Source organism: Bidens hawaiensis, unplaced genomic scaffold (assembly GCF_021521415.1).
Source record: "Bidens hawaiensis isolate Kalapana, Puna unplaced genomic scaffold, B.hawaiensis_p1.1 tig00012278_1, whole genome shotgun sequence".
Taxonomy (NCBI): Eukaryota; Viridiplantae; Streptophyta; class Magnoliopsida; order Asterales; family Asteraceae; genus Bidens; species Bidens hawaiensis.
In genome coordinates this window covers 256,363-328,451 of record NW_027491997.1, presented here as the reverse complement: position 1 = coordinate 328,451, position 72,089 = coordinate 256,363, and the positions used below count along the sequence as shown (strand labels likewise).

General features: G+C 36.1%; 1 pseudogene across 1 annotated transcript; it reads right to left on the bottom strand.

Annotated features, from left to right (window-relative positions):
- Positions 1-15,246: 15,246 nt before the first annotated feature.
- On the bottom strand, positions 15,247-17,552 carry LOC143540551 (SEC14 cytosolic factor-like; annotated as a pseudogene). Its single transcript, XR_013136611.1, has 11 exons — positions 17,424-17,552; positions 17,301-17,329; positions 17,009-17,092; positions 16,881-16,934; positions 16,723-16,800; positions 16,558-16,611; positions 16,156-16,215; positions 15,984-16,079; positions 15,793-15,894; positions 15,636-15,716; positions 15,247-15,550 (listed from the first exon to the last, which is right to left on the bottom strand). The product of XR_013136611.1 is annotated as an SEC14 cytosolic factor-like (transcript).
- Positions 17,553-72,089: the final 54,537 nt, after the last annotated feature.

Sequence of the window (72,089 nt, the reverse complement as noted above, 5' to 3'; positions counted from 1 at the left end):
TTATAATTCAGTTAATTCACTAAGGTTTGGATGGCCTCATAGTCAATCCTAGAGAAGGTTTCCTTTCAGAACTTACAGAAATCATCCTCAAACTGACTTTGGGCAACCAAAGTACTGGATGCCGGTCAACAGATTTAACCGACCCAAGACCAGTAGGTCTTGGGTCCCCAGATTTTAATCTTTTTCGTTAATTGTGCAGTAACAGTCAAACAGAGCTGTAAACAATCTGTGGGTTGTTGACAGTGGCTGTTCCCGGCATATGACTGGTAACAAGAATTTGTTACGTTACTGGAAATCTGTTCAAGGAGGAATGGTTAGTTTCGCTGGAGAGAGTGGAGGTAGAATCACTGGTATTGGAACTGTGACAAATGGAAGAATGAAGTTAGAGAAAGTGAATTTTGTGGAAGAATTGAAGCATAACTTGTTGAGTGTATCTCAGATTTGTGACAAAGAACACACGGTGCATTTTACTAGAAACGAGGCAATCGTCCTTTATCCTGGTTTCAAGATACCAGAGGCATGGGTGGTAATGAGAGCTTCAAGAGAAAAGAACACGTATGTAATGGATATGAGGTCAACTGAGATGACAACAGAAGAATCATGTCTTCTGTCAAAGGCAACTGAGTCTGAGTCAGAGTTATGGCATCGAAGAATGGGACATATACATCTTCGCAAGATGAATTACATTGTCAAGAATGGGCTGGTGATTGGTGTTCCCTTAAAGAATTTTAACTTTGAAGATCAATGCTTGTCGTGCAAGAAGGGAAAGCAACACATAAAACCTCATCACTCCAAGAAGGTTAACTCAATTGTCAGTTGCCTAGACCTACTTCACATGGATCTCTTTGGTCCCGTGAATGTAAAGAGTCTAGGTGGAACGTCATACTGCTTGGTTGTAACCGATGACTACTCTCGATACTCTTGGGTATACTTTCTGAAGGCAAAAGATGAGACAGTTCAATTGGTAATTAACTTGATTACTAAGGTTGAGAATATTGTTGGGCGAAAGGTTAAGTACATCAGGAGTGATAATGGTACAGAGTTCAAGAATTACCAGATGGAGATGTTCTGCTTACAGAAAGGGATAGACCATCAGTACAGCGCCCCATATACTCCGCAACAGAATGGGGTAGCTGAGAGGAAGAATAGAACGCTAATCGAAGGAGCCAGAACCATGCCGGCAGATGCTAAACTTCCCGTGGTCTTCTGGGCTGAAGCTGTTGCCACAGCCTGCTATATCCTTAATCGTGTTTTAACTGTTAAAAGATTAAATAAAACGTGTCCTGAACTCATGCATGGTAGAAAGCCAAACTTGAATGGTCTTGAACCTTTCGGGTCCCCATGTACGATATTAAAGACAAACTCAAAATTTGGTGAAAAAGCCGACGAAGGTATTTTAGTCGGATATGTAGTTGGGACTTCCAACAGAAGAGTCTTTAATTTATCGAACATCAAGGTTGAGGTGGTATGTAACACTGCATTACGAGTTACAAATCACCAAAGCCTAGCATGGGACCCGCTGAGGCTTTCGACTATGATAAACTATTCAAATCTTTTAATATGCCTTACTTGGATTTTGCAGATGTTGATGAGAAAATTGCTTCACAGATTCTGTATGACAAGGAGGAGAATATTGTGCAACGACCGCGATACGACGAAAGTCAACCTTCCTCGTCAAGTGCCGTTAATACTCCTGCTGCCTCTACTGAGGAAGAATTCTACAATCCATTTCACTCTCAACATCAATCACCCATTGATGAACTCTCTTCGAATTTAGAAAACAATCTGGAAGTCGGTCCGGTTCAGACTACTGGAATTCACAAAAATTTCCCTTTGGAGAACGTGATAGGTAATCTGTTTGACGGTGTTCAAACAAGAAGAAGTTTGGATGAGCACACATGTGTTTACGCAATCATTAAAGACTCGGGTATCATAAATGAATGCTTGTACACCTGCTTCATCAGCCAGATTGAACCGAAGAATTATCAAATGGCTCTAAAGGTGTGACACTCGTCAATTTCAGGTTAACTCTGTTAACTCAAACTCCGTCAATTCAAACTTAAGATCACTTGATCTATAACGCACATCTCATTACATTTAAACTAAGGGTTTAAATGACGCTTGACAATTACTACCTGTGTAGTCTTTCGGGAATTGCACCGAAACGCAAACGAGTTGACGCAAACCATTGGTGAATAAACGAAAAACAACAAAACAATAATTATGTGATAATTATGTGTTAGACTTATGTGTTATGTGATAATATTGGTTAGAACACTAACTCAAGATGCAAACAAGTTAATTTAAGCTAGAAAAGTAAGATTTAAAAGTTGAGGGACCTATGTGTAACATGTTATTATTTAATAATAATAATATACCCTAATCTCTTTCTCTCCCTCACATCCGATCGGCAGCCCCCCCCCCCCTTCTCTTTGCGATCGGCAGCCACACACACACACATATCACACCCGTTTTGATCTTATTCTTCATAATCGGAGCATACCACACTCGTTTCTAAGCACCTCTCACGTTTCTCTTGGTTGTTTCTGCGTTTTTAAGGTATAAATATGAAACCCTAATTATTGAATATCATGTATTAAGTGTTCTTATGATTGATTATTGCTAGAGGATGATTGATTATGTGTTGGTTATTGATATTGATGATCATATGTGATTTTGAACGGTGAAAGATTGATGAATCAATGATTGTTTGTAAACCCTAGAGGGTTACTACTGATTTTTATGATTAATAATGTTTATTGCATGTTGGAGTTATGTCGTATGCTTAGGATGCATGTTAGACGATTGTTTGTGCTTGCTGAGTTTTGACAGCAGAGATTGTTAAACTTGAACGACATGTAACTTGTTAAATATAAAAGCAAACTGAGCTAATTATGAGTCTAAAAGGTAGTACTCTGAGTCTAGTTTCCAGAAAACCCAACCACGCCTAATTTGGAGGTGTTTTGGTTACTCAAACGATTTAAATGTGATTAAAGGTCAAAACTGGTACTGGACAGATTGTAAGTTATGTTTAGACAACTGTAACTAATTGTTAATCTAGATATTGGTTGAGGTTGTTAAAACTACAGGGTGCTATGTTGAGTCTAGTTTCTATAAAGTCCAAGTTTGTAATTTTTGAACGAGTAAAAGTTAATCTTTATGATTTTACAAAACTGAAGTGCAAATCTGAGTTGTGAGACCTGCTGTTAAGTTGTTTTATAATCAGCATATCTCATGAACTACAAGACCAAATGGGTTGGTTATACTTCTGGAAGTTAACTTGTTGAGTTAAGAACCTAACCCAATTGGTCTTGTATTAGTTGGATTTTTCATTTAACGGGAATAACAAATAACATTCTGTTGCGCATGAATTTGACTGTTGTGAGTTTGCTATAATGTTTTGATCATTGTGAGAAATCTATGTGGAATAAAAATACAATAAAATATGTTCTGGAAACCCAACACATGTGTGCTTTTGTGACGATTTTTGTTGAATTAATTGAGATACTATGATCTGTTGAATAGAGTAGTCTTTCAAGTATAATTCTGTCGTGATGAAACTAGCTGCTGAACTTTGTGAAAATACATGAAACGTGTTAATTGCTAGATAATTGTTATGTTTTGACCAATTTGCCCTTGCGGGGAGTAATTGCTAGTAATGTACACTATTAATACTTGACACGTAAATAATTGTTCACAACATGTAACGTATCACAAATGTGCTTGTAAGTCACACACGAGTCACAAACGAAACACGAAACGTATCTTGTGCATAGGAATTATGTGCCGGGTCTAGAGACTCGATAATAGTTCCGACTCTTAGAAAATCTCCTTGTTGTTATAGAACGCTAGTGAGAGTTTTCTGTGACGCGCATCACTTGGGTGACTTATTTTTGGAATTCTTCGCAAACAGTGAGTTTCACTTTCCCCTTTTAAACTCTTTAAACGTTTTTCACTTGGGGGAGATAACATACTCCGAAAACGCTTTTAGATTTTGTTAGTAGATTATATATCACTTGTAAAGGCTAAGTGGCAAACAAAATAATTGAAGTCCTTCACACATCGAACCGTTTAGTATTGTAAAATAGCGAGTCATTGTTGAGTAGTACTACTGGGTTTGACAAACCCCACCCAACGCTAAGCTCGACTGGAGGTCGAGTGGGTGTAATCTTGGCTAAACACATTACCATGGTCGGGATAGACCTGGTGGCAAGGCACATGATAAACAGTCAGCTTCGGTGTCGAACACTTAGTAATACTTGTTGTATAGGCTAGCTACCTATCGATATATAATTGATTTAACACTATCTGGTAACGCAAAACGCTAAACGCAAAACGCTGAACGCTTTATTTTATATAAACTCGTGAACTCACCAACCTCGTGTTGACACTTTTAGTATGTTATTCTCAGGTAGCCGAGGCGGGCGCGCGGTATAGGATCATGCATTATTTGATACGCTATTTTTTATGCAAACTTGTTTTAAACTGTTATCAATTGGGTTTTAAGTCGTCCTGCGTGACGCAACATTTGTCTTGTGGTTTTTACGCTTCCGCATTTATTTACACTTAAACGTTTCCGTGGCTTGAAAAACTTTATTTATGGTTTGATTATAACTAATGATTCCGATCCTGTTAGTTCACACCCTCTGACGGTAAAACTCCGTTAGTGGATTTGAGGGTGTGACAAAAGGATAGCTCGTGGGTCGAAGCCATGCAAGAAGAGTTAGCACAGTTCGAGAAGATGGAAGTATGGAAATTAGTTGAAAAACCAAAGAATGTAAATGCTATTGGTACAAAGTGGGTTTTTAAGTGTAAGAGAAATGAGAAGGGGATAATCATACGGAACAAGGCAAGGCTGGTAGTAAAAGGGTTTAATCAGCAAGAAGGAATCGACTACAACGGTGGCAAGATTGGAGGCAATTCGACTATTTTTGGCATTTGCTGCACACAAAGAGATGAAAGTGTTCCAGTTAGATGTGAAAAGTGTCTTTCTTAATGGTAAAGTCGATGAAGTGGTGTATGTTGAACAACCTCCAGGATTTCCTGACCCTGATTTTCCTAATCATGTGTACAAACTGAGTAAAGCTTTATATGGGCTACATCAGGCACCTCGAGCCTGGTACGCAACCTTGTCCGATTACTTGCTTGAGAATAGGTTCGAAAGAGGAAAGATCGATAGCACGCTGTTTGTCAAGAGAAAAGGGGGAGATTTTCTACTAGTTCAAGTCTATGTGGACGACATCATTTTTGCTGCATCAAAAATCGCCATGTGTCAGGAATTTGAAGCGGTCATGAAAAAGAAGTTTGAAATGAGCGCCATGGGCGAATTAACTTTCTTTTTGGGATTGCAGGTAGATCAGAAGAAAGATGGGATGTTCATTCATCAAGAAAAATATGTCCATGATGTGCTCAAGCGCTTCAAGATGGAAGATAGCAACCCATTTGATACACCAGTTTGCGTCAACCACAAACTGGGTGTTGATTCTGACAGTGATAAAGACGTGGATCCCACCCAATATCGAGCAATCATAGGTTCTTTAATGTATTTAACTGCATCTAGACCTGATATTATGTTTGCAGTTTGTCTTTGTGCTCGTTTTCAGGCAAGCCCGAAGGAATCTCACATGAAGGGAGTAAAGAGAATATTGCGGTATCTCAAAGGCAAGCCTAAGTTGGGATTGTGGTACACGAAAGGGGGAGAACTGGATTTGGTAGCTTACACAGATTCTGACTATGGAGGTTGCAATCAGAACAGGAAGTCAACAACCGGTGGATGTCAGTTTCTGGGAGGAAGATGGGTGCCGTGGCAGTGCAAAAAGCAGACCTCAGTAGCCATTTCCACCTGCGAAGCAGAGTACATGGCAGCATCGAATTGATGTTCCCAGGTTCTTTGGATACAACAGCAATTGCGCGATTACGGTCTGAATTTCACTCTAACTCCTATTTACATTGACAATACTGCGGCAATCTCAGTAACTAACAATCCCATCAAACACAGCAAAACTAAACATATTAACATTCATCATCATTTTATACGGGATTGTGCTGAGAAGAAATTAATTGTGCTTGAAAAGGTTGATTCTTTGGATAATTTCGCCGATATTTTTACTAAAGCGTTTGACCGATCTCGTTTTCAAAACCTTGTTGAACTTAATGGGATGATCAATCCCGAGTAACCTTGTTTTTCATTTTGTTTAAAAAAAATCACTATCGCTTAGAATTATGTCGGTTACTTCGGTTTGAAGGACACATCTTCGGATATGTTTGGTCCTTACTTCTACTAATAGATTATGAGGATAGCCATTAACCAGCTGACTGAAAGTGACCGGGGCGGTTTATGATGGGTTTTTATTCTTTCGCTGAAAAATAGTCGTTCATACTTAGTTAGAAGGATACATACTCGTATGTGGTCGGTCCAGCTGATCCATTGGATCTTCAGGATAGCCGTTTACCTGAAGACTGTGACTTGATCGGGGCGATAGAATTTAAAATTTTTTTAGGGAGATGATATAATTTTTCAAGTCTATAACTTCGTAAGAAGTTTCAATACAATGTTTAAAAGAAAATTGATCCAACCTTGGAAAGTGATAGAAAAACTAATTCTGTGTGCCTAACTGGTGAAGTTATTAGGCCTAAAAGACTCTAGAACAGCCATTGTAAGTTATGGTAGCTTTATTTGGTGCGTAAAAGTAGAAGTGATACAAACTAAATCGCCTCGATTTAATGTGGAGAATCATTCTGAGTTGTGCATGTCTCCATATACATCTTTCCGAATGATAGGCAGAAAAGTGATTACCCAGTCATACACGAGCCCGTGAGTGTTCTGATTCCCGAGAAGATGGTGTGTCAAGTACCTGCAGTGATCCAGATTTGGGACTTGCAGTCGTCTATTATTTGAGGCTATATTAATATCTTCAGTATTAAAAAAATGTTGTTAAGTCTTCTGAAACTTATGTTGTTACAAATATCAATCAAGAGGCAAGAAAGAGATCGGGAAGAAGACTCTAAAGATCGATATATACTTACTGTTTAATCGGACACTACGGGTCGAAGTCAACTCGGGGTGACTTGGGGAAAGCCAAATACGCTTTTAGAATAGATAGGAGGCATCACAATCTCTCATGTGATATCCATCTAAATTTTGAGCTTAATTGAACCTAATCCGTATCACAGAAGCGATAAAAACCATACTAAGTGTATACCTGCTTACAACCTGTTTCTTTATGTCATAATACCGCCGAACATGGATCTATGTGACAGCCACTTAATTAGTATGATTCCTGTTCGGATCTTTTCTAAAACATGTTGGTCCCGTCTAGACTGAAATTTGATCTCGTTTATTTTATTACTAAAATTCTCTCTGGATATTCTGGTTTATGGTTTAAAACTTGGTTACTTGGTTCTTTGATCGTAAAGTTTAATTCTTTAACGGGAAATTTCAAAAGACTGTTACATTTTGATCTAATTATATGGTCCTGTTTTGTAAATCAAGTTAGATGAACTTACTGGTAAAGTTAACAAGCGAAGTTGTTCAGGGTAAGCAAAGTTAACCTTAACTTCGCCTGAGTATCTTTAATCCTATATAAGGTGTCTTTTTGGTCAAACACTTTACAACTTTTCAAACACTCCGGCGAACTTATAATCTTCTAACCCTTGGCGAACTTAAATCTCGAATCAAACCTTGTTATTATCTGTTTCCAATCTGTGTTAAAGGTGTGTAGGCTTGGTATAACATGTAATTCATACTAATGGTGATAATCAAGGGCCGTGGTGATTCGATGTGTGACATTGTTTATGCTAACTTTTAAACAGTTGATAAATCAATCTGTTTATAATGTGTTCGTAACTCAGTTGATTCACCAAACACACAGTTGATCTCCATAGTAACATCTTTTCTTGTTCTCAATCATAAATTCACCAAACAAACCAGGATCGGACCTCTTTATTCACCGTTTCAGATATGCATAACTTCGCCTGCTCATGTTTAATTTATTAATTAGTCTGGTTGTTCTCAGGCGAAGTTAGGGTTGGGCGAAGTTATACTCAACTTTGCCTTATGCATAACTTCGCCTGCTGCTTATCTTATTTAATTTAAAAGTTCTAATTTGTTATCAGGCGAAGTTAGGTTTAAGGCGAAGTTGTACTCAACTTCGCCATATGGTCAACTTCGCATGCACATAAGAAGTTATCATAACTTCGCTCATGGTAACAGGCGAAGTTATGATCTGCTTTGTCGATATTCTAACTTAGACCGTTTGTTGTGCAGATATGGCTGCTGTAGCAGGAGCTGGTGGTGCTGGTGGTGACGAAGGTGGTGACAACAACCGACAGTTCTTCCCGGGTCACAACACGTACATTACTTTGGATCCCGATGCTAGTGGCATCGACGATTTTCGCGAGATCATCTCCTTCCTAGTTCGCTCACGTATTTTTCACGCTATTACTACAACTCTCCCCATTTCTCTACCGAATATTGAAGATTTCTGGCGAACGGTAGAATATGACTGTAGAGTTGAGCCTCCGGTTATGCGCGCCACAGTGAACAATAAGGTGGTGCAGTTCTCAGCAGATCAGATCGGAGTCGCCTTGCAGTTCGGGGCTGAGACTACAGATGATCCTACAGATTTTCCAGCTCCATTCAGAGATGGTGCATTTTTACGTATGGGCTATTCGGGTCCTTTGGGTGACACTCAAAGGCGAAATGGATTCTTACTGGATCAGTGGCGTTTTCTGATGCACGTGATGATTGTGTGCATGTCGGGTCATAAAGCTGGTACCGACGGAATGGGGGCAACAATGCAATCTGCTATGACAGCCCTGACTTAAAACAAGCCCTACAGCTTCAGTCAGGTGGTGTTTTATGAAATCGATCGTCAGAGACGCGCGGTCGCTCGTGAAAGATTTTTAATGTACCCCAGATTCTTACAGATGATTTTGAATCATGTAGCACCTACGCTACCTCAACGACGTCCCATCCGTTATGTTGAGAGTGTAAGTAAAAGGATCTTTGCACAATGTAGGTCGTCAAGCGCTCGTAGCAAACCAGAGCTTCGTCCGCGGCACACTCCATTGTTTGGTTATTTGGTGAACCCTGCTTATATTTCTCCTCTTGGAGATGAATTTCGGGACCCTGCACCGCAACAGGCTGATGTTCCTCAACCACCACCTGTGGTACAGCAAGCATTGCCTGCTGATCCTGTTGCAGCTCCAGAGGAACAGGTAGATCTTGAAGCTGCTTTTGGTGGCCAAGGGTTCTTTGATATGGAGCAAATTGATCCAGCTGCTGAGGTTCAAGCCCCAGTAGCTGAGGCTTCTGGTGTAAATGTTTCGATGGTAGCTACGTCTGTAGCTGATTCTGAGAGAAGCGACTCTGACTCCTCCGCTGACGATATCGCTGAAGCACGACAGATTCTGGTCACACAAGAAAGAATACATGGTAAGAGAAAGAAAGACTCGGATGACAGTGAATCTGACTTCGAAGAGGAGTTAGACCAGTTGATACGACGATCGAAGAGGGTCAGAACTGGTGAGGGTTCCGGAGCTGGTGAAAGCTCAAGGGTGGTTCGTTTCAATCCACCCGCGTTATCTGGTATGACTATGGTTCCTGCTTCGATGACTGTGACAGGACCGATCACCCTAAGTATTCCCATGGTAACTACATCATCATCATTTGGCATTTCACCAACCACGTTTCAGTTTTCGGCTCCAGAGATAGTTTCCTTGCCACCTTCTACTCTTACTCCATCGGAGGTTGTTGCAAAATTTGTTGAGTCCACGTTGGTTGCTACTGCGGGGTTATCTGTCACAATACCACCCGCAGTTACTTTTCAGTCTGCTTCTGATACTCTAGCCAGTTTGGGAATACCTCCACCTTATGCTCAAGACGCTTCTCACATGCGCTTTGATTTTGATGCTACCTTGTCTGATTCTGCAAGGATAGCGGCTCTTGAACGGGTAGTTGCTGAACAGTCAAGCATCAATCTAATTCAGACTCAAGCTATCCAGCGCCTTGTTGCAGAAAATCAGATCCAATCGTCCCTCCTTGTTGAGCACGGTAAACTATTTGATGCTTTAAAACAGTTCTTAGCATCTCAGGGGGAGACGAGTTGCAAGGGCGACGAGTTGAGAACAAAGAACTGAACAAACTCTTAGGATAGAGACGATGATCCCAATGCATCGAAAGGTGCAGGTGGTGAGTTTCCAAGAACTGAACAAACTCTTAGGACTTCCACATCTCAGGGGGAGTCAACTGGTATGGCAGGTGGATCAGGTGGAGAAGATGTTGTGGTTGTGGATGATGAAGAAATGTTGGGTGATGATGATGTGGGTGATGATGATGTGTTACCTGTTGAGGAGATAGAAAAGATAGGAGAACAGATTGTGGTTGATAGTGAGATAGAAGAAGGTGATATTGTGGATGACAGTGTAGAACATGATATTCCAGACGTTGATAAGGTATGTCAAGATATGGATGATTTAGATGAGTCTGAGTGGGAAGAGCAGCCGAGATGGAAAGAAGGCTACGCTCAGTGGTTTGTAAAGATAAAGAAGCCAGCAGTTCCAACAATGTTCAAAAAGAGTTACAATATCAAAGGGTATGCTTAGTCGAAGAAGGGTATTATTAGCTGGCTGTATGATGAGCAGTTGAGGTTATTTGTGATTAAACGCTTTGATGGGATTCAGTATTTTAAGAGGATGTTGAGATCTCTCAATGCATTGCCTGAGTGTGAGGTGAAGGATTTGGCAAAATTGGGGTTGATTAATAGAAGTGATGATAATATGGCCAAAATAATTGGGAAGATTGTGTGGAAAGAAAGTGTGAAAGAAAAGAAGTTTGAATTGTTAAAGCCGCAGAAAGGGAAGCTAGTTGAAGATAAGGAAAGAGGAATGCGAGTTGAAGGAAAACCTTGGATGGTGATGAAATATAAGCCGATTAGGTGTTTAAAAGAAGTGCCGATTAAGATAATGCCCAAGTATGTCTTAAAGAATCTAAAGTGGTGGTATGTTGATAGCCAAACAGCAGAAGCGGTTATGGAAGATGAAGATGAACAAGAAGTTCTGAGAGTGTATGATTCCATGCACTTGGTAAATTTGTCTCAAGCTGACTTGCAGGTGCTCAACGATAAGAAGATATTCTATATTCCTGCATGGAAAGATGAAGCCAAGAAGTACCAGAGGGTGGTCTCTGTTTGTGTCAGACAGGGCGTTCATGCTTGAAGACGAGTGACACGAGATTTTTGAGATTATAACACGAGAATGAAGATAGAGATATGAAGCTACTGCCAAGGGGGAGTCTGTTGGTGCATAATGCCAGTAGTTCAGTATCTAGTGTTTTGTATGTGTCTGTAATCGTGTTAGATTGTTTGTTTTGGTTTTAGATATTGTGTCACGCAAGTTAGCCTAGGATGTAGGCGAACTTGTAGACAAGCGAAGTAGTTGTGACAACTTCGCCTAGTCTGTTAGGCGAAGTTGTCGAGGTTATATAAACCTCAACTTCGGCTTGTTTTGAAAAAAAGGGGGGGTTTTTTGAAGAACGTGTAGGTGATAATTGAGATCACGTGTTGAAGTGTTGCAATACAACGTGTTTATTAGTATTGTAACGTGTGTTCGTGTACCGTCTCAACGTATTATATATCTTACGCTCGTATCGTAGTACATGGGGATTCTGCACCCTCGTGTTACGAGATACTCTTGTGTAGATCCGGCTGGGAACCTACAAAAACAAAATATTCAAAACATATTTCTGTAAATTGTTCTCATATTCATATTTGTATTTATCTTTCAAAATAGATTAAAATAAACTCCTGTGTTCGTAATTTTTTTGGTTTGTGATTGATTTTTTTCTTTTATTGTTTTTCTTCGAGTTTTTTCACACACATATATATATATATATTAGAGTAAAACATGTTTATAAATGATAAATACAATTTTTTTATGTTAGAAAATAAATACAAACTTTCGAGTTATTTTAAGATATTATAAAAAGACGTTTAAAAGAGAGAGAGAGAGAGAGAGAGAGAGAGAATGCACGATCGTGTTTAGCGTTTATTCCTTAGCGTTTAGGATTTAAACTTTGTTGAGATTCAGTACTTTATCACTACTTGCACAAATCGAACCAATTTTGACAAAAGATCGGTACCAACACCGATATTGGCATTTGTTTTTATGGTTTTTGCTTATGTATATAATTATATTTTCCGAAATTTTGGGTATAAATTTTGTTGAAACAAAGTATTATTCAAAAAAAATTCTTGATGTCGTATGATTTACGGGTTCAAGTGCAAGTACCGTACCAAAACCAATGCCAAACCAAACTAACTCCGACTAAACAATATCGATACCGATATCGATATAAAATCCTGTATAAGAAAATAACTTGAAAATTTAGCAATAATTGAGTAATTAAAAAACAAGGAGAATAAAAAACCAAAAAAAGTCTTCATTGGTTTTGTGTTTTGTTTTTCTTTTTTAAAAAGATAAATTAAAAAATTACGAATATAAGAAACTGTGTCCAAAAACTTTTTTTTTTTTTGAATATTTTTATTTTTAATTAAATGAAACAAAAAATAAATTTATCTTTGCTTCTTATATAGAATTTTTAATAAGAATTATTTTATTAAATAAGATGTCATTTGTTTTTTTTATTAAGCATTTGTTAATATTTTTCAAATCACACATTTTGGTAAATATTTTTCCCTCTCCCCCATTTTGGTAAAAAAGACTCTAACTATCAAACATTTGTAATCAGATTCACATATTTAACTGTTTCACCATCACAGCTTCAATCGGAATCAATCGATTCACCTACACATATTCAATCAGATTCAATCGATTCACAGATTCAATCAAACAATCTTCTTAATGTGATTCATATAATCCGAATCATGCAATCTAATTCGCGTAGTTGATTTATATGTAATATATTGTCTTTCAATTGAAATTCTAATTCTATGATCATTATATAACACCAATTTTTTACTTAGAGAAATATTACAAATAAATTAAAGTCTATCATCAGATAAGTATTATTTAAATAAAGACATATTACCTTTAAAAACACACATTAAAATATCCAAAAAAACAAGTTGATATAGTACAAGATTCAATGCTTAATAGATTAACGAGTAAATGTCTTCCAATATGCAATGTTTGGATTACTTTTATTCTTGGTGAATTGTTTTCGAAGAATTATAGACATTTATTGTTTTTAAGGAGATGATGTGTTCTACATTTAGCAATACTACGTTGCGAATACCTCTATTAATATTACTGAGGTATATATCTCTAAACTCTTATTCTTATTATTGATTACGTAATAGTTATTTATTTATTCAGTGAAATTATCATCTTTAATTATTTACATAGGTATCACCAATGAGAATTTAATCTCTACACAACAAATAACACAACAAAGATTGACCATAAACTGTAAGTGGCCATGTTACTATCACTATTATATTAATTTTTTTTAAATTCGGCTATCTTTAAGAAAACCGAAGGATAAGAAAATGATTCGTGATAACAAAAAGAAGAACCCCTCCGAAATATCTTACCAGTCTACACATCATAATGCAACTTTTAACATGCTAGCATGTTTATAATTTTTAGTAAAACATTCTCATATTAACACTTTAGTTGAATTAATGCCCATAATTTGCTCAAATGTAAGGAAAGATCAACCTTATTTTGTTTAAATACAAGGTCAGGTTATATTAAAGTTGTTAAGTGATTGTATTTTTGGTTGCATATATAGTTCACAAAGTATGTGTATTTTGTTTGTTTCTCTGAAGTCCAAACATAAAAAATGCTTCTTTCTTTTTCATATGACCCATTTTAGTAAACGGGTTAAAGGATTTGATGTTGATATTATAATGTTTTTCAATCAAGTTGTAAACGGGCCATTCGCGAAAACATTTAAATAATTTTTATAACTTCGCAAAAGTGTGTTGCTTAAGAAAAAAAAAGATAAATTAAACTTTTTTAAAGTAGTCTTAAATTTTTCATATACATTTTATTAGTTTAATTGATATACATTAAAAATTTTCGATACATATGTTGTGATGACTATAAACCAAAGTCGAGAAAATATTTAGAGAATTGTAATTTATATGTTTACTTAAAGTAGTATAATTGTCTATATAATATGAACCCATTATTTATCATAATATCTATATATATATATGTTTTTTATTTTATTTTACTATATTTTTGACCAACCGGTGTGTCACACGGGTTCTAACCTAATAACATATATATATATATATATATATATCAATCATACCCAGTGAAGTCCCACCAACAGCAAAGCTATAGGTAGAGTCTGGGAAGGATGTGATGTAGGCACACCGTACCTCTATCCAAATGGATAAAAAGGTGGCTTCCAGAGAAACCCTCAACTCTAAAGTACATATGTATGAAGCAATACAAAGGAAATTAAAGTTCAAAACAATAATAATAATAATAATAATAATAATAATAATAATAATATGGAAAGAATATACTAATACTATATATATATGGGAATAATAATAATAATAATATATGTGACCAAAATAAGGTAAATAGAAACCCTAAGGAAATCATTTCCCCTTAAAAATCCTTAACTTTAATTCTACTTCTTAAAGAATTTATATCCTCAACCATGTCCTCAGAAAGGTTTAGGTCTATCAAATCATGTTTAATCTCTCATCCCACGTCAATTTAGGTCGTCCTCTACCCCTCCTCCTATATAAAACATAAAACAGACAGTTAATAAATAAGCTAAACTAAGCCAGAAAGGCTTCAACTTGAAAAATACTCATCAATAGTCCTTAAGCCTTGAAAATATGGCTTGAAACAAATCAAAATTGAGCTTAAGATAGAATTTAGCTTTCACATTTACTGAAGAAACTGATAACAGGCTGTACCTAACAAATTGCTTTATCATTCAGGTAGTTACATTTTTAATGTAATAAAACAAAAAACATGAATATAAAAGAATATATGTTTCAAGCATACAAGTACATGACAACAAAACGTTCCAGAAGTAAGCAATGAAGATGGTACATTTGATACTTCATTGTGCTTCATTGTTCAGTGTCTATATTCGACTCCGACTCCTGAGGTCAAAAAGACCACTTTGCTGTCTTGTTTGTCACTAACGAAAAGTTTAAACTTATAACAGGAATTTACAAAATATCTGATAATAATCATCACCAACTGCTGTGCATGCATTTCGCTTGATGTCCATTTCCATATATATTGATATCATTATTTTATCCATCAGCAAACCGATTCCGGTTCTCCACCTTATAAAGCTCAGTCTCTATAGTTTGAACAATTGTACAACCGGTTAGGTCAGGTTCAGAGAGACCTACATGAACTGACCCTAGTTTGACAGGGGTTGTGGCTCAACACCTGCAGCTTGCTGGTTCATGTAATTATAGAGCTGCTGGTGAAACTCATGGTCCAGTGAGAAACAACAATCATCACCCATTGAGCTTCTAGAATATTTTGATGATCCAGACCCTTGTCTTCTACAAAAATGGGGTAGAGATTCATAATCCATTATCTGCACATTTCAAATAAACACAGATTTGTTAAAAATATTATGTGGTTTTACACACGAAGCGTTTAATTTCACCCACTGATGTTACCTTCAATAAGTCATCTTTACCACAACCTTGAAGGACCTGCACTCTCTTTCTTGTTCTTTCTTGCAGAAGTGGCTTCACCACCTGAAAAGACTCACACTTTTAGCGTGTACATCGAAAGCCCTTAATCTTTTATCAGTGATAAAGAGAAATGGCAAACCTTCGAACATGCTGAAAATACATACGGTGCATTGACAATATAATAAGTATCTGTTTTCTCTGGGTAGTTTAAGTCATCAATACTAGATATATCTGTCAACAACTGCAATGAATGGAACAGAAAACCGTATAAGTTTTATTGCAGGTTTCTTGAAATATAGTCAAGATAAAAATGGGAACTTTATTCAAAACCTTGATTTGATTGAGATGTGAGAGTTTGAGGCCGGTCATATCCAAAACCTTAACACAAGTGGTTATGTGTCTTTCAAACTCTTTTGATGCAGATGGCTACAATAAGAATATGAGTTAGCATTTTTGACAGATGTGGTCGAAACTTTAGATTATAATCATAATTTGAGCTTACCAATATCACATGGTCTCTATATTCATTTATCTGGATGTGAGATTGAACATAGTGCTGAGCCTAAAATCAGAGAAAACATCAAGAAACATCAAGCTCAATTTCAAATACAATAAAGAAACGCAGGAGATGAATGAGTAATTAGCGCGATTTGAAGAATAATAGTTAGATAATTAATCATCTGAATCTAGGAATCTTTGATAGATAGGTAGACAATTCTGCATTTATCTCAATGATTAGATTTTCCTACTGTAACTTCTTACATGTGTCTTCAAAGCTGATTTCTTAACCCTAACCATGATCACAGTACCAATCACTCGTAACAATGTTACATCCAAAAATCAAGAATCTCACACGAATCTTTCGTATAATTTCATCTAAAACCATGTATAGACAGATGCTTACAGATGCTTTGTCATATGTGCTGAGCCCTACACCAATAGCAATAACGGGTCGCCCCTAAATAATTTACAAGAAAACAAAGAATCATCAGTTCTGATCCAGATCACATTGGTGTCTATAAATCCAGAAAATTGCAAAAAATAGACACAAAGTAAACAAAAAGCATACATCTTTTGTGTAACCAGACAACCCGATAAGCTGTGAGTCACGGATCGATCTATAAAACTCAGCGGGAATGATCGGGTTCTGCAAACATAAGCAGAAAGTTAATAATTTTGAACTGTTGACAACATTAAAACATGTAAAATCCTAAAAACAGAACTCACCGATAATATCTTGTCGATCTCATTTTCGATTCTCCAGTTCAGACAATCAACCAGCTGAAAAGACAAGATTCATCAGCAGAGGGATCTAATGTGATAACAAGTTTCAAGCGAAATGAGTTCGAATTAACCATGTTATGAGCTTTGGAAATGTTCCCATCTCTTGCTTGAAGAAACCGGATGGCAGTCTCGGTTGGATACCCTCGATGCAAATTCTGTAAATAAATAATATCACAATGTAACAATAAACCCTAATCAATTTATAGACTTTTATGATGACAAAATCAAATAGAGCTTCAATTAGCAATGAGTTAAAAGAGAATCATATGTATAAGGCATTTAATCAAACACCTGGTGTGCATTCAATTTATAAAATAAAAAACTGGGAATCAAAAGGGGATCTTGGTATAGCAAGAATGGAACCTGGAATGTGATCTTGAGTGGCTCATCAGCTGCAACAAAATATTTGAAAATAATAATAAGGAAATTGAGGATGGTTTTTACTTTTTAAAAATATAAAAAAAAAAAAAAGAGTAAAAGAGTGACCTGATTCCATTAAAGTCTGGAATTGCTTGATCATATCCTGGGTTATGACCACCATTTTACCCAGAAAATAATCTGCTCTCAAAAACTTATAAATTTGATAACTTAACTTTACTCTACCCACAATTAAAGTTTAAACTTTAAACCACCAGCATGAGAGAGAAGATGATGATGATGATGATGAAAGTGCAGAGAAGTAGGTGAAGAAGCACATATACTTCTTGTGGAATTATTGGCGGAAAAAAGTTTACTTTTTAAATTTTTTGATTTTACCATTTTCTTTCTTGATTATTAAAATTGACATTTGACCAGAATTTTTTCCAAAAATAAACACTTACTTTTCTTCGTCATCCTTCTTTTAAACAACTGAACGAGTCGCATAAGCCGAGTCGAGTAAAGTAAGGATGACTCGGTGTTTGGTATCGGAAATTATTAAATATAGATATCAGTATCAAAGACAAAAGTAAATAACCCTAAACATGGATTCAGGAAAACATCAGTACTGGTCTTGATCCGAAAGCTCAAAATGTCGATATTAAATTAGGACTAACGGTACCCATTTGGTACTAGTTCAGTACCGGTATCCAGTACAATATTTGACATCCAGAGTAAAGCTTAGTTTTCGCTTTTTGGCACTGAAACTCATGAAAGTCTACAAGTAGACCTTTTGATCTTATAGAGAACGATACATGTCCACTCGTAACCTAAATTAGCCTACTAATCCACCTCACTAACTACAGTTCTATGTATATTAGTAGGCTAAACTATCCTACCAAATAACATGGCGACTTAACCTATGAGAGAGGTATTGTCTGTGATTAAGATGTTTTATGATAGTTAATAATGTAAATTACATGTTAATACAAGATTGATGAAATTTGAGGTACTTGAGAAATCAGAATAGCATCTCTTACTTATTAACAGGGTTTCTTCATCCTTTAAATGAAGAACAAAATCAAATTAAAGAGTATGATTTAACTACCAAGACAATAAAAATAATCAAAAGTTCAAAACCTAAATACTAGTTGAGGTATTTTCTTGCGTCAAGGAAAAAGACATCAATGTCAACTTTCTTATTTGTCAAAATAATTTCTTTGACTTTTTTTTTCATTGAAATTACTACTTTTAGATAAGATTCATTAAAAAATATTTGTCTTGTATAAAACCTTATGTTTGTAAAACTCTAGTTATTTATAGAAACTTTGAATTGCTTAAAAAAAATTTGTTTTACAAAAAGACATAAATTTGTGACTATTGTGTTACTACTTAGGTGGTGTTTGGGATTCCTTATTAAGCCCTCCTTTTGGCTTTATTAACTTTTGAAAGAAGTTAATTGTTTAAAAGATGCTTGGTAACCCATAAATGCTTTTGAGTTTTAACTTCTCAGCAAGTGTAAAAAGGAAATTTTTTTAAAGTTAAGAAATCCCAACATTATGAACTTTTGGGTTTGATGAGAAGGCAGCTTGCAACTCTTGATCATCCCTACCACCACAAAGCTCTCAACTAAACCTTGCCACCATTAATTTAACACCCGCATCTCTCAACTACATCCCTACCATCGTCAATTTAACACCAATTTAACATCTATGGCTCTCAACTACATCCCTACCATCATCAATTTAACCTTTGCAGCTATCCCTATCACCATCAATTTAACCCTACCACCATCAATTTAACATCAATTTAACACCAATTTATCACATATTGACTTATTGTTTATAAGTTAATCCAAACACTTTTCTTGAAAACTCCATTTTGGAAAGTTATATTTGATAAGTCCTTTTACAAAAAGTCCTTTTACAAGAGGTCCTTTTAGACTTGAATAAGGAATCCCAAACACACCCTTACTTGACTTCAACGTTTTCATAAGTTGCACTTATTGTTTAATCGTTATTGATGTGAGCTAAGTTTTTCCGTTTGAATTTGATTTTGTAAAGCAGTAAAAGATAGGACGAACAATCCATTGTCGAATCATGACATTGATATTGAAATTGTTGTTTTTGGTTGGACCCCGTAACTTAAAGGCTATTGGACAGTTAATGCGTGACTTGCTCATAACATCGACCATAGTCTTTCTCTTACTTTTTTTAGTTTCGTAAACATAACTTGTACATAGCATCTCCATTAATCCACAATTGATCCATTGGGGGACTTTTATGTGATTTTTCAGAAGACCTTATTTAAGTAATTTGGAATTTGGATGATCCCTTAGATCGGAGTCTATTTTGTATTATATCCTCAATTCAGAAGAAAAAGAATTATAAAAAATAGTTAACAACTATCTAAATTATTCATACATCTCATTCTATATAAAAGAATAAAAAATTTAATATATTATATAGTGAATATTTACATATCAAAGTTGACTATTAATTCTTTATATCCATCTTTATAAATGTTTGCAAGCTTAAGTAATAGAAACGAAAAAAACAATATAAGAAATGTTAAAGTTAAACTACAAAGGGAGGAAAAAACGAAAAGTATAAAAATGATTTGTGGTCACATAAACAATCACTTAGCAAAAAATTCAAAAAAAATTGTTAAAAAATCATAATTCAAAATGTAAATAAAAACCGAAAAAAAACAAAATGTTTTCCTCCGTCATTCTCGTTCAACAAAAACGACGAAAAGACACAATGTAAAGAAAAAAGACACAATGCCGAAAATTAACAAACAATACAATTATAAATAAAAAATGACACAATAGGTCGCAAAATCTAACACAATACTGAACAAAATAGAACACAATGTTGAGTAATATAACACAATATCTAGAAAAAAAGACACAATCAATGACGAAAATAAACACAAAACACAATTAATTAATAAGAAAACACAATGATGTTTTTTTCCTCAGCATTGTGTCTTTTTCGAGTTTTTTATAAAACGAGGAAGACGGTGTAAACATTTTTGTGTTTTTACAATTTTCATTTTTTTTATATTAATTTTTCATTATTTTTAGAGTTTTTTTTGTCTAAAAATTATTCTCATCTTTCTCATTTCTGTTCTCTTTTATAGAATAACTTAACCTAATAAATAGAATAAGAAACTACTATTTAGATAGATAAAAAATTTAGAGATAATAATAATGTTCAGTTAATGGTAAAGGTTGATGATCCACTTCGAATGGTTTATAACATCTTATGGTCTGTTCAACTTACATAAATTGATTTCTATTATCCTAATGGGAACGGAACACTGCCGACTGTTCAAAAATTGGTTTTATGTTGGATTCGTCGGTATATTTCCAACGGCATTCACTCCAAGGCTGTTTGTTTACATGTGAATGTAACCATTCAGATGTAAACATTTGATTCATTCAGACTTCAGACTGTTTGGTTCTAAATAGAAAAACATTTAAACATCTTAATAGTTAAAATTAGGCCTGAATCATTCAGACTTATTGTTGTTGCTGAATGGAACAGAGGTTCATTCAGATTTGACTCATTCAGATCTGAATGAACTAAACCGTCACTCCATCAGTAAAGGTATAGTTTTCTTGTAAGTGATACTAGACTGTTAAAAAATTGTATGCATCAGTATTCTATTCATCCGCCATTAATCCATTATATTAGATAGTTGTAATTAGTTAAGAAACTATTTTCCAATGTTTTTCTTATGATTTATAAAGGATAAACATGTTATATGACATATGACAATTTTTTTAACGGACAACGAATCCTTTAAATGAGCTACAAATTAAATTCATCACATTGGGATACACTCGTCTTTCGATCCAAGAAAACCCCCCACCTAAGGTCAACGCCCGTAAATACTCTCCCGAAGGCACGACAGTGCGGTGAGATAAAACACAAGTTTAGTCCAAGAATCTAACTAGTGAAAACCACTTACTTGCCTAGTCTCGCATAAAGACTACTACATTATGTTATCGAATGATGGCCCATAAAGGTATGCTTAACGTTGAAGCAGTATTATCTATATATAGATAAAAACAAATGATAGTGTCACAAACTTTTTAATATATTCTTTTACACCTCTCAGGTAATAAACATTTGAATTTTAATAATATATTAATTTGGTCTATGGGGGTGTCCCATAAAGCCTTTGATATGTGATCCGTGTGAGTTAGATTCTTCCCTGACACAGTTTATTAGTTTGCTTATAATTTTCAATGTTTCTATATGTATGTATTTTTTGATTGCTTTATTAGTTTTCTCTCTTTTCAGTTTTTTAAGCATATTTATTTCTTTTAAATATGATAACTTGACGAATTAACTTTTAGGTTTAATTTCCGTACTAATAATGAACTATTTTTTGTTTTAAACATGCTAATATTTTGTATAATTGGCTATATAAGTGTCACTACTGTTAGGGGTGTTTCCGTGTTTACTAATTTATTTTTTAGGTTAATATACCGATACGAACCATGCCGATAGCGACCACATTCGTGTCACTTTGATTTTAAATGTGTGCCGCACTGTTTTGGGTGTTTACAAAGTTATAGTTTTTGATTTAGTGTTGGTGACGTAACGAACTTGACTGATACCAACCGAATTTGTGTTCCGCCGCCGCAATGCGATGAGTTTGCTACCTAGTTGTGTTAAAATTCCAAAATTCTATTAATCCGTTCTTCAACCATTATTCTCGTAGAATACTAAATCTGTCACGAAATTGAATATGATTGTTTTTTTATTCGTTTATATCAAAAGATATGTGGGCAAAGTTTTGTAGGTCTTATCAAGAATCAAGAACCAAGTAATATGCATAAAGCTTTGAACAATTATTTTGATGAGATTGAACGGACATATTCCTTTTCTTTTTTCCATGACAAGTTTCCTTCTTCCAAATGCTAACAAGGACCACAAATTCTCAATAACTGGCAACAACTAGCTATATGTGGGTGCTACTAAAACCACAAATGCTTCAAATATTTAGACAGAATTACAGAAGTTGTCCTTTATGTTTACACCAAATTTCAGTGGTTGTCCTTTATCTTTAAAAATAACATAAATTGTACTTTATGTTTCTTAATGTTGCACCGTTTGTCCTTTAACCCTAACTCAGTTAATTTTTTCCGTTAAGTCAAGTCATGTGCCTTGCACACTAGGGTAAATTAGTCATTTCACCTGCTAAACTAAAAATATAGTTTTTTAATTAATTAATAAACAAAAATAAATAAATGAAAAACTTTATATATATATATATATATATATATATATATATATATATGTGTGTGTGTGTGTCTGTGGAGAAACTCTCTCTCTCTCTCTCCATAAACCACCAGCCACCACTGCCATAACCACCACCCACCACCGCTGCAACAACCACCTGCCACCACTGCAAAGCCCAATTGGTTCACCACCACACCCACCAACCTCCCTATCCCCAAACCCTAAACCCGACAACCACCTTCATAGCCTGAACCGCCGTCGTCGACAGATCTGCCTTCCAGCGACGGACCAAGATTATATCTGCCTTCCCTCGACGGCGCTCAGATCTGCCTTCCAGCGACGGACCACGATTATAACCACCAGTGACGGCGCTCAGATCTGCCTTCCCTCGACAACCCTGACCACGATTATATTTCCGGCAAGCTCATATCAATGTCGTTGTTCGCTAATCAAAGGTTGCAGGACTTGATTTGGTTGAATCGGTAGGCTAGTGGTGTGTTCCACCGTGTTTGCGGCTGCCGAGGAATTGAACAAAAGCAGACATTGGTGGTTAAATATCGATGAACGGTGGTCGCCGGAAGTTGAATGGTGGTGGTTAAATCCTTGATTGTTTTGGATATGGTGAAACCTTATGATTTTTTATTTAGATTTGATTTTTATTGGATTTGAGGGTTGCGTACGGACGGCGGAGAGCAGTGGGTTGGTTGGTGGCTGTGGTGGTTCGCCGGAGAAGATAGTGGTGGTGGTTCGCCGGAGAAGATGGTGGTGGTGGTGATGGGTTGGTGGTGGTGTATGAAGAAGAGAATGTGTTCTTTTTTTTTAAATGTCTTTTTAGTAAGCGGGTAAAATGACTAATTTGTGCAAGGCACATGACTAGACTTAACGATAAAAACTAACTGGGTTAGGGCTAAAGGACAAACGGTGCAACATTTGGAAACGTAAAGTACAATTTATGTTACTTTTAAAGATAAAGGACAACCACTGAAATTTGGTGTAAACATAAAGGACAATTTCTCTAATTCTGTCAAATATTTATGTTTTGTTTTTTTAACGCGTTTTGGCTTTGATACACGATGATATAAGCAGATCAGAACTTAAAGCATTCTCAACTCATCTCCTATAATTTTGTGAGAGTTTTTTTTTCTTTTTTTTTTTTGTAAATTATAAGTTAGGGTTAAAAGTGGTTTTGAGTAAAGAAAGAGAACGATTAATGTTTTTTTTTTAATTTTGGGGAAAACTTGTTTGTCTCAATTTATTTTTTAATATATCTTGAATTTCTTGTGAGTAGAGGAGAGATAAATTTGTAATGATAAGAGTATAAAAGTATTATTTGATTGAACAAGAAAGTGAAATATGGTGTTTTTTTTTTGTGTGTAATTGTAGAGATGGATATGGAGGAAGGGCATTCTCAACTCATCCCTTAAAATTATGTTATGAGATTTTGCAAATTACAGGGTGGGGTTGTGAGTGTAAATTATAGGATGGAGAGAGAAAATGTAATGATTTTTTTTATAAATTTTGGAAAACTTTTTTTGCCCTTATTTATATTTTAATATTTGTTGAATTCGTTGCGAGTAAATGAGGGAGAAGATTGTAATTATAAAGATATAAAAAATATTATTTAGACAGATTTACAGAAATTGTCTTTTATGGATATACTCAATTTGACTATTTATCCTTTATGTTCAAAGTTGATATACTTTATACTTTATGTTTCCAAATGCTACACTAATTGTCATTTGGCTCTAACCCAGTTAGTTTTTCTCATTACGTCAGATCATTTACATCGCATACGAGGATAAATTAGTCATTTTACCTATTTAATTAAAAACATTTTAATAATTAAAATAAAAAATATATATCACCATTCCATTTTATATCAAAATAAAGAAACCCTAACCCATCCCTCTTTCAAATGGTCGGCATCTTCATCCATGAATCCATGATTCATGATCCATGATCCATTGCTACCTAGTGACGGATCTAGCATCAATTTCAAGGGTAACATTAAAAAAATTTTATACCATACTTTAAACGATGAAAACGAAACAAAAATAGAAACACGATAATAAATATATTTAAACACATGGGTGTAGAATTTCCCTATTCGGTTTTGGAAATCGTGAAATCGGGCAATTACATCATGTTCTTTAACTTATTATTCTTTTATGCATTCCTTAAATTGTAGTAACCAATTTCCAAGTTATTCTCACATATCAACTTTATTACCGAAAGAAAGAGACTTTAGAAAAAGAGTCTTCAGATTCATTACGACCACGAAATGATAAACTATTTTCCAACAATAAACTAAAACCGCAAACATAACCCAATAATCGATATCAATTCCCTAAATTGTACTAATGCAACGAAAGAAAGTAATCGCTTACGCTTCTTGAAAACTCAAATTACACGAAAAGAACTACACAACCCACGATCTAGAGTTAGGCGTCATAATCTTTGCCTTAAAGTTATATAGGCACCATCTCTATGGAGTTAAATTCATTGTGTACACTGATCACAAAAGTTTAAAACACATTTTTGAACAAAAAGAGCTCAACATGCGTCAACGAAGATGGATGGAAACATTGAATGATTACGACTGTGGAATCGTTTATCACGATGTAACATCCTAAATATTTTAATATTAAATAAAGAAAGTCGCGTTTAGTTATCGTGTGTCAATAATTAATTAATACCATATAAAGAAAGGATCATGGGGACTTAGATTAATTAAGGTGGGTTAAAGGGTAATGGGCTTAAAAGGGTATAAATACCCCCCTTAAACCACTCTAAAACCCTAACTCTCATTCCATCATTTCCATCTTAATCTCTACACACACTCAAAAACACATACACCTTACCATAAACGGCCTAAAGAAAGAAAGAAAGGAGACGCGAGATCATACGTGATTATTTATAGATCTTCCTTATACAAGATAGATCCAAGGCTTAAGGTTCATAAACAAGCTAGCCGAAATCAAACGAACACAAAAAGGTATGTTCTTGATCTTTAAAGATTACGTTTTCATTAACGTTTGGCCTTGAAACTTAAAACAAGAATAGATCGGGTCCAAAATGAGACATAAAGTTGTAAACTTGATGTTAAAATGAATGTAACGAACCCGAAATTGGACGTGGCTCGTTTAAGAAAACCCTAAGATCTAGTTTTGAAGATTTCAAGCCTAAGGGTTCAAACTTTATAATTTCTCGGGTTAAGTCTTAGCCGAATACGGTTAGGGAAGCATTACGAGACGAGCTAGGACCATAATAAAAATATATGCAAGACACATACTTTGTATAATAATAATAATAATAATAATAATAAAAGAAAGAGAACAGTAGCATGCCCAGCAGCACATGGTCTCATATCTATACAAACAAACTCGCATACAAGATCTGAAAGTCGATTACAAATACTTAAATCATAAATACATACTCGCATACAATATAAGGGATCGCATACAAGGACTTAGAAGAATACACGGCTCGCATACAAACACATAAACTCGCTCACTTGTAATTCGCATACAAATGAATTCACTGTAACTCGCATACAGTAGCAATCGATTACAAATTTATACTCGAACACAATCCAAATAGATTACAATGTGATCGAATATCAGGAGATTCGATTACAGTAAGCCTAATTACAAATCTATTACATTGTAATCTAGTCCCATAAGCTCGATTACAATGAACACATATCGATTACTGTTGATTTAGTCTAGGGCTAAGGCCGATTACACAAAGCAACTCGATTACAATTGGATACAGATACGAAAAACTCGAATACAAGAATCGATTACACTGAGTTCGTTCCCATTACCATTCGAATACAGTTGAGAATCGATTACAACATGTACACATAAACTCGCATACAATCCGAGTCGATTACATTGTAATCGACCAATATTAGGGCAATCGTTCACAATCCTGTTCGCTTAATCAGTTGATTTTGTCAAACATCGATTACATTGTAATCGATTCTGGGAGGGGTGGGGTTCGAGAGGCTTGAAGTTTCAGTACGTGAAGAAGAGGATCTGGTGGTTGATTAAGGCAATGAGGGGATTGGGCTTCTTATTTAATACACGGCCCAAACTCGAGCCCAAGCCCAAATTACAAACCCAAACCCTATTACACTCCGAACACTCGATCACACCGTCACTCAAACACTTAAAACATATAAACTCGATTACAAAATAGATGGCCAAACTCGTTGCAATGCCTTGAGTTATTTATAGTATAATTAACAATAATAAAGATCCGATCGCGTTAAGACTCGAACACATTATACTTATATATGTATATGTATAGGTACCCGTGAGTTAGATGTGTGAGTATAAATATACGCATACGCGTACCCACGTCATTATACGTCCAAAGAGTAATCTAGGATGTTAAGCTAAAATATTAAAGAAAAAAAGTGAATACTAAATAATTAAAAGCCGTATACACTAGGATTTATATAAAATAATCTAAGTATAATGTAATACAATGACCATAGATTACTCCCGACATAGAACCAATATTAATACGTGTACCCTATATACAGTTAGCAGGGCACAGTTAAATAATGGAATTATGATAAACGGAGAAAGAAACAGGATCCAGGTGAGTTTCTAGCCACATTTCTGTGTTATGTTTTCGGGGCTGTGTGCATACTCGATGTGATTGTTAATACATTTATCCAAAGTGATATGCCTTATGTGATTATGTGAAAGGTAAGAATGATTACTTGTCGGTACGTGAACGATCTACGGATATTGCACGTACTGTCATGTTATAATGTTATGTATGAACTATGAATGATACGTATGTATGTTATGAATGAATGCAAGAGATAGAAAGGTAGAAAAGGGACTGGACCCTAATAATATCTAAAGCAGAAAAGGGACCGAGCCCTTTAATAATCTTGAGGCAGAAAAGGACTGGACCCTAATAATATCCAAGGCAGAAAAAGGGACCGGACCCTAATAATATCCGAGGCAGAATAGAATAAAGTAAAGTAGAAATTGAATTATGAAAGTATGTAAGTATGTATGTAAAGTATGATATGTGATTAACTAGAACTCACTCAGCGTAGCTGACTTTTAGTATGCACGCAGGTGAGTAGGATGAGGCAGCTCGCTTGAGGGGAACACGTGGCATTGAATAAGAGGCTGGCATGGGAAGACTCGAGACGTTTATCAGTTATGTTTAATATTTGTTTATTTTAAAAGACAAAGATGTTTGTTTAAGACAAGTTGTGAAATGTTTATGAAAGTTTTTATGCTACGCGAATGTTTTTATTAACTCTGATGATTAGAACTATGTTGATGAGTAAATCCAACGTCCAAATGTGAGGTACCGGTAACGGGGCCTTACAAGTTGGTATCGGAGCAAAGTTCGAGAGATTTAAGCATCCTACATGCCTAGACTCGGACAGAGAAGGAGATTTAAGTAAGAAAAGAAAGAAGATGCCAGTTCAAGAATGTCATGTGTCACTCAAGCAAGCCCAGTAAAGGTAAAGGGATGATTGAATAATTGTGTAATATTAGAGATAAGATTAACTTATTTCCTTGATTGATTAACTGTTTAAAGTAGAACCAGCACAAGTAGACTCATAAAGGGAAGTGTATTGGACACGGAAAGTAACGTGATCAGCTAATCACAGCTAGCCACTGTTATTACCTGTTAGCCTTACAATCCTTGTACTAACAGTTCCTTGAGTGATGACTTTTGTGTTTTCCCTTTTAGAATACAATGGCTGGAACGGGAGTAAATGTAGGAGCTGGAGGAATTGTGAGAACTGAAGTCGTATTAGACGTTGTGGCGGGCCTCGTCGTGTCCAACGACCTTCGGTGGAAACAGCTTCTAACACCGGAGATGAAGGAAGCGCAGCTGGAGGAAACCCGAACAACAATGAAGGGGTTCAAATGGATCCCGCAATTCAAGCAGCTATTGTTCAAGCTGTAGCCACTGCTGTGAAGATCCTGACTCCTGAAGGAATTGATCGAAGCCATGAAAGAACTGCCGAAGGGGCGGGTGATGATGGTAGGAGAAATGAGGAAGGAGAAAGGGAGGCCTCGAGTGGGGTTAAGTTTGTGAAAGCCGATGACAGGAAACGAGGCCGAGGTGGGTGCAACTATAAGTCCTTTAAAGGTTGTGACCCGCCGAAGCTAACTGGTCTGGGAGACACAATCTCTACTCTCCAATGGATAACCGCTATGGATAAAATTATCCGAATCAACGAGTGTCGTCCTGACCAAGCTTTCGATTACGCCACCCAATCATTTGGTGACGAGGTGATGTACTGGTGGGAATCGATTGAGCAGAGGAAGAGTCAAAAGGAAATCAAGGCTATGAAGTGGGAGGATCTGAAAGAACTGGTTATGAAGAAATTCTGTGCTGACGCCGAGGTTGAGAAGGCGGGGATGAAGTTCCTGAACTTGAAAGCTGGAACGATGACACATCGTGAGTACACCACAGAGTTCAATCGAATGTCTAGGTTGGTACCCGACATGGTCAACACTGAAGCTAAGAGGATTAAGTGTTATGTGAGAGGATTGCCACAAAAAGTTCGCGTACTAGTCAGGGAGAATAAACCTGCTACTTTTGACTATGTTGTCGAACTCGCAGAGATGGTTTTTGAGGACCTGGCTGCGAATGATGTTGTTGTGGGGGAAGAGAAGAAAGAAAGGAAGTGGGTCTCTCCTGGTAAACAACCCGGTACTCAGTTGTGGAACTCAAAGGATAAGAAACAGAAGGTGTGGGAGAAAAGATCGTGCAAAACTTGTGGCAAGACGCATGGAGGTGAGTGCAGGTGGAGTAAGGGTTCTGACACTTGTTATAAGTGTGGGAAGAGTCATTCTGGTGAGTGCAAGTTCGGTACGTATGCTTGTTGCAAGTGCGGGAAGGTGGGGCATTACGCTCCAGATTGTACTGCAAAGTCCGCATGTTACAAATGCGGTAAGACGGGTCACTTTGCTAAAGAGTGCACTGAGGGTGAAGCTGGAGGGAGCAGAAAGAAGGATGCAGAGCCAACTAGGCCAAAGACCAGAGCCTACATGCTGACTCAAGAACAAGCTAAGCAAATTCCAGATGTCGTCATAGGTACGTTTCTAGTAAACGGTGTTTCCGCTTATGTATTATTTGATTCTGGTGCGAACAAAAGTTTCGTAGCCACGCCCTTTAGAAAATTAGCTAAAATGAAATGTTGCCGAGTGTCTGAAACTTTTATTGTAGAAACCGCTAGTGACACTTCGGTTAAAATAATGTTTGACGTGTTTTAAAGTAAAATCCGAACACCAAAAACCCTCGGGATTGCTTCAGCAACCCGAACTTCCCGTTTGAAAGTGGGAAATGATAACCATGGACATCATCACGAAACTCCCGAAAACCACTTGTCAACATAATCCAATATGGGCTATCGTCGATTGGTTAACTAAATCCGCTCATTTTATACCCATCAACGGCACACATTCGATGGATAGATTAGCACAAATTTATGTAAACCACATCGTTGCATTGCATGGAGTGCCTCTATCTATCATTTCTGATCGAGACAGCCGATTCACGTCTCACTTCTGGAAAAGTTTCCAATAAGCGTTAGGAAACCAACTAAATCTTTGCACTGCCTATCATCCTCAAACTGATGGGCAAAGTGAAAGAACAATTCAAAGGCTTGAAGATATGCTCCGTGCTTGTGTGACTGACCTAGGTGGAAGTTGGGACGACCATCTTCCCTTAATGGAATTTTCGTATAACAATAGTTATCGCACAAGTATTCAAGCTGCACCGTTCGAAGCGTAATACGGCCGAAAATGTAGAACCCTAGTATACTGGTCTGAAACTGGAGAGAATCAAATGTTTGGACCCGAGATAGTCCAAGAAACCACCGATAAAATATTTCAAATCCGTGAACAACTTAAGATGGCGCGAGACCAACAAAAGAGTTACGCTGATGTCCGTCGTAAGCCGTTAGAATTCAATGTAGGTGATAGAGTTTTATTGAAAGTTTCGCCTTGGAAAGACGTTGTTCGCTTCGGTAAGAAATGAATTTAAGTCCACATTTTGTTGGACCATTCGAAGTATTCGAGCGAATCGGTACTGTCGCTTATCGTTTGCGACTATCCGAAGAAATGAAAGGGATACACGATGTATTCCATGTCTCTAACATGCGTAAATGTCTGGCCGATGAATCATTGTCAATTCCCTTAAGAGCATTCTCAACCCGTTCCCCATCTCTATCTCTATAATTACACTAAAAACACTACATTTATTTATCCCGTTCAATTAAATAAATATTTTTTATACATTTATCAATACAGTTTTCTCTCTCATCTACTCACAACCAATCCAACAAATATTAAAAAATAAATAGGGGCAAACAATGTTTCCCCAAATTTACAAAAAAATTACTACATTTCTCTATCCAACCTATAATTTACACTCACAATGACTCATAACATCACCCTATAATTTGCAAACTTCCCTAACATAATTATAGGGGATGGGATGAGAATGCTCTAAGAGATGTCAAAATAAACGAAAATCTCAAGTTTGTAGAACGACCTCTACAAATTGAAGATTTTAAAATAAAGAAACTTTAGAGGCGTAATCTATATTTAGTCAAAGTTAAATGGGACTCTCGAAGAGGCCCCGAATATACTTGGGAGTTAGAATCCTAAGTGAAGAAAAAGTACCCCCACTTATTCTAGAAAGAAAATCTCGTGGACGAGATTCATTCCAAGGTGGGGAGGATGTAACATCTTGAAAATTTCAGACCTAAAATTCCAAGTAATAAAAGTGCAAGAACTAAACTTGAAAACCTGTTTTCGTGACCCATCGTGACACGCGATGGTTCATGAGACAACCCATCGCGATACGCGATGGGTTTGTCACAAAGCCCAAGAAAAGGGAGGGGTCACGATACGCGATTCCCTTAAGCTGCAACGTCATCGCGGAGTGCGATGACGTGGTCTGACACACGATAACACGTGTCTCCAAGTGCACTGTGTGCCCATCCACGTGGCACACGTGACAACCCTACTGATTACACAAAAACGATTGTCGCGATACACGATGGCCTATAAAGGTTCCATCGTGTATTGCTATAGAATAGAATAATAATAAATCTGCCGATGACCCATCGCTATACGCGATGGATCAAAGGCAAAGACCCATCGCATATCACGATGGGTCAACTCGATCAGCCTATAAATAGGGCCATCAGGCCTTTATTCATACTCACACCTTTCACTCTCTCTAGTAATACCACTCTCTACCTCGATAAGTATGCCACCGACCCGGCGTTCAAACCTCGTAAATCGTGCTCAAAACCGACGTTGCCTCGAAGTACGTGCCACCACGAAACGAGCCGACACCTTGCCTGGAAGTGCGTGCCGACGAAGATTTACAATCGACATACCTAGATTTGTGTGCCAAAAGAAGTGTCGTCCAACACTCCTCGATAAACGTGCAAGCGTGGAGGTGCTGCCCAAGAGTCTAGAAAATATAAGCCAATCAAGGTAGGGATTCTGCCCGAGTATAATAATATTAAAATATTATTATAGGTTTAGACCCTAGTTGAGGGTATAATCGATACCTCGAGAACGAATGAAGATAATATTAATAAAAGATATTGATATAACTTTAATTCTTTGTTATATATTATTTGAGATTCTTAAATAATAAAGTAAAGAAATAAAGTATACTTTTCTTCGAGAAGAAGAAACATAATGTTTAGAAAATATAAATAATAGAATTAGAGGTTTGAATGGTATAATAAGGAAATGATATTTTAAAACTAAAGGTTTGAATATCTTTAAATAAAGAAAAGTTGTTTTAAACTAAAAGTTTGAAAAGAAACTATAATCGAGTTAAAGATTATATAAAATAGACTAAATGTCTAAAGCTAGATTAAAGATCAAGTAATAAAAATGGTTATACTCTCACTATATTATAAAGATCATATTACTTAGAAGCAATACCGATCAATATGATCTTGGATCATGGAATAGTCATCTTGACAAGAAATTATCTACATAACAAAATATGTATTACAAGCACTAAGGGTTGTAGCTCAGTTGGTAGAGCACCTCGTTTACACGCACTCCGATGTTTTTCAGGGGAGTGCATCATGCAATAAAAAAAATTGATCTTATTGATAAATCGATGTCTTACTCGATAACTTTGAGGGAAGAAGAGAACAATAGCCTGACAAGGGTTCGGTCCGATTTAGGTGCCCAGTTAGGTGCCAAACAGACCCCACCGTTGATTTGATATATTGATAAGGTGAATACCTAGTCTATTCAATGCTAGGCTGAGTATCAGGGCCTCAAAAAAACCTCTTTTCGTCCTATGAACTTTAAGGTGTATGAAGTTTCATATTTGATTTTTAAGTAGAGCGATAGAGACTTCATTTCACTTAAGTTAATCTTGTAATTTAATCTAGGCCAGAGGCAAACCTACGTCAAGAAGCAAACCTACTTAGTTTCGCAAGCCATTGTCATTGTCAGTCTACTAAGTAGGGCCTGAGGCCCTAGCAAAAGAAAGACTAACCGATCAGTGAAGTGAAGCTGATCATTTTCAAAGGTGAATACGCACCAATCTTTTAACTAGTTTAATCGAGTCAATTAAATTGATTACATGAGATTACGTATCTCTAAAACGTTATGCACAAAAGTAATCGCTGGCACTCAGGCTGTCGTGTACGTTTGTCTAGATCCTTTCATATGTGGTTGACGGTGGGCACACCGCGCCGCACTTGGTTATGTCTCCGCCATGACGGGCCGGACCTAATTTATGTCCGTGAGAGGATAATCATATGTATACCGATGGTAGCTAAGTAACCTCGAACGCTGAGGTCTTTGATGAGCGGTTTCGAGTTTAGCTTAATTTTATATTTGGAATTTATTTTTAACTAGATTATTCCTAAGCCGCGATGGGCTGAGACCTAAGTTATGTCTCGACAAATGATTAAGTAAATAAAATATTTTATGCGTCAGCTTATTCACCAGCATGTGTTGCTGACGTATTTTCAAACTGTTTTTACTGGTAACGAAGGATAAGCACTTGAAGAATCGAATCGTCACAAGGCGATCTGATGGCTCATATCATTTTGTTAATTATTAAACTTGAATGATAGTTTTATATAAGAAATGAATCTTTTTTAAACATTAAACGAGTATTTTATAATCCCGTATTTTGATATGTAAATATTAATATTTTAATCCACACATATATTTCCGCATTAACCCGTAACTCTGATTTATTTACAAAAACCGTACCAACTATTGGTCACACGCCTAGGCCTAAGATAGGGGTGTGACGGTTTGGTATCAGAGTCATCGATCTTAGCAAATTAGGTATTAATTAATAATACCTAAGTTTCGATCAAAGTGAATAAGAATTTCTATTATTATTTGTTTTATATTATTAGGGATAAGATAAGCCGGTAACCCTTTCTATCCCTCATCAATCTAAACCACCCATAGATGTCATTCAAGAAAGTGACAGACGGCATTATGTGACGCAAGGAGAGCTGGACGCCCCGGACCGATACTCCCAAAAGATAACATGAGTGAAGACTACTATGAATTTTAATCAAGATCATCCAATTGTCCGACCCACACCGGTATATTTTCCCGGTACTGAACAACTACCAATCAACATACCATGCGATCCTCCGATGCAAAAATATCATCCCACAAATATCCCAAGTTATCATCCTTCAGACATTCCGGATTATCACTCTTCTGACATCCCGGCGTATCACCCGTCCAATGAGATGCTAGCAAACAAGCAAATCAAGGTTGAACTCGAGTCTGACTCATCAAGCTGGATGTAATGTCATTCTGACCAAAGACGATGGCATTTCGGAACACCCATTCACAACCTCCCGGATTCTCACTCTAACTCCTATGATCCAAAGATGAGAGTCATTCAACCATATGAAAGAAACCACCTCGACCCTGTAGTAACTAATAAAGCGATGGCCATGGAAGAAGTGGAGGACCCAGAAGAGGAAGAAGACCCGGAAGAAGAGGAAGAGATTTCTGAAGAAGTAAGTACACCAAGGGAAGAGCCTTCAACATATTCAAAGTGTGACTGTTCACCAGATGTAGGATGTCAACATCCGTTCTTCCACATGACTTCATGCTATGATCTTGAAGACCCTTATTTACAATACATTCAAGGAATCAAGATCAGGTTTCCACAAGATTTCCTCCTTTTCAAGGAAAACTTCCTTCAATCTCCGAACAAGCAAGTAAAATCCGTCAACAAGAGGCAGCAGCAGAAGCATTCTTCAACCGTCCCTTTGAAGCAATGATGCGTGTATAGTGATGCTCTTTCTAAATGACCCACAACTAAGCTTTAAATTTATTAAACGAAAATCCTAACGTATCCACACACAACCGGCAAGTGTACCGATCACTAATAGTATAGACCTAAGGAAGTCCGAGTATCGAACACAAGGACACCAGAAAACGTACTTAATACTTAACCCTAACCAAGACTCACCTAAGAATAATATAATTAAAATGATTTTTAATTATTAACTACTTAACCTGACTTACTTTAATTAACTTAAAAGGCTTAACTTAAGAAAACTAGACGGAACTGTGAGAATACGATTGATCAATGGGGAAAACGTCTACCTAGGTAAAAATCCTATTGAAGGTATAATAAGCTAATGGATTGTAGAATCTCACGACACCGGTTACCAAGGATGACACAACTAAGGTTCACTCAAGAAAGCTAGATCACCTCTCGGTCTCACTAACAAACCCTAAACTACACTTAGTTGATTTTAAGAACTAACCGGTTAACGAATTGTTAAAGTGCTCTAATGCCGACTCTCCTCTCGGTCTCACCGACACACTACCCTAATGGAGACGAATACTACGCAACCTAGGATAGAGGAACAATTTAGTTTACCTTAAACTAGGTCAACTAGTCGCTCACAAACCCAAACCCGACAAGAACACATTCCGTTCTCGCGCGATCCTAATCCTAACAAGTAAAATCTATGAGACGACCCTACTTCCTATCACCTCTCGTTCTCTAAGAAGGTGTCTACCCGCTGATTTTAACTAATTAATATACCCAACTAAACCCTACGGTTGTACTTCCCGCAAACAGTCTCTAAACACAAAGTAAAGAGTTCAAACAAGCTAAAATCAACTAAAACCGATTTAATCAATCAAAGCAAGAGGTAATTGAGTATTATTAATCAAAACATAACCACTAAACACAACCTAATTCAATGTTAAACCAAACTTTACATTAACAATTCAAGTCATGATCATCAACAATCCAATCTACTTACTAAAACCTAACAATAATCATCTAACCTAGGTAGAACTAACTACTTTAGCCTAACATTGGTTTTGGACAGCAGCTAATACTTAAGTTAAACATCATAAACATCAACATAAACATAAGTAAACTCATACAAGATCAAGAACAATCAAACACCAGTCAATCTTTAAGTTACTTGCAAAACAATCCAACATAAAAGATCAAACCAACTAGTTAGGGTTTTTGAACAAAAACACAAAGTTTATGGATGTATTACTCAATATTGTGGCTGAGATTATGAGTGTCTATGGTCCCTAGCTGCTGTCCACAACCATCCTTAGCCTCCTTCTTCTTCCCTTGGCTCAAGAATTGCAAAAAACGAATTTTTCCTCTTGAATGGGGGCTTTTAGGGTTATTTTTTTCCTAGTTGGCTGCTGATTTCGGGATTGATGGCTGCTCAGATTATCTTCATATATTAAGCATAAAAGGCTTGGATCTTGTGGGCTTGGGTCGGGCCTTGAGTTGTAGTCTTCAAAGTTGATCAAAAAGGCCCCTAGAGTCTCCAAACTTGACACTTTTCTTTCTTAAAACTCATAACCTACAATTAATCATCAATCTTTGTAAAATCAAGAAAAAACAAGACATAACTCTTAATACTTATATTAATAAAGTACTTAAAACATGATAAAACGATAAGGAAAGTAAGTGTGTTTTACAACACGTCAAACATCCCGACACTTAAGTCTTTTTCGTCCCTAAAAAAGTCTAATGTAGTTGGATCAGAATAGGAAAATACAGTCTTAAAAACATATAGGTTAATTTTCTAAAGCTTAGAAGAACGAAAAAACCGCGATCACCGATATTGTTATTCACTTAAACCCATGCCTTAATTTTTAACGGGACAAATAAGATCCAACAATAATATTACTCAGTGGATTACACAATTAAGACCCGCTTATTTTCAGCTTTTACCGGACCAAACCACCCCAAATTGACTTAAACCTCAAAATTAGCAGAATTAAAACTTTTGTTGCTCTATTTTTTTTTTCATGAATAGTTAAGACGATCAAGGATATTGTTTATCCACCTAAGCTTAAGCATCAAAGTCTACCAAGCAGCCATTAAATACGATTAAGGTTCAATTAATTAATAGCTAGTGTTCCCCACAACATGACATATCCCCGTTATCAAGCAATACACCGAAACCATCACCATAGGTGAGTATGCAAAATTTCATCTGTAGGGATTACATGTAGCGTGTCCCTTGTGGTCCGTTTCTTAATGGTAATGAGACGCGAGCAAGGGGACCCCACATGGCTAACAGCGTGGATGATCAAGTCTGTAGTGTATTTGTACTTTTGTGATCATGTTTAAAGACTTATAAGGGTTTGCTCTTTTTGACTTTATTTTAAATATCCACAACCCCACTTAGGAATTGTGAATACCCAGATGAATAGATTGCATACAGACCTATGGTCTTCGGACCCGAAGCATCCCATCAATACAAGATTTAAGGTTATAAAACCATACGCCAATGAGGTGTAAAACACTAAAATAGCAGTTAAAGATTTATATCACAGGCTACACGACATACTCTAACGTTAAACCTGCCCAAGCAATATATGATAACGTATTCAAATTTTTAAAACTCATGATATTTCCACTTTTCATACCAAAATTTGAGGGTTGAGTATGGCCCGACCTTTCATTACTTATTTTCCACGGAAAAAAACGCTTTACCCACAAAAGATTTCCGTTTTAACCATTTTATCAAATTTGCCATTTCATTTTCAAGGCTGAGCCTACCGACACATCCCAAGTTAAGTGTGTTTTCTTTTATTTATCTCATATTATTAGTAGTTTGAAAAACTGATTTCCGATAAATATCATCATCTCCCACTTTAACGCAAAAAGAAAATTAAATTTAAGGGACATTTTTCTTATAAATTTTTTTTTATAAAAATTCTTTTATTTTTCTTAAAAATGAAAACGTCAATTCCCCATCCCTACACTTAAATTTCACATTGTCTTCAATGTGAGACAAGGAAAAGACAAAACTAAACATAAAGAAAAATAAAATGGAAAAGACTCCCCTGGCATATGTGATCATGCAAGTGTGCGGTGAATCATGTTCCTCGCCCGCCTATTCGAACGCAAGCTTTAAACTCCAGTGCTCTCTATCAAGCTATCACTAACGAACGAAAGCGGAAATCCTTAAGAAAATTGCATCCCCACACTTGGTTTAAACTCCAGCTCATCAACCATCATCAATCAATCAAGGAATAACCTGCAAGTAAGAGAAGAGACATCCGGCAAAACTCGGAAATAAAAATAAAATGAAAATAAAATAACAAGAAAAGATATTACCGGGTTGCCTCCTGGGAAGCTCTAAGTTTATTGAATAGTCTTTAGCCAGACTCGCTCCCGAAACCTCAGTTAGGAGGCTTCTCCTTTATCCTCTTCCCATTGATTCTCCTCAATACTCTCCTCTTACAATTGGTCGGGAAGAAACCAATTGCACAACTCTCATGGGCACGACCATATGAATTAAACCCAGCCCACCAACTCTTAGACTCCCCCAAAAATGATCCCCTAAAGTGAAACAGGAGTAACGAACTCTTCTGCATACCATGATCTCTGAGCCTAGATATCCTCCTTATTCTTTTAGCCAACTTTTTAAACCTCAACACGTCCCGAATGGAGATTGAGTACGGTTAATGTTTTGGTTTTTCACATTCAAAGTGCAATGGTGGAAAGACTGATTCACCAACCACCTAATGGCTCTCCTCACAAGGCTCATTCTTGATCCCCGCACTTGGCTCGTTATACAATAGATCCTTAAGAAACTTTAAGTCGCCAAGTGGGTCAAACTCTCCTTCATCCATAATGGTAAAATCCATAGACTCTTCGCCAAACTCACCCATGAACTCGTCCTCCCAAGAGGGAACATACTCCTTTACTCTCTGCTCCTCCTTTCCGGTATCTTCAATCTCACTCGGGGTTTCAAAGAAAGGTGGATTCAAAGGTGGAATATATTCCAAATCCCTTCTAATGGCAAACAATACATCATCCATTATTGATTCCAATTCTGGGGTGGGCACTAATATATTTCCCGATAAGTCTTTATACCTTAAGAAGTTCCCCATTTGATCATATGCAAATTGGTATGGAGGAGGCTTTGCCACAAGTGATTCCCATGGAGCTTTCCGTGCCTCGGTTTCTATCCTCCTTCGCTCATAAGCATCATGTACCCAGTGATCTCCGCTACATACTTTGCACCACGGCGTTCCAACGTGTCGTCCGAACATATTTCCTTTAAAGAACACTCAAAAGAAAAGGGTTACGGGTACCAGATAAAAATATAATAGAATACTTAAAATAAAATTAAACTAAAACTAAACTAATTAAAATAACTAATCTAATATAATATACGAAATTACAATAGGTAAATCCTAACTCGGGTCGTTCTCCATACGCCTCTAACCGTGTCCCCGGCAGCGGCGCCGAAAACTTGATGCGTGTATAATGATGCTCTTTCTAAATGACCCACAAATAAGCTTTAAATTTATCAAGCGAAAATCCTAATGAATCCACACACAACTGGAAAGTGTACTGATCACTAATAGTGTAGACCTAAAGAAGTCCAAGCATCGAACACAAGGACACGAGAAAACATACTTAATACTTAACCCTAACCAAGACTCACCTAAGAATAATATAATTAAATGATTTTTAATTATTAACTACTTAACCTAACTTACTTTAGTTAACTTAAAAGACTTAACTTAAGAAAACTAGACGAAGCTTTGAGAATACGATTGATCAATGGGGAAAACGTCTACCTAGGTAAAAATCCTATTGAAGGTATAATAAGCTAATGGATTGTAGAATCTCACGACACCGGTTCCCAAGGATGACACAACTAAGGTTCACTAAAAAAGCTAGATCACCTCTCGGTCTCGCTAACAAACCCTAACCTACACTTAGTTGATTTTAAGAACTAACCGGTTAACGAATTATTAAAGTGCTCTAATGCCGACTCTCCTCTCGGTCTCACCGACACACTACCCTAATGGAGACGAATACTACGCAACCAAGGATAGAGGAACAATTTAGTATAACTTAAACTAGGTCAACTAGTCGCTCACAAACCCAAACCCGACAAGAACCGAACCCGCTCTCTCGCGATCCTAATCCTAACAAGTAAAATCTATGAGACGACCCTACTTCCTATCACCTCTCGGTCTCTAAGAAGGTGTCTACCCGCTGATTTTAACTAATTAATATACCCAACTAAACCCTACGGTTGTACTTCCCGCAAACAGTCTCTAAACACAAAGTAAAGAGTTCAAACAAGCTAAAATCAACTAAAACCAATTCAATCAATCAAAGCAAGAGGTAATTGAGTATTATTAATCAAAACATACCCACTAAACACAATCTAATTCAATGTTAAACCAAACTTTACATTAACAATTCAAGTCATGATCATCAACAATCCAATCTACTTACTAAAACCTAACAATAATCATCTAACCTAGGTAGAACTAACTACTTTAGCCTAACATTGGTTTTGGACAGCAGCTAATACTTAAGTTAAACATCATAAACATCAACATAAACATAAGTAAACCCATTCAAGATTCAAGAACAATCAAACACCAGTCAATCTTTAAGTTACTTGCAAAACAATCTAACATAAAAGATCAAACCAACTAGTTAGGGTTCTTGAACAAAAACACAAAGTTTATGGATGTATTACTCAATATTATGGCTGAGATTATGAGTGTATATGGTCCCTAGCTGCTGTCCACAACCGTTCTTAGCCTCCTCCTTCTTCCCTTGGCTCAAGAATTGCAAAAAACGAATTTTTCCTCTTGAATGGGGGCTTTTAGGGTTATTTTTTTCTTAGTTGGCTGCTGATTTCAGGATTGATGGCTGGTTAGGGATCTTTTTTTAATTATCTTCATATATTAAGCATAAAAGGCTTGGATCTTGTGGGCTTGGGTCAGGCCTTTAGTTGTAGTCTTCAAAGTTGATCAAAAAGGCCCCTAGAGTCTCCAAACTTGACACTTTTCTTCCTTAAAACTCACAACCTACAATTAATCATCAATCTTTGTAAAATCAAGCAAAAACAAGCCATAACTCTTAATAATTAAACTAATAAAGTACTTAAAACATGATAAAACGATAAGTAAAGTAAGTGTGTTTTACAACACATCAAGCAACCTCCTCACCTTATCATAAAAATCACTACAAAATCTTAATGATGGGATATAGTGATCCACAGCCACAATATGGATATCCAAATGTCATGCCACAATCCCAAGAGGAATATCTCGATCGAGCACTTCACGAGACTGACGCGTTGAGGAAGAAGGTTGCTTAAAAAGGAAGTAAGAAGAACAAAATGGGAGATAAACTTCTCCACAAGTGTAACAAGAAGAAAAATATGGTCAAGAAGTTCATCAAAGATTAGGAACTCCTATGGTGTTATCAGGAAATGTGCCTGTCGTTTTTGTAATCGTGTTTGTTATGTGAAAATATGAACGTTGATTGTTCTAGTAGAATAAGGATGAATATATATATATATATATATATATATATAACAAGTAATGATATATATATATTAATGATGTATACATATATATAAATAAATAAATAAATAAAAGTGTGTTTTTTAGAAATGAATATATTAATTTCAGAATGCCGAACCAAGGATATCAAAACGCGGAAGCTTCTAAAAAAGGAGAAGGCGACCGTGCTCAAAATGAACAAGCTCAACAACTACCTGACCAATATATGAAATAAATACAAGAAATGATAAAAAAATCTGTAAGAGCTTAATCGCACCTTAGAACCGAATCTAGGCAAACTTATCACACCGATCAATCTCAAAAATCCATAAAATCCAAGTCACTCCCTAACCCATCTCATCATGAGGAAAGTGTGCATGAATCAAACGTTGGAAGTGACGTTAATCGCAAATTTAAGAAACATAAAATCGAAGGCTGTTCATTCAAAGACTTTAAAACTTTTGGCCCTAAAGAATTCTATGGCGACAAGGGCACCATTGCAACGCTAAGGTGGCTGGAGGAACTGGAATCGATAGTGATTATCAGCAAGTGCGCCGAGCAAGAAAAGATCCAATATACAACGCAAATGTTCAAAGGAGAAGCCTTAGAGTGGTGGAACACTCTAATTATGAGCAAGGGGAGAGAAATGTTGAATTTACTCATGTGGGAAGAATTCAAAGAAATGGCGCTGGCAAAATTTTTCCCAATGCACGAAACTGATCAAATACAATCCAAATTCCTTAACCACAAGGTGGTAGGAACTAATTTACGGGAATACAATACCAAATTCCACGAGTATTGTAGACTCATACCCCAGTTGATAATGCCAGAATCCAGCAAATTAACTCGATATATATGGGGACTTCCGCGAGAAATTCGCGATATGGTAAGGTCTCACTTACCCCAAACCACTGAATCCGCCATGGAATTGGCTGGTTACTTGATGAACGGTTTAATCCGTAACAAGGAAGAAGACAAGAAGGTGGTGCCAATAAGTGACCACAAGAAGCTGGGGAGTGCCCGATTCAAGGGCAAGGATGTAGAGAAACAAAAGGCTGGATCCAACTCTGACTACACTCAATGTAAAATCTGCAAGAAGTATCACAAGGGTCGTTGCCACTTCGCTACATCTGCGACGACTGTTTGCGACTCGTGTCACAAGCCCGGTCACTCGACGACCGACTGTTGGAAAAAGTCGATGACCTACTACTACTGTAAGGATATGGGACACCTCATCTTCGAGTGCTCCATGAAAAAACCCGTTGCTGGAGGTGCGGGTGGAAGTGGTCAAAATAATGAGCCACAGAAAGGAAGTGAAAGTGTCTTCGTTCTAGACACCAAGAAAGCGGCCGAAATGCAGGAAACCATCACCGGTACGTTCTTAGTTAAAGACACTTATGCTAGAGTTTTATTCGATTCAGGTGCCAATCTAAGTTTTATAGATTATAGCTTTTGTAGCCTATTAAACGAACCTCAAAAGCAATTAAATAAAACTTTAAGTGTCGAGACCGCTAGTGGTGAAGTAGTTAAAATTTTTGAAGCCTTAGAAAACGGGAAAATCTTGTTGGCTGGTTACATCTTACATATCCAACTGTTACCCATGACTCTTACTGGTTTTGATATAGTACTTGGTATGGATTGGTTATCTGATAATCATGCCCAAATCTTTTGCGAGCCTCGGATAAACAACCCATTCAAATTGAAGGGGAGAAAGGCTTGGCCAAGTTAGCATAATCTCCATGATTAGAGCTAATAAATGTTTAAATCAAGGGTGCATAGCATTCATGGCCTACGTCATCGAAGAATTCAAACCAAAGGAGATAAAGGACGTGCCTATTGTCTCTGAATTTTCCGACATCTTTCCCGACGAGCTGCCATGAATTCCACCCGATCGAGAAGTTGAGTTTAGAATAGACTTCATGCCCGGAACTGCTTCAATCGCCAAGGCCCCATATTGTCTAGCTCCAACCGAAATGAAGTAATTGAAGAAACAATTAGACAAACTGCTCAAGAAGGGATTCATCCGTCCAAGTTCATCACCGTGGGGAGCGCTAATTCTCTTTGTCAAGAAGAAGGATGGATCAGTGCGAATGTGCATCGACTACAGAGCCCTGAACAAAGTAACCATCAAGAACCGATACCCATTACCCCGAATTGACGACCTGTTTGACCAATTTCAAGGAGCAAGCTACTTTCCAAAGATATATTTGCGTTCCAGCTATCACCAACTAAAGGTTCAAGACGAAGATATTCCGAAAACCGCATTCTGAACAAGGTATGGACATTATGAGTTCACGGTCATGTAGTTTGGCCTCACTAATGCCCCAATCGCATTCATGGATATGATGAACCGAATTTGTAAACCTAACTTGGATAAATTTGTTATCGTTTTCATCGACGACATACTTATTTACACTAAGGGGGTGTTTGGCCTGGATTTTATTTTCTAGCATATTCTTATATTGTAAAGTAGCTTATAGCTTATTTTCTATTATTTGATAAGCTCTTTTTAAGTGTTTGGATTAGCTTATATCCTACAAGTTGATTATACGTCTTAATAAGTTGCTAAATCCACCATTCGTTGATTTGTTACCGTAATAAGTTGCTTCAATATTATTAATCCACCATCATTTGAGGGCAAATGAGTAACTTACCCTCTTAAACAAATAAGCTTCTTCAAGTAAGCTAAAAAACCATCTTCAAGTAAGCTTCTTCAAATTAGCTTATATAAGCTTATAAGCATAAGCTAAAAGAGCTAAACCAAACACCAAATTAAGCTTATTTTGTAAAAAAAAGCTAAAAAAACTATAAGCTTTGCTAAAAAAAGCTAGGCCAAACACCCCCTAAGTCAAAGGATGATCATGAAATGCATCTCAGAATTTTGCTTGATCTACCGAGGAACGAGAAGTTGTATGCCAAGTTATTGAAGTGCGAATTTTGGCTTCACGAAAAGTATAATTTCTTGGTCATATTATAAACGTGAACGAAATTCAAGTAGATCCCCCAAAGATCGAAAACATCTCAAAATGGGAGATTCCAAACTCGCCAACTGAGATATAAAGTTTCTTAGGATTGGCTGGCTACTACCGGATATTCATTGAAAATTTCTCCGGAATAGTCGTTCCTTTAACCTGATTAACCCGTAAAAATATCAAGTATGAATGGGGAACCAAACAAAAAGAAGCATTTGATTTGCTTAAGCAAAAACTCACCAATGCACCTATACTGGCAATGCCAGAAGGTACTGAGGATTACGTTGTCTTTAGCAACGCGACTCATTCTGGTTTGGGTTGCGTACTAATGTAATGAAAGAAAGTAATCGCTAACGCTTCTCGACAACTCAAAGTACACGAAAAGAACTACCCAACTCACGATCTAGAATTACGCGCCATAATCTTTGCCTTAAAGTTATGTAGGCACTATCTCTATGGAGTTAAATTCATTGTGTACACTGATCACAAAAGTTTGAAACACATATTTGAGAAAAAAAAACTCAACATGCCCCAACGAAGATGGATGGAAACATTGAATGATTATGACTGTGAAATTGTTTATCACGAAGGAAGGCCAACGTCGTGGCTGACACTGTGAGTCGTAAAGAACATGAAAAACTCAAAAGAGTCCGAGCGCTACGACTGGAACTCCAAGTAGATCTAGTCGAGCAAATCAAGTTAGCTCAACACCAAGCAAGTGAAGAAAACAAAATTTTTGATGAAAAGCATAACGACACCATTGACTCGTTAGTCAAAGGTGATGACAGTATACTCAGACTTGGAAACAGGATTTGGGTACCGATCGTTGGAGAGTTACGAGAAAATATAATGAGCGAGACATATAAATTCAAGTACATGATGCATCCCGGTAGCGAAAAATGTACCAATATCTCAAACCGAAATACTGGTGGAACGGAATGAAAAAGGATATCGCTTTACATGTTGCAAAATGTTTGACGTGTTTAAAAGTAAAAGCCAAACACCAAAAACCCTCGGGATTGCTTCAGCAACCCAAACTTCCCGTTTCGAAGTGGGAAATGATAACCATGGACTTTGTAAGGCCCCGTTACCGGTGCCTTACTTTTGACGTTGGATTTACTCATAAACACAGTTCTAAATATCAGAGTTAATTAAAACTTTACGCGGAATTTAAGTCTTTCATAAAACATCACATATCAAATCATAAACATGTCTTAAAACATTCCTCTTGTCTTTCAAAATCAAAACATAACTTATAAAACATAATAGGTCTTCAGATGCCAGACTCTTATTCTTCTGTCATGTGTCCCCGCTCAAGCCAGCTGTCTCATTATACTCGCCTACGTGAGTTCTAGTTAATCATACAACATGCAATACATATATACTTACATACTTTCATTCATACTTTCATATCTTTATTTCATTCTTACTTACCTTCATTTCTTACGTTATAAAGAGCATTACGCCCTACTTTCCTCGAGTATTATTAGGGCTCGGTCCCTCTTTCCTCGAGTATTATTAAGGCTCGGTCCCTCCTTCCTCGAGTATTATTAGGGCTCGGTCCCTCCTTCCTCGAGTATTATTAGGGCTCGGTCCCTCCTTCCTCGAGTATTATTAGGGCTCGGTCCCTCATTCCTCGAGTATTATTAGGGCTCGGTCCCTCTTTGTTACCATACAACCGTACCTCATTTACATTCATTCATATATCATACATATCATATTATCATTTAACATAACATTATAACTTGACAAAACGTGCAATATCCGAAGATCGTTCACGTACTGACAAGCAATCATTCATACTTTTCACATATTCACGTAAGGCATACATTTAACACGTAGGATAAATGTATTAACAAACACATCGAGTATGCACACAGCCCCGAAAACATAACAAGGAAGTGGGGCTAGAAACTCACGTGAATGCAGTTACGTTCACCGTTAATCGTAATCCCTTTCTTGAGCTGTGCACGGCTAACTGTATAATATTTACATGTATCAATTAACTATTACTACTCATATCGTATTTCTATCTTTATATAACCCACAACGAACGGGGGTCCGGGGGCAGCACCCCTGGCAGGGGGATTCTAGGGGCGGCAGCCCTTAGCGGGGTCCAAGGGGCAGAGCCCCTGGCTGGGGTTAAGCTGCCAGGTCAGCTTGGAAAAATTTTATTTACATTAACTATCTTAACACATTTTCCATTAGGGTTTTAACTTATTTTCTAATTCGTTAACTCATTCCTCGTAACGAATTAAGTCTGATTTGCTATCAGATTCGTTACCTTAAATGTAAGCGAACATACGTGTTAGGCGAACTTAACTAAAGCGAACCTAAGTTAAGCGAACTTAACATTCAGCGAACTTGGTGTCTGGCGAACTTAGTGTCCAGTGAACTTGGAGTCCGGCGAACTTGGTGTCCGGCGAACTTGGGGTCCGGTGAACTTATACAACCAGCGAAGTTTATACAGCAAGCGAAATTATATAACCAGCGAAGTTATACAACAAGCGAACTTATATAACCAGCGAAGTTAAACAGCAAGCTTGCTATTGTCGGAGTTCGTTTCATCAATACAAAACACGAGTTTTGCGACCTTTGTTCGCTTATTATGGTTTGGCCTTAGCCCCAACCGTTCCCTAGTCCGATTGGGGCCTAAGCTTGACCCGAACAAATTGTAAAATTTAATCTTTTAAGCTAAAATGTTCCAACTAGATTCAAGGGTTCATTTAATCGAGCCGTTTCCATTTTCGGGTTCATTACACTCATGTTTATTATCACGTTTACAACTTTATGTTTCGTTTATACCCGATCTATTCTAGACTTAAGTTTCAAGCCTAACGTTTATAAAAACGTAAACTTTAAGATCAAAACATACCTTTTCGTGTTTGTTTGGCTTAGTTATGGACTTTAGATCTTGTATTTATCTTGTGTATTTATGGATCTATCAAGAATCACGTTTGCTTGGCCTTGGATCTCACTCTCTCTCTCGGCCGTGTATATGTGTAGGTGTGTGTGTGTGTTTTTGAGTGTGTAGGCAATATGGAAAGATGGAATGAGGATTATGGTTTTAGGTTGGTTTAAGGGGGTATTTATATCCCTTAAAGCCAATGGACCTAAGGCCCATTACCCTTTAATCCACCATAATTAATCCAAGTCCATGATCTTTTATTAAACACTAGCTAATATTTTTAACGCTCGACAACTTAACGCAATCTTCCTTTATTTAATATTATAATATTTAGGACGTTACAGACTTCATCATGAAACTACCGAAAACCACTCGTCAACATCATCCAATATGCGTTATTGTCGATAGGTTAACCAAATACGCTCATTTTATACCCATCAACGACACGTATTCGATGGATAGATTAGCACGATTCTATGTAAACGACATCGTTGCATTGCATGGAGTGCCTCTATCTATCATTTCGGATCGAGACAGCCGTTTCACGTCTCACTTCTGGAAAATTTTCCAACAAGCCTTAGGAACCCAATTAAATCTAAGCACTACCTATCATCCTCAAACCGATGGGCAAAGCGAAAGAACAATTCAAATGCTTGAAGATATGCTCCGCGCTTGTGTGACTGACCTAGGTGGAAGTTGGGACGACCATCTTCCCCTAATGGAATTTTCTTATAACAATAGTTATAACACATGTATTCAAGCTGCACTGTACGAAGCGTTATATGGCCGAAAATGTGACAATTAAATGACTAGACCCGAGATAGTTCAAGAAACCACCGATAAAATATTGCAAATCCGTGAACGACTTAAGATGGCACGAGACTGACAAAAGAGTTACACTGATGTCCATCGTAAGACGTTATAATTCAATGCAGGCGATATAGTTTTATTGAAGTTTCATCTTGGAAAGGCGTTGTTCGCTTCGGTAAGAAAGGAAAGTTAAGTCCACGTTTTGTTGGACCATTCGAAGTATTCGAGCGAATAAGTACTGTCGCTTATCGTCTGTGACTACCCGAAGAAGTGAAATGGATACACGATGTATTCCATGTCTCTAACCAGCGTAAATGTCTGGCCGACGAATCATTGTCAATGCCCTTAAGAGATGTCGAAATAAACAAAAATCTCAAGTTTGTAGTACGACCTCTACAAATTGAAGATTTTAAAATAAAGAAACTTAAGTGGCGTAATCTAAAGTTGGTCAAAGTTAAATGGGACTCTAGAAGAGGCCCCGAATATACTTGGTATTTAGAATCCGAAATGAAGAAAAAGTACCCCCGCTTATTCTAGAAAGAAAATCTCGTGGACGAGATTCATACCAAGGTGGGGAGGATGTAACATCATGAAAATTTCAGACCTAAAATTTCAAATAATCAAAGTGCAAGGACCAAACTTGAAAACCTATTTTCTGGACCCATCGCGACACGCGATGGATTAGGAGACAACCTATCGCGTATCACGATGGGTTTGTCACAAAGCCCAAGAAAATGGAGGGGTCACGATACGCGATTCCTTTAAGCTGCAACGTCATCGTGTAACGCGATGACGTGGTCTGACAGACGATGACACGTGCCCCGCCACGTGTCTCCACGTGGCACACGTGGCAAGCCTACTGAGTACACGACAAGGGTAGCTGTGATACGCGATAGCCTATAAAGGTTCCATCGCGTATCGCCATGGAATAGAATAATAATGAATCTGCCGATGACCCATCGCTATACGCGATGGATCCAAGGCAAAGACCCATCACGTATCGCGATGGGTCAGCTAGACCATCCTATAAATAAGCCCATCAGGCCTTCATTCATATTCACACCTTTCACTCTCTCTCTAGAAATACCACTCTCTCTACCTCAATAAGCGTGCCACCGACCCGACGATCAAACATCGTAAACCGTGCCCAATACCGACGTTGCCTCAAAGTACGTGCCACCACGAGACGAGCCGTCACCCCTATTCGAAGTGCGTGTCGGCGAAGATTGACGATCGACATACCTAGATTTGTGTGCCAAAATAAGTGTTGACCAAGACTCTCGATAAACGTGCAATCGTGGAGGTGCTGCCGGAGAGTCTAGAAAATATAAGCCAATCAATGTATGGCATCTGCCCGAGTAAAATAATATTAATACATTATTATAGGCTTAAACCCTAGTCAAGTGTATACTCGATACCTCGAGAACGAATAGAGAAAATATAAGTAGAAGGTATTGATATAACTATAATTATTTTTTATTAATAAAATATTATTCGAGATTATTAACTAATAAAGTATAGAAATAAAGTATGCGTTTCTTCGAGAAGAAGAAACGTAATATTTAGAAAATATAAATAATCGAATTAGAGGTTTGAATAGTGTAATAAGGAAATGATATTTTAAAACTAAAGGTTTGAATATCTTTAAATAAAGAAAAGTTGTTTTGATCTAAAGGTTCGAAAAGAAAATATAATCGAGGTAAAATAGACTAAATGTCTAAAGCTAGATTAAAGATCTAGTAATAACAAATGGTTATACTCGTATTATATGTCCGAGATAGGAAAAGAAAGACTAACCGATCAGTGAAGTGAAGCTGATCAATTTAAGGTGCATTAAACTGATTACATGAGATTACGTATCTCTAAAACATTATGAACAAATGTAATCGTTAGCCCTCAGGCTGTCATGTGTGTTTTTCTGGATCCTTTCATATGTGGTAGACGGTGGGCAAACTGCGCCACACCTGATTATGCATTCGCCATGACGGGCCGGACCTAAGTTATGTCCGAGAAAGGGTAATCATGTGTATACTGATGGTAGCTAAGTAACCTCGAACACTGCGGTGTTTGCTGAGCTATTTCGAGTTGAGCTCAAGTTTATAATTGTAATTTTGTTTTAACTTGATTATTCCTAAGCCTCGATGGGCCGATACCTAAGTTATGTCTCGAGGGGTGATTAAGTAAATAAAATATTTTATGCGTCAACTTATTCACCAGCATGTGTTGCTGACGTATTTTCAAACTGTATTGCAGGTAACGAAGGATAAGCTCTTGAAGAATCGAAGTTGTCACTAGGCGATCTGATGGCTCAGATCATTTTGTTAAATATTAAACTTGAATGGTGATTTTATATAAGGAATGAAACTTTTGTAAACATTAAACGAGAATTTTATAATCCCTTATTTTGATATGTAAATATTAATATTTTAATCCACGCAAATATTTCGGCATTAACCCGTAACTCTGATTTATTTATAAAAATGGTACAAACTGCTAGTCACACGCCTAGGCCTAAGACATGGGTGTGACACATATCATTCTCAATATTTGAACTTGGACTAATATTTTCATTTTTTTGCATATCATCAACAATATTTGAACTTGGAGTTGGAATATTTTAACTTAGTGTTCGATGTCATCTTTTTTTTTTCTTTTTCATTTAAAAAGATTGCTAAAGCGACTGTTAAGTCTGATTATATTTGGTGTTTCTTGTTCAACAAAAACTGGAAAAAAAAGAGTTAATGGGTTTTATTTATTTTAGGCTTTAACCTTTGTTTGGGCTTTAATTGATTTGAACTTTTAAATTAGTTGGGCTTTAAACAAATAGGGGTAACGCAATTTTTTTAATGGTAGCAAAATACGAAAACCGACCATAAAAATTATATAATTTGCACTACCGGCGAAAAGTTGACCTAGTTGTGAACTAGGTATGTCCCCGCCGCTACCATGTTCAAGTTCAACCAACCATAGCCACTTCCTAACATTGTAACCACCTGGTCGGATTCGTGGCCTTCACCGCTGCTATAGCTGCGCCACTCACTCTTTTCTTCATTCCAACCGGCTACCTCGCAATCAATTAGTATTACCGCCATCGAGATATGAACAACTGCCACGCACAACCATTAAGACGAGTTGTGCTCGTGGTTTTGAAAATCTCAGGTCACGTGAAATACAAAAATGAAATAGGACGGGTAAAAAGTCAAAATCACGCAATTTCTTTAGATCCCTGAAATGGTGAATCTTGTTTTTAATTTTAATCCCTTAGGTAATTTGTTCAATTAAAAATAAAATTTAATTTTTGTAGTGCCTATTTGAATTTGTTTCAGATTATTAATTTTAAAGTTGATGATGGTGGTGTTAATTTATCCTTTTTTTTTCTTTATTTCAAAGTCCATAAAACTACAATATTGTACTAGATTTGGTCCCGATTTACACGACCAGGGTTGGAGACGTAAGCTTGACGGAGATGTTGGAAGCGTCCTTCGTCGGAGTTGTTTGATGCTGCGGATGGGTAATTTTGGGTTAAGGGCCATACGCTCACTTGAGCCATTGGTGGTTTTCTGTTGTGTACTCAAAATAACACAACTAGTTAGACTCAACTTTAGAAATAAACAGTTATGATTATATTGATTAACCGAAGAATTACAATTGAAATATCAAAGAAGAGAAGAGGATGGGATATCGGACGTTATAGAAAGGGATGGGAAGAAGAAGCAGAATACACTTAATCATTATACACGTTGTCCCTAATCTTTGCCTCTTTCTCGCTTATATCTTCATAGCGTTCTTTTGACCCATTCACCTTGTTGGGCCATTGAATTGGATTGGGCTGTTTGGATATGATTTGGGCTAGATCCGGTTTCATAACATTACTCCTCCATTTTAAATACACCATGTCCTCAAGGTGTAGGTTAATGAAAGTATGGAGAAAACTCACTATACCGTCCCATGTAATCGCCCGCTTGGACTATAGCCGGTTGTGGACTAGTAGCAAAACGCTTGTAAAAATAGAAAGCATAACCATTTGAAGAGACTTAGCCAATTATGCAATAATACTCTTCCAAGGCAGATTTGGATATGGAAGCACACAATAGTAATCATGAGCATGACCCATACACATTTTATAAACTATCCTCTGCTGACTTTGTTTAATTTGACCTCGAGTGTTGAAAGCTTTTTGGTAAGTGTAGACCAACAAAATTAACCCAATCCACACATCAATTTTTTTTCCAAGTTATGAAGAAAGGGGATAATTACCTACTAAAGGATTCTATATCGGGAAAATGGACCGATATAAACAACAAATGTCAATGCTTCCAAGGGATTTACAAGCGATTTTTTAACAAGTGGGATAGTGATCAAAATGTTGCAAACATCATTTCGACGGCATAGGTAGAGTACCAATAACAAAAGGGGAACTTCCTATATTTTAATTGCTGGGAGCATCTTCGTCATCACCCTAAGTGACATGTCGTATCTCCCGTTGGGTCCGGAAGTAGGCCACATGCCAAAAGGTCCAAACCTCATCCTCATTTGATCCAGAACCACTGTATTTTGATGCTCGAAATATCGACTTAAACAATGATGAAGTCGGCAATAACGAGGATGAGTATGAGGAGTTGCCTTGACCGGGCGATAGAAGAAGTCGGGAAAAAGGGCGGGGTCGTCCTCAGCGGGTGCAAGTGACGAAAAATAGAATAACTCAATGAAATGAACCGTCAATTCGTTGATATACACGACCTTGGGAGTCAACGTTTTGAGTTGATGCAACAAAATTCTCAAGCCAATAACGACTTCACTGAGATTTTGAAAGACCGACAATTGGACAAAGATTTTGCCTTTTTGCAGCAAGACTTCACCTTACTCACCGGCTATGTCTAGAGGCTAGTCGACATCAATAGAGATAGAATTATCAAAAAAATATGGACTTACTGCATACTGAAGTTGCAGTACTGGCTATTAAACTAGGGTTTAGGACATTTATGTTGAGTCGGGTGATTTGGAAGATGCTCGCAAGGTGTTTAATGAAATGCCTGAAAGAAATTGAACTTTCTGCGTTTGTTTATGCCCTTAATAACTTCATTGTGTAAACTGGTTTGGGGGTATCAAATTCATTCACTCTCATTTTGGCAATGTTTTACTCTAACCAGTTCTTATCTATGGTTGGTTGCAATAGATTCCTTTTTTTAACTTCATTGTCTAAAACTGGGGGTTAACTTGAAATCTAATAAACCGACGATGATGTATAGTCATCTGATATCCATTCCACTTTGATATTGATTTGTTGACATTGTGTCTGCTTTTTATGCCGGTTCAATGATGATGAGTGTACACTCATCTGAGATCTGTTTTGTTGCAATAGATGATGCCCTAAATCGATCCTTGATGTAATCGTCTTCCCCATCATCCGAATGAATCGATAAATCCATCATGACAAAACACCCATGGAAGCTTCTTCTCAGACTGATTCAGTCTTTCTGGGAATGCATCTAATGACTTGCTAGTAGGGTAATAAATTTACTTCATTACTATATGTCTTTTTTACTTTACTCTCTTAGTAATTATTATTGTGATTTGTGGTTTAGGAATACTTGTCATCGTAGTACTTGAAGATGATGTTCATAATTATATGTTGATTTGGGTAGGTGTGGATGTTGCTACTTTAATATCATCGTTTTTTATATTTCAAGATATTAGTGATTAATTCATGTTTTAATTTGTAAGATCAAGAAAATTAAAATGGGTGTAAAACATGTACCAGCGAAACTATTGTCAATAATGTACAAGGGTGGTACGCAGCCATGTATTTGGTACAACACTATATCAACAATGTAGATGGCCATGTACAATAGCAATGTATAAAAACATTGTATTTTTATGTTTTAACATGAATCCTTGGTGTGGGTGATTGAAGTTTAATTCATATATACGTATAAACTCACTTAAGCAATGCTAATGGTGTTATATGCTATTTTCAGGTAAATCCACTCAACAGGAAGGATAGCCAAATCCTTTACAAACTTAAATTTTTAACAAATATCAAGACACTCTTTCAATTTAAATTACAGACTAACGGCAGATAGACGAGCAAACAGCTGCGCCGCTACCCCCTTCTGAATAGCAAACCCTACCCTACTAAACACAACGTTCCCCTTAGCATGGGCGAAGTTACTACTGACCACCTGCTGAACCCGCTTAAGGAACTGAACCGCGTTAGGGCCGAGAGCGCAAAAGGTGTAAAAGGCAACCGGTACGAACACGTGCTGATTCTCAAAGAAAGCTTTCTCATGCCCGCCTCTGCCTTGTTTATCGCATGGCCCACCACAAACCCGTGGTCCCGTAGCCCAACGAGGGGGGACACACCTGTCAAATCAACGCACACGTGCTTCCCTCCTTCCCATAGCCAAATTAATGCTCTTGGTATGACATTTGGGATGGGACGCTACTTCAAACCCGACTTTATTGTATCATAATGTTACAGTTTCGTCTACGAGTGGTGCTAACACGAATACCTGCAAAGATATAGAGGATCATGTCAGAAAATGAGGTAAAAGTAGTAACTGTTAGTTCAAAGTAGTTCAAAGGTTGTATTAAATGCGGAAAATGGATTTAGATACTATAATAGTAAAAGGTAGATTGAATGTTGCATTAAGGAAAAGTTGTTTGTAAACATAAACTACTCCTCCTTTTTCAATTGCCAGCAGTTTACACTTTACACATAATGTTTCGAGTTTCGACCGCATTTTTAACAAAAGCAATATTTTTAGAAATAACTTTTGTATAGTTAGATATTGTGGCCCATTTGGGTTCAGCAGGCAACACATGTTGTGGTCAGTGTAAGGATTTGGGCGCTTTGGGTTTGCTTATATTTCAGATTTACGCTTAAGATAAACTATTTTTATAATATATAGATATAAGTTATAGGATATAAAAAGTTTAGATAAACTGAACAAGCAATTAAACGTACATACCGATAATAGAAAAAAATAAATGGTTTTATCAATATTTGAGAGTTCCTTTTGATACCATTCTTTCAGCGCCTGAGATCATGGATTTTAGGGCATGCGCCTGAAATAAGAAACAATCTACATACAAAAACCATCATATTAAAACTTTGGAGTCTTCAAATTAAGTACCTAAATTACAGGTATGCAAGAGCATCGAGAGAGTCATACGAAGAAAGCGAGAAACGTGCGCTGCCGGTCTCCAACCCACGCATCGCCATCTCCAATACCAATCAATCAATCAACAGCATGCAACTTCTTGTTAGAAAGCAATCAAGACTGAACTACAAAATCAAAGAAATCATTAAACGTCAATCACAGCAACACAAGCAACCAAGCAGCAATGTTAAATAATTATGAAAACTAAAAGTATCAATATGAGGAATTACCATTGGTAGCAAAACCCTAGCTTAAGATTTCAAGTGACAATTGGGAAACAACAAAAGTGAAGTGGAAGCCATGAAAAGGTCAAAGGCGTGTTGTGCTTAAATTGGATGTTGGTGTTGCGTGGCATACAGTGCAGGATAGGAGATGTAGCGCATGATAGCTGGTTAATCTATAAAAATATCACCCAGTTTGCAGTATCTCAGAGTCGAACCATGGAAGAAAACTGGTCGAGAAACAAAACAATTCGAAAATATACGAAAATATAACATTTTGTAGCACAAAACTTCTCAATTATACTAATTAGATAATATATTGGGTTATTTAGTATGTAATAGTGCATTTAGGATGGGGCACTACTTCAAACCCGCCTTTATTGTATCATAATAAATTGAGTTATTTAGTATGTAATAGGGACGTAGAACTTACTACTTTAACTTATCTAGGTTTTGTAAACATTGGCTGTTTTGAATTTATCGGTTTATAATATTGCAAACGAACTACAAATGTGCGCATACTTTGATTCAACCAAAAGTCGTGTTTTCACCGCAACGCGCGTGGTAAAAGTTCTAGTTTTTATTAAAACAAAATAAAGACTAATAACGGGTAATGATTGGGAGGGTGTTATCCACAACACCCATTTTTTGTATAACCCCACTATGGTGACATGGCGCCACATGACGCATAACGCCCCCATAGAGAGGTTATCCACTACACATGGTCTAAGAGCGTTTACAACAACAAACCCATACAAACCGCCAAATCATCGTCATTCCAAACTTTTCTAAAAAACCCCCACTTTTTTCTTCAACAACAAACATCCACGAACCCCATTAAAAAACATATTAAAACTATATATGTAATATTGTAATGTGTATATATATATATATATATGAGAGAGAGAGAGAGAGAGAGATGGGACATTGGGGGACCCATTTTGCTTGTCCATTACTTGTCTGCGGCAAAGAACTTCACGTTGATAGACTTGATTCACAATGGAGTTTGTAAAGTAGTTTGTCCAGTGGATGCCATATCATTCAGACATATAAAAATAAACTACATGTGAAACATGAACAATTGTACGGATCCTGATAAACTGGACTACAAACAATATGGCAATAATAAAGTCTAGACATTGCATGATCATGAATGCTTAACAACTAGTGTGTAAAAGCTCATGTATGGATCATGGCTTATGTTAATTCCACAAGTATGCCAGCCACATGTTGCCCGGCCCCCACCTAAAATTCGTCACAGTTACCAAAATTAGCAAACCACAACATTTGTCATTCATGCCCCAACCATTGGTAGCTAGGTATTCACTCTCTCATTTACTCACTTGGTACCTTGCTTTCTTTTATTCTATCCTTTAGTTATTCTCATGTCAGAATCGGGTTACAAGATTTCATCTGTCATAAAATGGCGTCTCCATTGGTTCACCAGTCGAACTATGCAACTAGAAGTTGTCCCAACACTACTAGTTGTATATTACAAAAGATTTATAAACAAAAAAAATTAAAACGGAAAATATTACTGCTACAAGATATTGTGGCAAGTAGTTCCATATACATTTGGGTCAAAGTATCACCATTGCCACATTTGTCGTTTACCCGTTAGTAATGGCAGTCACCAACGGATTACTAACATATATAGTTAGATTTTCTTGTGTGGGTGATCTCATTAGTGATAATTACCGTTGAAATTTACCATGCAATTACAGACGCATCATAAACATAATTTGTAAATTCATCTCAAATGTTTGTTTGTAAGGAATACCGACAACTTTCTTGCAACGTAACGTGAACATAGAAAGTAAATACAAATAAGCTTCTATTGGTATTCAAAAGGTTTACAAGATATGACAGTATTACATAGAGAAAACTTCAAACTAATCAACATAACAAATGACAAACAAAATGCTATTTATGCTAAACTGTAGTTTTCGCATCCCGGCCACAAAGTTTTCACATCAACCTCTGCTTAGCTTTAGTTTTCACACAACACGCCAGTTCTAGCATATATTGTAGTTCTCACACTAGAAGACTTAATTCGCTTAAATCTTGATTTCCGAGCAACAAATCGAATCCTTACACATATTCTATCGAAGGATCACATTCACAACAAAATGAATATTGTAGACTCTATTCAACTCTCATCTCCTTAACTCTTTATGGTATTTTTAAAAATATGATCGTAATCATGATAAAGTATATCTCTGCATTCCCAATCTCCTAACCTTTAATGACTACACATATTGAGTTGACAAGTGGCATCTCATTTTTGTCATAATCAAATGAAATTGAGGCCACACCATCAAGTGTCTTTTAATATGTTTTTACTTCATGACGTCAGTCATATGGAAGCAGACAATCGATATGCAAAAGATAAAATAGGAATATAGAGTTGACAATCGAGATGAGACAGCCATGTAGACTCTGTTCATCTCTAATCTTGTTACCCTAATTAAAAGAATATTTAATTTCCGAGATCACCGATTCTAACAAACTCACGTATATTGATCTTCCAACTTTTCCCACAAACCACGCCCAAAAAGCGATCTTCCATATTTGTAATATAGGGAGGTTGCCATTCCTAATTGTAAGAGCCTGTCAAAACCAAAACACACAATCAATATCTTGACAAAACTGATATCGTCACATAGAAACCACTTTATATAAACAATCAAACACCAATACACACTGCAATCAATCACCACTTTATATATAATAAACAAACATCACCGGAAAATTTCCACTCATAAGGCCACCCGTAGTGGTGGCTGTATGGTGGCGTTTTACCCTATAACGCCGGGGGCACCCCCGCTGTTTTCGGTGGTATAAAATGGTTGGGCGTTTTGTGTAAAACGCCATATGCCTTGAATGTAAAAAAAAACATTTTTAATACCAACGGTCATATGTTCGTTGTAAAAAAAATTGTTTTATATATAAATCAACTTTATCCCCAATCAAAACTCACCAAATTTATAAATCATTCTTTATACTCTATTTTCTCACACCAAATTCTCTATAAACCCTAAATGGATTCTCCTATTTCTATATATAATCAAATTTTTGGGCCTGACCGACAAGTCGAAGGCGACGCGGAGGACGAGGCGGTTACGATTGCGATTGTGCTCGCGGCAAATTATATGAATTCTATTAGCTCTCCTCCACCCCTCGTTTCAAAAAGAGCATATATCAAACGAGATCGTATCGAAGCCAACAACCGGTTGATGGCGGATTAATTCAGCGACTCACTGAGATACAAGAACCTGAAGACCTTTAGGCGTGGCTTTCGGATGTCTAAAAAATTATTTATGCGCATGACCAATGATTTTGGAGTGTGAGCTTGCTTACTTTATGCAAAAACCAGACGGTTGAGGGACGCTAGAGTTCACGGCTATTCAGAAGGTTACGTCAGCCATACGAGTGCTCGCCTACAGAAACACGACCGACATCAACAACGAGTATTTAAAGATGACCGATAAAACAACTCGAGACACCTTGGAGTATTTTTGTTACGGTACGTTTAATTTTTTTAAATAATTATATCACTTGTTTACTTTAATTAATTAGTTTATAAAAATTGTGTAAAATATAGGAATATTGAAACTATATGGACCACATTATCTAAGAGAGCCTAACTAGAACGATCTACAACGTCTATACGAGGCACATGCAAGGGTACATGGTTTACTCGACATGATAGGGAGTGTAGATTGTATGCATTGGGAATAGGCTAATTGTCCAACTACATGGCGAGGTCGATACACACTAGATGACCAAAAGGACCAACGGTCAGCCTTCAAGCGATTGCTTCATACGACCTTTGGATTTGGTCGGCATTCTTTGGTGTTCCTGGTTCCGGCAATGACATCACTGTCTTAGAACAGTCGCCTGTGATGGAGAGTTACATATCTAGGACCGTTCCCGTCGCTTCGTTTTGGGCTAACGATAACTTCTACCACCATGGGTACTATCTGGGGTGATGGAATATATCCAGAGTATGCGATTATCGTGAAAACATTTAGAGATCCGTTGGATGAAAAAACACAGTATTTTAAGAAAGTACAAGAGTCTGCGAGAAAGGATATCGAGAGGTGTTTTGAGGTTCTTCAACAACGTTGGCATTTTGTTAAAAATCTTTTTCGTCTATGGTCTTTAGAAAGAATGAAAAATGCTATGTATGTGTGTATCATAATGCATAACATGATCATCGAAGACGAAGGAAGAACAATATGTCCTACTTTCATATCGGACTCGGATCCACCATGGACTTCAGCAAATATGGAGCAAAAGACTTGAAAACGCGTATTTCATGCGGTAGAGAGAAATACATAACGCACTTAAGGGGGATTTGGTCCAACATCTTTGGATGAATCAGCGTTTACCAAGTGAAAATGAAAATCAAAACGAGGACAACAATGAATACAATGATGAAGACGACGAAGAAGACGAGACGATGGAGAAGGGTAGTTTTTGTTTTTATTTTAATGTAATATTTATTTAATAAAATATTTATTATTATTTGATTATTTTTAATAATAAATTAAAAAAAAACAAAAAAAAAGTGTAAAAGTGTCTGGGCGCCACGTGGCGCATAATGAATAGGGGTGGGGCATTATGACTACACTCTCTTTTTGTAAAAAATCATAACTCTAACTGGACGCTACATGACACATAATGCCTAGGGGTGAGTCATTATGACAATACATGGTCTAAGCTATGGTATAAGAAAGGTGAGGAGAGGGTAAACATTTTGTACCATAACAAAAAAACCAAATGAGGGTATAAAAGTCATGATTTGTTTATATTTAAATATGAAATGACAACTTTTTTCACAAATATGGAGCAAAAGACTTGAAAACGCGTATTTCGTGCGGTAGAGAGAAATACATAACGCACTTAAGGGGGATTTGGTCCAACATCTTTGGATGAATCAGCGTTTGCCAAGTGAAAATGAAAATCAAAACGAGGACAACAATGAATACAATGATGAAGACGACGAAGAAGACGAGACGATGGAGAAGGGTAGTTTTTGTTTTTATTTTAATGTAATATTTATTTAATAAAATATTTATTATTATTTGATTATTTTTAATAATAAATTAAAAAAAACAAAAAAAAGTGTAAAAGTGTCTGGGCGCCACGTGGCGCATAATGAATAGGGGTGGGGCATTATGACTACACTCTCTTTTTGTAAAAAATCATAACTCTAACTGGACGTCACATGATACATAATGCCTACGGGTGAGTCATTATGACTATACATGGTCTAAGCTATGGTATAAGAAAGGTGAGGAGAGGGTAAACATTTTGTACCATAACAAAAAAACTAAATGAGGGTATAAAAGTCATGATTTATTTATATTTAAATATGAAATGGCAACTTTTTTCACAAATATAAAAAAATATTTTCGAAATCAATAGGACACAGAAATACTTTTTTTATCACAAACATGAAACATATAAAAGAAAAATTCAACAAGGTTAAGTACTTTTATTTACATGAATTGGGTAAAAAATAATAAATCAAACAATAACTCGGTAGAAAAGAGTAAACATGGATCGGGTAAAGAACAATAAATGATGATGAAATAATATGCAACAATAAAACACTCATGTAATTATAATTGAACTAAACAATCAATAAAAAAAAACTATAAACAAATTCTTGAAATGTGAAAAATACCTACAAATTATAAGAAAGAGAAGAATTCGAATTGTTGTAGAGAGAAGACTGAGTGAAGTGATCAAGCCATGGAGATCCAGTCTCCTTTGACTTATATTTAAAGATCAATTGATGCCAAAATCGTTCTTATCGTGTGTGAGAAGAAAAGAAAACTTAGTGAAAAGGGGAGAAATATTATGGATGGCTTGCGGCGAAAGGAACTTTGTTAGGGTAACGATGTTTTGTTAGAAGAGAAAACAACTTGAATATAGTTTATAGAATGATAAGCGGCGGAATAAACTTCATTTTAGGGTTACAATGTGATAAATTCTCTTTTGCAGAATGAGATTAATATATAGAACGTTTTGCGCAAAAGTTGCTATCTTTGTATATACTTTATTAAGTAATAATAACGTATTAAATGCTAGGGAATATTATGGTTTTATTTCGGTATATATTTTTATAGTAAATTGTTATTTTGATCTATGTGGGTTTAACTTCTATAACCCATAAAGTTAAATAGAGATTTTTAGATGAATAACCTTTGGCACTTAATTTGTTAGTGGTTTTGATCCTAAGTCTATAAATTGTGGGTTTTTTTCCCTTTTATTCTTTTTTAGCTTTTATTTAATTATTTTATTTTTATTTGTTTGGATAATGTGTATATTTTGATCACTTATAATTTATAGATTTCTATAATATTTTATTAATTAATTAAGAGATTTATATGTTTTATAAAATATAAAGTTTTTACACTTTCTAAATCTATCTATTTTATACTATTTTTATAGTGAAAATTACAAGTTTTGTCCTTTCGAAAATCCAAAAATATAGAATCGATCCTTTATGAAAATGGCTTTCAGTTATTATATTTAATTTGCATCTTTTGCTCGATATTTATCCTTTACACTAATAAATGTTAAGTATTTCAGTTAATTCATCTCATATGCAATGCACATGCGGATATTTTAGTCGTTTTACCCTTTAAGAACTATTTGTGTAATATAATTAAAGATTAGGGTCTCCAATACATTTATGATAAAAAAAAAATAAATGTTATTAAATAAAAACAAAACACATGTTCAAATACCGTAAGAAAAGAACTATCTTAGATCGTGGTGGTCAGATGTTTCACCGGTGATTGCATCTTCTACTGTACAGTGGTGACGAGTGACGACGGTGTTGTGACGGCTATTACCGTAGACCCTAAGTTAGGGGATGATATGGTAGCAGTGCCGGCTCTACCATACAACAAAGTAAAGCAAGGGCTTGAGGTCTCCAACTTGAGAAGGCCTCCGTAATTTGAAAGCATGTATAACATATGCTTGTTACCGAGAGGCAGAGTGACCGTGAGAACCGAGGAGTAGGAAAACAAAGTCCAACGAGCTGGTCAACAAGCGTGCAACAAGAATATGTTGGGTTTTACAAATTTTTCAAGGATGATATATTGATATACATAAAATGGTGAAGTATGGTGAAAGTATGTTGTTTTTGAAAGAATGGTTGGTTAAATGGGAAAGCCTCACAAACCCCAGTGGTAAATGTGAGCCACACATATATATATATATATATATATATATAAATGTTTAAATAAAAAACAATTGTTTTATGAGAAGTGTGAGAAGACTTTAAAATTATAAGTCACCACCTATATAGAACACTATAACATGTAAATAGGAAACTATACAAATTTTAGAAACTACCAATCTCAACCATTAGATCCTAGATCCAATGGTGTACATCTATTCTTATGTTTATCATGAAACTATTCTTATATTTATCCAAGGTTGAGATTGGTAGTTTCTAAAGGTTGTATAGTTTCCTATTTACGTGGTATATTTTTCTATTTAGGTGGTGTACTTTATTTTAAAGTCTTCTCACACTTCTCACAAAACAATTGTTTTTTATTTGACCCCTTTTATATATATATATATATATATGATGGGGTTAGAATAAGAAGTGAGTTATTTGTAAGAAGTGTGAGAAGTAATATCGGGCGTTAGATGTGATCATCTGATGGTGGATATTGTTAATGTACGTGTTTTTTGTTCGGTGTGTTTTATTTTGTTAGTTCGGTGTGTTTTATTTTTTTAAGGATAAAAGCCACTTCTTACACTTCTTAGGATATTTTACTTCTTATTTTAACCTTGCTATATATATATATAATATATATAAACGAAAACATAAAAATCCTACGTGTCGCGATGTGGCCGCTTCCCATTTTTTTGGAGTCACCAGATTTGCTTGATTTTTAAATGGAGGCTTCTCATGCATTTGATCCGAATTCACGGGTATTGGTCTTACCAAACCCAGATTTCCCTTAAAATGGGTTATAACATCTCATTAAATTAAAAATTATTCTCACCAAATTATTGATGAGAAAATCTTATAAAATAGGATATACTAAAAATTATTATATGATTTAAAAAAAAAGATATTATTTGTAATTAAGAAACAATTTTATAGTAAAAAAAATAAGCGGGTCTTGGGTCTCACCAAACCCAAATAACTTTTAAACTGTGTTATAAAATATTAATATTTTGTGAAACTCTTTTATTATCAAACTCTAATATAAATTTTCTTAAAATAAATAAAATTGAACTCCAAAAAAGTATATAAATATTAAAAACGAAAGAATGAATAATGTAAAACAGCCCCCGTAATATAGGGGATAAAAACTAATGTGTGTATATATATATATAATATTGATTCATTTGTGTTTTTAGTTTTCTTTAGTAATATGTTTTTACTATTGGTTGTTGCACATATCCATTAATAGTGTTTTTTATAATTAAATATGTTAATAAATAATTAACCGTTTGTACCTATAATCTCTTAAGAAATTTATAATATATGTGTGAAAATTAAGATCATATGTATATAAGTTTAAAATTTAGTAATTAAAGTCAAAAAGGGGCCTGATTTTCAAATTTGTTTTAAGCCTCTAAAAAGGTTGGGCCAACCCTGGATGATGGATGGATTGCTGGTTGTGAGTTTGTGTGCTAGTGGCTGAGAAGATAAATTGGTGGTGATGGTCGAGTGAATAATGAAGTACGGTGTTTGAACATTTTTTTGTTTTTATTTTATATTATTTAAATTATTATTTTTTATCATAATTATGTTGGAGACCCTAATCTTATATTACATAAATAGTTCTTGAAGGGTAAAAAAGATTTAAAAAGCACCTTTATGTGTGTTGCACATGAGATGACTTAATTGAAATACTTAGCATCTATCAGTGTAAAGGACAATAATCTCTACTATATATAAAGCATGAGTTAGAAACCTCTTAAATTTTAAGAGGTATCTAACTTGTTGCTTATTGTACCACATGATATGCATAGAATTAAGAAATTTTAAGGGTAATGTTGTCTTTATAGCACAACATGTATGGTTACTTTAGTTTCTTACATAATAGTTTCAATTTTAGTCATCTAACTTTAATAAAATTTTGTTAATTTATAGAATAATTACACATCTGCCCCTTATTTAAAACAAACTACCTCCACAAATTTTAAACGTTCATAACTTTTTCACACGTTAATACTTTTTTAAGAAAATTATTCTATAAAAACGAACATTTTATTCTCTTTAATTTGAGTAAGATATTACTAGAGTTTATTAATTTAATAAAATTAACATTTACGTGATTACCGGTTTGTAACGACAACGGGTCAGGCCGGGCGGTTCGAATCATGGGTCAAAATGAATTAGAGTCGGAAGTTGTCAATACAAAAGCTGGTTAATTTGGTTCGTGTCGGGGTGGGTTCAGGTCGAAAGGGGGCATGTCTAAAGGGTATCGGGTCGAAACGGGTTTCAAGTCTGGTCCAGATGGGTTTCAGATCAAAACAGATTGGTTTGAAAATCGATTTATTTAAATTGTTGTACATTATAGGCATAAGTTACGTGATGACATTGTTTACACGTACCATACCCGATAAACAAGTGTCCAACACCACGTAACGAGCATTACCCAACCTTGGTAAACGCCCAACACCACGTAACGCACAAGTAATCAACATGAGTTACACACATGATGTCGGTTAAGCATGTTTAATGCATGTAACATGCATTCAGGTGCCGGTTATGTGTGTTCAACTGTCAGTTAAACACGTACTGGCTTTGCACGTGTTACGCGTCCAATTTCGAGTTATGAACGCACCGTCATCGGGTTTGCGCACGTACTCCGCTGCATAGCGCGGGCACCTGACTAGTCGAGCAAAACATGCAAGTAAATGATAATAACTGAAAGTCATTTTCAGAAAGAATCTATTTCATAAGTTTGGATATTTGAAAGGACAAAATTTGTAATTTTCTCTTTTTTATAAATTAGAAGTTACTTAAGAGTTTTATAGTTCATTTTATAACATACACTTAATTGATTATTTTGTAATCATAAACTCGATTTAAGGTCTTGATACCGGTATTAATAAGGGTCTAAATAGCAATACGTTTTACTTTTAATTAAATTATCTAAGAAATATTTCACATCATAAATGTTTGGGCCTATTTTATGTTTATTTAATAATTTAAATTTACATGTTAGAATATTAAATCCAATTCAATCCAGTGACATACCTAAGTTTGGGAGGATGATGCGGGTAATACCGACGAATCTTTTTAGCATATATGCATGAAATCTCAAGCGACTCTTAAAATTTTTAATACCGGTCTCATAAAATATTAACACCGACTTTCCATACAAATTTATTTAAAACTAGTTTATTTAAAACTAGTTTGACGCCCGTGTATTACACGAGTAATTCTTGCAAATACAATATACGTCATTTGGCAAACTTAATGACATAATGCATCCTTTATACTTGAAAACTCTATCACGTTTTGTCCTTTAACCCTAACCCAGTTAAGTATTTTCTTTAAATTTGGTCATGTACAATGCACATGAGGGTATATTTGTAATTTATAAATATATTTAATAACTAAAAATAAAACATAGATATATTATGTAAAATAAACACACGCACTCTCTCTCTCTCTCTCTCTCTCTCTCATCCATTTTGCACCAGCACCGTCCAACCACCACCTGTTAACCACCGCCGCCACCACCATTGCGTAACCACCATCGTAATTAACTGGATTGGATGTATCCCCCATTTATACACCCAATTTCTCACGTATCACTAGATCACCGCCATCGTCATCGTCACCGGCAGTCAAAATTTCTAGCCACCACCATCATTCCCCTCTTCTACAACAATAACATCACCAACGACCACCACCCTACATAACCCCCCTATCTACAAACTTCGACAACCAGTCTTCTTCCATCAATTGCAGAATTTAGGGTTTTGTTGTTTAAGGTTTGTAGGATACAGAGAGAATGAAAGATGACTATGGTCTTAGCGTTGGCGGCCATAGTGGCGGTGATTGGTGGCCACCGACATCTTGAAGTTGTGGTGGTGATTTGTTTCCGTCAGATTTGAGTAGTCGCCGCAGAGTTGGGGTGGGGTAGCGGTGATGCTTGGTGTTGGTTGTGGATGAGAAAGAAAGTATAGACGGAGATGTGGCGTTGGCCGGTTGTGGTGGTGGCAGGTGGTTGGGTTTGATGGCTTGTTGTGACGGTGGCGTGGTCAGCAGCAGTGATGGAGGTGGTCAGGTGGCCGGATTTAATGGTCGTCAGAGATGGAGTTTTTTAGGGGAGGGGGGACGAATTGATGGCTTGTGGTGGTGACGGCGACATGTGTTGGTGGTGATAAGCGGTGGTGGTGTTTGTGTTGGGGTATGTGGTATAGGTGGTGGCCGGAGGAGTGGTGGTTAACATGAAGAAGAAATGGAGATGAGGATGAAGATTGGTGGGATGAGAGAGAGAGAGAGATGAGTATTTTTTTCAAAAAGCCAAATCTTTAGTCTAATTACACAAACAGTCCTTAAAGGGGTAAAATGACCACACTGCCCTCATGTGAAAAGCACATGACCATATTTAACGAAAAAATTTAACTGAGTTAGTACCAAAGGACGTCACGTAAACATAATTTGAAACATGAAATTTTCTGTCATTAAGTTTTCCAAAGGACGTCCATTGAAAAACCGTGCAAACATAAAGGACCTGTTTTGCCATTTTGTCTACAATATTTAATAAATAATCAGTATACAAGAAAACAATAAACCCGTTAAACTCTATTAATACAGTTTTTATACAATAGACATTAAAACAATTTTAAAGTAAAAGACAATTATAAATATCAAATGTTAGAGAAAAAAAAAGAAGTAAATATTAACTTAACAAATTCTAAAATGGTAATTATTATTTTATTATTATAAATTTGTTAAAAAGGGTGAGGTTTAATGTATGAGTGACAAGTGGCAAAACTTGTAGGCTTTTATTAGAGAGTATAGAAGTATAGATACTAGGTTATTGACATGTGTACGACACGGGCGAAAATATAGAAAACGTCAATTACACACATAATTTAAAATGACAAGATGTTTTTGAATATGTTTTTGAGACGACAATATGATTTATAATTGCAATTCATATTCATACGAAAAGAAAGTACTGAAAAAACATAAACTTACAGAAATGAAGTTACATTGTAGAATATTGTAAAATTACCAAGTTGAATCGCCTCACATCATATGTGGTTCCTTAAAACCAATTCATATATGTTTAACCAAATGATTGAGTAGCGGCCAACACCTATAAAAGTCACATATTTCTTAACAGCTTGAAGTTAGAGTAAATGATCATTATAATTCTTGAAAACTAAATTCCCAATTACATATTAAATCCCTTAAATTCCTTCATTTGCATGTATGATTTCTTAGAAGGCATTCGAATACGTTGGCTGTCGTTATTCATGTAATGCTAAAAATGCAATGAAAACGATGGTTGTCGTTATTCAAGTAAAACTAGAAATGCAATGAAAATTGGGGTGGGCTGAATTTAGTACCATATTAATTTCATATTTGTCCGCATTTTCGCTTTGCGGTGGTATATTATGTTGGTTCTATTTTGCAGATTACATTTTAGAGAAGTTGTTACAAAGTAGTTATTTGTAGCATGATCAGTCATAGCTTGCACCTGGCAAACAAACACTTGAAGTATGAATTAGTAAATTTCAAATCTGGAACAAAACCTAATAGATCATGATCAAACCTCAAGACATAATCAAAGACAATGTATCCAAAACACCTTTGTTGTATTGTGAGAAATCATCTAATTCAGTCCATCCACATACAAGTTAAAAGCATCAACTTATTAATCAATCAACACACACACAACTAAATCCATATTTAAAATTTGATCTACTACTGTTAGGAGAAGTAGAAAAATTAGTGTAGGATGCTCATATTCGGGTATAGGATATGTGCAAATCGAACTGTGTGTAAGAGCTATCGTAATTTTTACATTTAAATCAATTGAACCATAGCTATTAAATGCGCTAAGCGCGCTCAAGTTGCCTAGGCCTCGTACAGGGCTTAGGCGCAAGGCGTAAAAATATCGAGGCGCCTAGGTCTCCCCATAGTGTTTGATAGTGGAAGTACCTACACTTGCTTTAATGAAGAATTTTAGTGATAAAGCTTATAAAGTTTTAAAGGGAATATATGAAATTGACGTTCATGGTTGTAGCTTTTGAAAGACATTAAAGGAAAGCAGATTGAGAATGCAAACGAAGATAAAGTATCTATGTCGGAAAAGATCAAAACCGTTTTAAGTCCATTCAAGATGTCAAAAGCTTATTCAAGCTAATAATGTTTAGCTTTGCAAAATCAAAGAAAGTTCGGTTTCAGATGGAACCCAAAGCATATCTCACCATTAGTGTAAAAAGTCATGGAAACCTAAAACAATTCTTATTTTGTATTCGTTGGTGCAGAAATCCGGTAACACTTGCCTCGGGATTTTGAATGGTTAAGAAGTCGGCCTTGATTACTCTAATTGGAGGTACATAATATGTCACACCCCCAAATTTCCACTAACGGAGTTTTACCGTAAGGCGGGTGACAAACCAGGATCCGAACACATTAATCACACCAAACGACATCTACATGGTCTTAAAAGTTTTAACAAATCAAAATAAAATGTTCAGAGTACTTAAGTGCTAGTGCGGAAGCTAAACAAAGTGCGGGAGCCATCTCCCAAACAAGTTTAAATAATTCATGGCGCTACAAGCGCAAAACCAATATCAAATAAATGTTTTCAAACTTAAACCAATGCGAGTCCATGCATGCAATGTTATCCTATTCCAAGTGCTTGCTAGTGACCTGAGGAAAACATGCTAAAAAGAGTCAACACATATCGTTGGTGAGTTCACAGGTTTTCAAAGTAATTTATGCTCTATCAGTTCATAAACATTTATAAATAAAAGTGGCCCATGGTTAACTACACTTAGTTAACTCGTTGCCGCATAGTGTTATGTTTTCATCACGACCGAAGCTGACTAGTTATTGCCTCAAGTCAAGTATTGCCAAAACTTAACAATGTTTGGTCAAAGTTACACCCCGTTCGACCTGCAGTCGAGAATAATGCAGGGTAGGGTTTGTCAAACCCAATAGTACTATTTAAATTTACCACGCCAGTTAACCTTAGTTAACGGTCCGATGTTCGTGAGGACTTTCCATGGCAAAGAAACACTACGTTATAAGCAACCAAACGGTTGTGTAAAGATTTAGAGCAAGTAAAGTAAAACAGTTTTGCATGTTTCCTCCCCCAAAGGAAAGGTATAAAAGTGGGGCCGTAAACTCACCTTGTTGGTGCTTCGGGTATTACACAAATCCGACCGAAGTAAATGCGTCACGTGCTAAGACCCTAAAAATGCAAGTACGTAAGTAACTTGTGGGATGGTTCCTAGAACCACTAGTATCCAACAATCTCCCATTGTTTTTAAAAAGACTTTTGACCAAAGTTTGACTTTTGTTGACTTTGACTAAAGTTGACTTTGACTAAAATATTGACCTTTGACTAAAAGGTTGGACTTAGGTTGGACTTAGAATATTTACCTTATAATTCTAGTCACACTTAATCAATCATCAAGTATACACACTTAGCCATATTCCTTGCAATTCTATGATCAATACACTTTCACAACATCACAAGCAAGACTAACTATTTAGTCAACTAGTTCTAAGTTGACTTAAAAAGTCAAAGTTCTAATTTACCACAACTAACATATCACAATTTGCAATTATCTCAATTCAACCAACACCTTTATCACCTTTAACAATTTATACCACCTAAACCGATTTTTCTCATCAATCAAAACTCACAATTAAATTACCAAATAAATCACACATGTACACATCAGTATTAGGTTCAACATATATTTTTCTCACAATTTTTGGATTTACCAATTCGTCCAGAATATTCATATACTACAACAACATGATTTATATTCATACAAAAACACAGCAGTAATCAAAAATTTGTCAAAAATTCTATATTTGTCCAATTGATGCAAGACCAATTGGACTAGATTTCTAATTCAATTTACAACTTCCTAGAAGTAGAATTATATCCATATCTATTTTTATCATCAAGTTATGAAATTTAAAACTCAACTCAGAATTATTTTCTCTAATTTAGATTTGCATCTTGATTTTGTAAATTAATAAAAAGTATTCAAACAGTGTCCAAAAATTAAGATTTCGGACTTTCTGAAAACTAGATTCAAAGTACATGTTATAGAATCAAAAATCTATCAAAAACACAAACATATCATCAAGTTATCAACAATCCAAATCCGTAACATCTAATCTGCCAATAAACAGTTTTAACCACAATCAACTACAAATCACAACTTTTCTATCCTTTGATTCAACAATCATCAAGAAACATTCTTACCAAATCAAATTGCATGTCTTATTTTTATCCATTTGATTTCATAATAAGAACACAAGTATTTATAAAGGACTCAAAATATTGATCAAGACTCATACAAAAATTCTTTTTATTTGTCAAACTTTGATCATCCCCTTTCATGATCCAATCATTTGGATACAAGGTTCATATAAATTAAAAGAAAAATATAAACATAACCATCTACTCACTTGTTTGATCCAAAGGCTTAATCCCTTGTTTGCCAAAAATCACCAAGTCTTTTGTTATGAAGATAATACTTGAGAGAGATTGTTTGTATGAAAAATATGAGAGTATGTGTGTGTGTGTGTGATCTACGGCCAAAGAGAAGAGGAAAAGAAAAATATAACATTCATTGTTATTTACTCATCATTTACACACTCATTAAGGCATAATAAATTTTATTAAACTTTAGATAACTTTATTTTATTTAATTTGTGACATGTTACAATTTTTAAAACATTTTCTAATTAACTCTTTAGCCTAAAGTTTAATAGTTCATCTAGCAAATTAACATGTAACACACCATATATTGTGTCACCTTAATTACCCAACTTTCTTACAATATCTCACAAGCATATAACAACTAGTCATGTAACATATAAATCATGTAACACATTAGACTTATTATATAAGGTACATGTAGCATATCATGTTTATTATAACATGTGTGACGAGTTTATTATTCTAATTACAAATAACTAGTTACTCTTACTTAGGTCATCAACGACACGACTAACTCAATGTATGCATACATGACACTACATATATAAGAGTTCCTTAACTTAGTTGACAGAACTAACGGAGTTTACTGACACAAGTCAACAGGATTTAACTGGGTTTAGTTAACAGAGTTAACCTAAAAATGCCGGATGTCACATAATATTTCATTTATCGTTGTATATATGCGTTACAAAGTTGCTTAAATTACTTGGTATTTACAGACATATCCTTTCATGACAAAATCATCATCTGTGATAGTCAGATAATGAGAAGCAACAGATAGGATGTGCTCGAGCAAACTGCAAGTCTGAAACAGACTCCCAAAGTCCTAAGTCTTTTTTTTTTTTAATTCTTTAACCAAGTAAATTATAACCAGCAAACTGTAGCAAACA